The sequence below is a fragment of the Lycium barbarum genome, chromosome 11 (genome assembly GCF_019175385.1).
Source record: "Lycium barbarum isolate Lr01 chromosome 11, ASM1917538v2, whole genome shotgun sequence".
Classification (NCBI taxonomy): Eukaryota; Viridiplantae; Streptophyta; class Magnoliopsida; order Solanales; family Solanaceae; genus Lycium; species Lycium barbarum.
In genome coordinates, this window is record NC_083347.1 from 28,582,600 (window position 1) to 28,654,688 (window position 72,089).

A 72,089-nucleotide genomic window follows, 5' to 3' on the forward strand; every position below is an offset into this window, starting at 1 on the left:
CTACCCCCACATAATCAGAAATAAAAACAAAATTTGAGATAATAGTGAAGGGGACGATGAGACAATAGTGAAGGGGTCAACATAAATAGAGTTCGCCGGATCTCCTTTTTTTCGGCAAAAATCGTTAGATACCGTCTTATTCAACTGGCCTTATTTCCTCCTGGAGAGTGACGAGAGAAACAGAGATGAAAGTAGTGTTGCTGAAATTCTGGCAAGATCTAATGTCACCAGATTTCGGTTAACTAATGGTAGTAGCGCATGAAAAATATAGAAGAGGGAGAGAGAGAGAGAGAGAGAGAGAGAGAGAGAGAGAGAGAGAGAGAGAGAGAGAGAGAGAGAGAGAGAGAGTTACGGGGTGGAGTGGTCGGGGCCAGTGTTGCGCCCTATTTTGAACGGGTCCAAGATCGTTTGCAACTTCCCGATTCTTCTAACTGGTTTAAAAAATGTTAGAGTCGTCACCTTATTTTTAAGGAAAAAAAGGAAACCTATGTGTATTTGTGTGTCTACTCCCTTTTAGTTCACGAAACCTATGAGATTCTAAATAAGGATTTTATTTACCCCGAGGGGAAGGTATTAAGCATCCCTTAGAGCCTGTCCGAAAACAATTCTTAAACTTAATTTAACTGGACACTAGAGAGGGATTATTTATGTGATTATCATCATTATTACCTGTTTTTAAAATGTTGTGATTTCTTGAAAAGTTGCAATAGGTGATACTATGCTAAGTATATACAGTGTATAAAAATATATGTATATCAAGTATCAAGTATTTATAAAGAATGTATATCGATAGGAATGTATAAAGGATTGTAAAGAAAACATACCTCATTCAATAGTAATGTATTTGTTAGTAAAATGAGTATATATCTATTGCCACAAAAGGTATATCAGTTGGTGTAAATAATATATACACAACTATATAAAAAAAGATGTATAAAAAACATAAGAGTATGTAAAAATAGGTATATAAAGTATATAAAGAATGTGTGTCTATGTATATTAAAAGAATGTATGTATATTAAACATATAAAGAACATGTTTCAAGTATAAAAGAGTGTATATCAAACATAAAATGTCTAAAGAATTATATAACTAGCTATACTAGTGCATAAAGAATGTAAAAATAATCTACGAATATTCATTGGTGTAAAGAGTTTATATGACAAAGTTATTAAGAAAAGTGAAGTTGATCTGACTTGTTTCAACCGTTTAGTTAAAAAGATTGTTCATTTAATGAATATCCTATAAAAAAAATAAGGAATAAAAGGATAGTAAAAAATTTGATAAAAAATAAGTATAAGGAATTATGTATATAAAAAAAATGAGTGAAAAAGATATAATGCCTTTAAAAAATGAAAGATTTGTAAATGGACAACCTAGTATTTACCTAGCGTTAAAAATGTGGATTTAACTTAACTAAAATGTGTATTAGTGTATACGAAACAATATAAAATGTGTGTTGTATTAAAAGTATAGAAGTTTTCTGGCCAAATCTGATTGAGTCCTAACAGCGGTAAATCCATGATCGAAGCATTGTGGTGGAGCTCAAGGAACAAGGGAGAGGGGAGCAGCGGCGTCATCATTGGCTGCTCCGGTTTACCTGAGCTATAAGCTCCTCTTCGGAGCGGTGAAGGGGGAAATGCTTGCGGTGGTCTTTAAGGGGTCGTGGTTCGTCGTCGCCGGCTATCCAGTGATCAAATCCGGCAACGGCAAAATGATAGAAAGCAAGAGGGAGATGAGATAGAGTAGTGAGAATGTGGTGGTGTGGCTAGTTGCGAAGCAGTGGGAGAGAGGAGAGCAAAATAGTAGTGTTGTGGGCTGTTGGTTCGTTGGTGTTCACCGGATTCCGGTGAACTCACCGGAGATGATAGTGAAGAAGAAGGCAGAGGAGAAAAACTCTTTGAGCTCATGAGAGAAAATTGGAACAAAATAAAAGACTATAAACAAAAATCTGAAACTATGTACATAAAAAATAGAAATGCCCCCTCCCTTTTACTTATAATATAAAATGACCCCATTTATTATCCAAAAATAAAATAATGCACCCCTTTGTCCCCTTTACCTCTTTTAACTCGTGTATAAAAATCTATTAACCAATAGATGAAGAACTCAACCCATCACTTCAAATGTCACCATTTTTTTAAACAAAAAGTGACAAGACCTTGACTTCATCGAATTCTTTCTCCGCGTTTAAGATTAATTGCTTTGGTTTTTCTGCGTACTGACGGACTATACTAAAATATAGTTAACTAATATATGTACAAATAATAATGTATGTATAAAATATAAATACTAATGCATAAGATATCAAAATATACGTGCTATAAAATTAAGAAACGATTATTAACTATACAAAAAATGGTAGTATTACATTGTACATGTGTAAAATAATGATTATTGAAAATGACAATAAATTGATAAAATTCCTAAAATAAGGATAATCATCAATAAATTGTCGAAAAATGTAAAATGTGTAACAAATGGTATTTCGTGCTCTTTAACGATTCAAGACCCCCAAAACGTTAATTTTAAGCACAACGAGCCAAAGTTAGGTGTCAACAGGCAGTGTATTTTAGTGGTCCGCCAGTGGTGTGTACATTTGGGGGGATTTGAGCATTATTATGTTGGGTTCACAGAAGAGAGAGAGTTATGGAAAAGGAATAAAAAAAATATTTAAAAACCTTTTTTTTTTTTAAAATGTACAAATGTTAGGCGTGTGTACTTCACTCTCCAACACATAGCTAGGATTGACATTTTAGGGAGCAATATATTCCATTTAAAAAGGTTTAGGGGGGTAATAGACCCTGCAAAGGTATGGTGTGTAGTTACAATTTTGATTAAACGTTGGGGGTCTTATTTGGTCATTTTCTCCCCAACTTATGAAATTGTGATATTTGGTTCTTGAGAAACAAAACAAATAAAGTGTTGGTTTCAGAGAAGTTGAAATACAACGTTTGGTTGGAATTGCCTATTAGAGTGAAAGAAACGCTTGCATAGTTCGATTTTTATCTCTCATAATTAGGAATTGTTAAATATGGAAGAATCAAAGTTATATAAAGTGCACTCCAATTAATTGTATGGTATATTATTGATGCTATATTTATGTAAATAAATTTTTATAGTTGTAAAAAAAAAAAATTAAATCGTGACTTCAAAAATGAACATTTGAATAATCAATGGCATTTTTTTCATTCAACATTAAAACTCAAAATTGTAACTGTAATTAGACACTTCGAAAAGGGAAAAATACCTTTGGTGGAATTTATTTTTTCCCAAATTTGTTTCACTTCCCAGGATACGTTTTTTCTTTCTCATCAGTCACCCAAAGTTAAGCTCGATATTTGGTTCTAGCGGAAAATTAATAAATAAATGAAGTGTTGGCTATAGAGAAGTTGGATTAATTGCCTATTAGAGTGAAAGAAACGTTTTCTGATTTTATCTCTCATAATTAGGAATTGTTAAATATGGAGTAAATCTTTCTACGATCAACGCTAAAAGATGAATATTCAGTCATTGATAAGCTAAAATAACATGTATGAGAACTAGGAATGCCATCAATTTCTCCAAAAATCTTTATGACAAGGAAATTAATAGGGAGACTTGTAAATCCTTCAATAGGCACGTTGTACGAAGAAGACCAATAGAATAGTAACCTGCTTATCTCTTCCTTGGACATACCATCCATCATCTGTTGAATAGGATACAAGGTCTCTTTAGTATTATTGAAATTTATCTTTACCGATCTAAATAGAAAATAAATGCATCATTAAATATGTAAACTGACCTGCTAGAACCACTGTGGTTCATTATTATTTTGTTCAAATCCATCTAAGTTTGTGTGTTGTTCACACTCATTTGCTCATATGCTTGTGCTGCATTGTAGGAGTAGGTCCAGTTCATGGTGGTATACCACTTAAAGAAAGACTTTCTTGTAATCTACCTATCATTGTTGAAAATTCAGCAATGATTTCATCCATGAAGTTCTAATTGGCTCGACAATTAGTGTTCGGGTAACTCACAGAATTTTGCCCTATTTCTAATATCCACTTGTAAATTGGAGTCGTTTTCACACAACTGTATGTCATCTCCCTGAATTGTATATTCAAATGTTTGTTCCATGCTACTTAGCGTATTGCCATCCATCTCTAGAAGAGTCTTGCAACTTCTATGTAAATCAAGCTCTTGGTACACCATGTCCTCACATGTAACATCATTTATACCCAGTAGTAGATAGACCACCTTATCAAGGCTTATACCTACAGGGACGCCATGTATTAAGGCTAATGCAATCATTATTCTCGTGAACCGATAGATTCTTGGGTATCTAGGGATACCTCCTGATGTTATACAAAGCCTATGCAAGTAAAGTAAAAGTGACAAGGAAAAAAAAAGTTGTTAAAGGTTACTTGTTATATTTTTTTGAAAGTAAAAACTCTTAAAAATCCGCAATATGAGAAAGAGGAGTCAAGTATGGAGTAAATCATAAATTTAAAGGAAGAAAAAAAATACAAAGAAATTAACGTTGATAAGTTAAATAGAGGTATAGATATTAATCTGCACATTTAGTCTAAAATACTTTCCTCCCATTTATATGAATCGTTAGCATGGGTGACTTGAGGGTAAGGCAATAAAGCATCGACTTTAGGCCCCCAATATTCAGGCCCCCCAAAACTTTGCTATTATTATGTAACTGATCATCTCTACATATTGATATGAAAAAACTCAGTATCACATGTCTTATTTGATAACTTGGATGTTCATTCAAGTTAATAAAATGTCAGCCATGTATTGCAATACAATACCTTGATTTTTATTATAAAAATCTTATTGACAAATATTAAGATTTAAGTAGTTAAATTCAAAATTCTAAAATATCAGACAAATTTCTAATGCCTTTTAACTAAAAACTTACAAAATTGAAAAGAAAATTTACTACATTCCTAATGTGATGACAATATAAGGCGATACTTTTAATTGTCCATGAATTTTTTTATTTGAATGAAATAATCTTTAGAAGGGCTTGGGTTGGGGGCAGGGTTTGAGAAGGGGAAAGGGTGTCCGGCCTAGCCCCCTACCCCGAGTAGGGGTACAGAGTGGGCTAACTGGGCCAGGTCGGATTTTTAATTATTTTAAAAAAAAAATAGTATACTAAAATTTATTAAGTTTGATACTTAAAAATCTAGTGGTTGCCAACTTTATTCTAATCATCAAGCTCCTTAAAATTATACTTTGACCCTATTTTCAATCTATAAATACCATTCATTCTTCTCCATATTTTCTCACAATTCCCTACTCATCTCTCTCTCTCTCTCTCTCTCTCTCTCTCTCTCTCTCTCTCTTCCAACTTCCAAGTTCAAATTTCAAATTTAAATTTAATGGATAATGACAATCCTACTCCTCCTCTAGCTCAAGGAATGCATCCAGTGTGAAGGCATTATGATAAATTAGAAGAAGATACGATTCAATGTAGAATTTGTCGACGAACTATGAACCATAGGTCCGGATCGGGATATGGACCGGTCAGTATTTTGGTCAGTCACTTGGATCATAAGTACCCAAATGCATATGCAACTCTTTGTCAGAATTTGAATTTTGAACTTTCAATTTTTAAGGTTCAAGTTTCAAGACTCAACTTTCAAGTTTCAAATTTCAAGTTTGTATGTTTTCATTTTGCAATGGTAGTTTGTTTGTTTCATGTTTTCACTTAAAGTTTGTTTGTTTTAATTTATATATCATTTAACATAATCATTATTAAATATATACATGACTTATACTGTGTATAACTATCTAATGTAATATGTATATATAGTATATGCATGGTAATATAAATGTTATATTCACCTTATAATTTTGGCCAAATACATAAGCAGCCTTCTAAACTTGTCACAATTTTCCATTTAGACGCTTCAACTAAGGGCATGACCTATTAAACACTTGAAGTATATTTAGAATGTGCCAATTGAGCACCTTATGATGACATAGCAAGAGAATGCGGCTCTAACTCTTGTTAGGCGTGTGAACTGGTGTAACTTCCAAACAATTTTTTTTCTAATCCAAAAAAAATCGTATTTTCCAAAAATCACCATCTCCACTAAAAATTTTAACCCTTCAACACCACCGTCTCCACCATTATTTCTCTTTTATTTTTTCAATACCAAAACATGAGATACAAATCTAATCAAAAGAAAGAACACATCATTAGAATATAACAATATGTGTTTGTTAGTTGGGAGATCAATTTTAATGCTGATAATTTGAGATATTCAGAGGTCTTTGCTTTGATGCTTTGCTAGCATTCTAGCAGCTGTATAGTGAGCTTTTCACTCAATTTTTAGAAGTTGCTCTTAGTTCAATAAATCCTGCCCTATGTCAATATTAGAACCATGGTCGCTTGGTCATACTAATAAAGGATGAAATTTAAGAAATTGTAGGATTGGGTGGGGGAAATAGAGGAGAGGATCTCGGAAGCAATTTGTGGCTTTGAAGAAGTAAATGACTGAAACATCAATTAATGGGGTCGGAAACTAAAAAAGAAAAAGAAGTAAGAGGTACTAGTATTGTTTCCTTGAAGATAAAGAATTGACAATATTATTTGTGTAGTTTGTGGTGGAACTTCGATAAGTTCTATGCGGAAAATGAAGAAAAGGCGTCGGGGGAATTAACTGTGAAGAAGAAAGAACAAAAAAAGAAAAAAAAAGCCACGTGTTGCATTTTCATTTGTTTGTTGCCACATAAGCAGCATGTTAACTTCACAAACTTTATTTTTTCTGGAAGATTGCAATAAGGTGCTCAATTGGCACATTCTGAATATATTGCAAGTGCCTAATAGGTCATGCCCTTAGTTGAAGTGTCAAAATGGAAAATTGTGACAAGTTTAGTGGTTGTCTACAAGTTCAGTGGCTGCCTATGTATTTGGCTTATAATTCTAGAATAACTTTGCATATTCATGGTAATTGTAAACATAACTTTATTATATATATATATATATATATATATATATATATATATATATATATATATATATATATATATATAAACACAAACATACTCTTGGTATATTTTTGTTGTAAATTTGTTATGATTGCATATATATACATACGAAGTGCTTTGTTTCAGATCAATTCTTCGCTGCAATCGCTTTGATCCACCCCGTCGGTGAAGAACCGTAATACAACCTGAGGAATTCCTACCAGCAGACTTCCCTATACTCAAAGTGAATTGTCTAAGTACTCTCCTTTATATATGTCTCATTGCTTATCTCATAATCATTAGATTCTGCCCCTAAAGCAAGTCCTGCTCCTCCTCCTTCTCCTTTAGGATAGGATCCTCCTTGGTCCCTTTTACATAACACTCTCCCGCCCACCACCAGTGGAAGCAAGCTAGCCCCCATGTTGGAAAGTTGGGGTAAGAGTGCATTTCCATCGCGAAAGATTCAATATATATATTTATATATTATGTGTGTAGTATGAGAAAGGCATTCTATAATTTAGGATTAAAATTTCTCCAGTAATATAAATAGTATTCTATTATTTTTTATGATGTGTATATATAAAAGAAGATAAACTATGAAAAAAGGAAAAACACAAAAGAATATAAATGGTTAGCGGTGAGTTGGAATCGTCTCCCAATAAAATAGGTAATTTGAGTGACTTATTTAATTAACTTCCAAAATTTTATAAGTATCCCTAAAAATAGGCAAGAAAAAAGGAAAGCATGTGGATCTAATATAGGATTGATTCTCGTATACTAGAATCTGTTATGCAAGTAAATATTTGATATGCCGTAACTAATATCAATTAACACTATCATATATATGTAATTATTTTTCAAAAACTACCCATTTATGTTTTTTTTAATTAATTCAAATCGGGTTTGGGCCTGTGCCCCGGTGGGCCAGACCTGGTACTAATGGTTGGCTGGGCTACCGAGCTACATGGCATGTTTGTCCCAACCCCCTAAATCGTTCCACTAGCCCAGCTCACTATCCCTCTTACGGGTTCCGTTCCGGACAGGGTTAGGTGGATCAGGCCCGGGCGACCCAACCCAATTGACAGGTTTAAGTTTTATTGTGATGCATGGGGAGGGAATCCAAAAAGTCATCTCCTTATAGTGATTTTTGGCTTTTTGTACATTTTACTTTTGAATTAAGAAATGTTAAATAAGTTATGCTTATAATTATATAAATTGGCTTAAATTATGGACGGAAATTTGTTTCATCTTTCTGGTAACAACGTTGACAATCATTATATGTTTAATATTTGTGTCTCCACTTTCCATGAATTTAAAGCTTGTAGGCACTTTAATTTCTCCTTTAAGTAGCTTTCATATTAGTTCCATAATATAGTGCTTTAGCTGCTATAAATTATTGGCAGAAACTTGGGGAAGAAATAGCATTAATAATACATTTGGAATAATAACGATTTTTGGGTTCAAGTTCAAGGCGTAGAATTTTGTTAATAAGTTCCCTTGGTGATGGACCCAATGTGGGTTGTAGAATATGAGAAAAGGAACAGCCGGAAATCATGTAGCACACTTCTGCAAATGTTATAACTAAGAATAAAGCTTTCAGACAAGTAAAATTTCACCTAAGCTCAGGATAATTACTGAGAAACATCTCCAGTTTCGTTCCTTCCAAATATGACACACTATACATAGAGGACTTGTATCCATTCCCACAATTTGTGAACTGCTTTTAGAACTGCGCAACCTCTCTAGCTAGAAAGACATTTAAATAGTGTTTTCTGGTTCACTCATAATTTTCTAAACCAGTAAGGACATATTACATAGCTTCATGCCACGTAACAATGTAAAAGATATCACAGGAAGTCATTAGGATGGCTAGAAAGGAGACATGGTACGGTGGACACAATTAACACTTATTAAGTTCAATAACATTATAAGTATAATCCTTTCATGAATAAATCCAATGCTAATCTTTATGATTGTTGTTTTAATAGTACATGCATTAAGTAAGTGTGTGTCTTGATTTAAGTTTCACTTATTCCTTATTTTCTATTGGCTATATAGATAAATGAATTGTTATTGTCGCTAAAGGAGTATTTTCTTAATTATAATTAAAATTTATTTACAATCTAAATAGATAATCTTGTAAAACTTTGTTATAAAATATACCTTTATATTTATTAATTATGTTTGTATTAGCTGCATTGAAATATGTTTATAAAGTTATCACATTAGAGTTATCATTACTATTAATAGAACTATTTTTTAAGAAAAATAACACTAATGTGCCACCGAGACTTGAATGTAAGTTTTATAAAGTGGATGTCAGATCAACTATGTTTTATGAGGAGAGTGTTGGCCGGTCAAAAGCTGTCACGATCCAAATCACGAGTCATGAGGGCACCCACACTATACCCCTCGGTGGGCGAACCCTTCAGCACATTATTAAAGAAATAATTGCGGAATGAAAGAGAAACTATACCAAGACAACATATATATATATGGTCTAGATTCGTACTATCCCAAAACATGCTCTAGATTTGTACAAGAGTACTAACGTAAATACAACATCTGGAATACTAAAAACAAAAGTCTAGAAATGCATAAATAAGTTTGTCTGTGACATAAAAAGAGACAAATAGCAATAGAGGGAAATCGGGACTGCGTGATCCGTCAAGTGGCTCACCCTGAATCTCTGATAAGAAGGGCCTTGGGTCACTCTCGAGGTTGGAAACAGGATCCTGGCTCAAACTCTGCACTCAACAAAAGTGCGGCAAGAGTGGTATGAGTACAACACTAGTACTCGTAGGCATCATAGGCCGACAACGATTAGATAACGCATATAAGTGAGAAGACATCAACAAGTAAAGTAGATAAGCGATCAAGCATAGCCACAAAACATGTTTTATGAGATTAGACAGAGTGTATAAAATGCCAAGTAAGACAGTCAATGAATAATGTATGATTGTAAATGCAATGCAATGCCTCCCAGGCCACCTCCCCAATCCATACACACATGCTAAGGGCTATGCCTCAAAGTCATGACCTATGGGGGACTCGCGAAGTCCATGTACCACATCTCTCTCCAGTAAAGACCTCGGAAGCTATCACATATCTCGCTCTCCAGCTAAACGCGAATTGGGGAATTTAATACCACTGACAGCGTTTTCTGCTTCCGCGGACCCTTTCTTCGCAGGTGCGAACATGCACCTGTAGAGAAAAGGCTGGAGATGCGGTTAGAACTTAAACGCCAGGATTCTGCAAATGTGGGGAAAGGTCTGCCGATGCGGCCAACCCCCAAGCCACAATTACTCGCATATGCGGACCAAATCCTACAGAGGTGGGCCCGTAGGTGCAGCCCTGCACTTGCATGTGCGGCCCCACGCCCACAGGTGCGGGTACACCAGAATGTCACCAAATTTTAAACCAACACCCTAAGCTCATCTGAGACCAACCGGAAACAAATCAAACATGCACCTCTATGGTAAAACACGCAACGAACTCGCTTGCGCACTCAAATTTTCCAAAAGAGGTCTTCTTGACCCGGTGTTGACCCAAGTCAACTCCAACAAAAAACCAACTTCCAACCAATGACCCAAAACGCCACCGGACTCCTCGGGACTTGAATCAAGGACCCTACTAAGTCAAAAATCATGCGTCGTACCTAACGAAACTATCAGAAATTTGAATCGCAATAACCCAAAAGTAAACTATAGGTCAAAACTTTTCGCTTATTCAACTTAAAAAACTCTAAAATCCTCAAAATCAACCAAGACTCACCTGATCGCCTCGGGAACCGTGCCACCTATCCCACAAGTCATAAACACATAAAAGAGACAACATAAAGGATAGGGGAAAAAGAATAAAATACTCTAAACGACCAAACAAGTTGTTACAAAATCTCACACGCTCAGAAAATGAAAGTAGCGGGGATGAGAACGTTGACGTGAATATGTGGCATATTATGACACTTTTTAATTTATGGTCTTAAGCTTGTCATTCACAGTATTAAAATTGGAAAACTTAACTAATCAAGACACTTGAACAGAGGGAGTAACGTCATTTCTCATAACAAAAGATTTAAAAAATAAAATAAAAAAGTGCGCTACTTTATCTTGTTCCATCAGGCTTGGCCTTAGGGCTGATATGAACTTCACTTACACTTTTCTTTAAAGTATCCCCTAATTTGGCAAACACCCAGGTACTATTTCTATTCAGAAACACATAATATCATTCTTTTTTAATTGGATGTGTCATTCTTGAATTAGTTTCTTGATCCAAAATAAACCCCAAGTATGTGGTAACAAAATTAATTAGTATAAAATTAGTCCTTTGATTGAATTCTTTTTGCTTAATTCTGAAATTTTTAATTGAATTTGCTGTGGTTTATTTAGCTGTGTTGATATTTGTATGCTCATTATGAACTATTTTTCTTGTTATTGATCTTTCTTTTTCTTTTTCAGATATATTTCAGTTACTGAAGTGAAATAGATTAGAAAATTAACTCCATAGAGAAGAAAGGAAAGTTGCTTAGATTTACTTGTATTGAGGTATACCATGGAAATGAATAAAAGTAGGTAGCACAAGGGGAGGAATTGTTTTTTATTTTATTTTAAATAACTAGTGAGGGGAAAATCTTGTAATTGCCTGTTAAAGTGATTTGTACAATTGAGCATATGTGAGATTTAAGTTATTACTTCTATGGAAATTGATCTTGAATTGCCTTCGGGGTTTTACAACAACAACAACATACCCAGTGTAATCCAACTTGTGGGGTCGCCTTTGGGGCTTGACAAAAAGTTAGATAATTATGTGGGCACAAGTGCTATTAATGATTCAATTCAAAGTCATGGTGGAAAAGAAAATGTGGAAGAGAATGTTGATGGAAGTGGAAATGAGACAGGTATAGATATTGTTGATGTTGATGTTATAGATAAGGGTATAGCCAACAGTGAGCCACAAAAAGGTATGGAATTCGAAACGAAGGAGGCTGCGTATTCTTTCTACAAGGAGTATGCGAGGTCAGTGGGATTTGGCATCACGATAAAGGCTAGTCGCAGGTCAAAGAAGTCGGGAAAATTTATTGATGTGAAGATTGCGTGCTCTAGATTTGGGGCAAAGCGCGAGTGTGGTAGTTCTCGATCATGTCCCAAGACTGATTGCAAGGCCAGTATCCATGTGAAAAGAAAGCAAGATGGAAAATGGTATATTAATAGTTTCGTGAAGGAACATAATCATGAAATTTGCCCGGATGACTTTTATTACTCTGTTAAGGGTAGGAGTAAGCAGTCGGCTAATGTTGTTTACGAGAAAAAAGGACTGCAACTCGTATTGGACGAGGGGGATGTGGAACTGCTGCTTGATACTTTATCTCTTATGCAAGCGGAGAGACCTCATTCTTACTATGCTATAGACTTTGACAAAGAAAAACGTATGAGAAATGTATTCTGGATTGATGCAAAAGGTAGAAATGATTATGTCCATTTTTGTGATGTAATTTATTTGGACAGCTACTACATCAGAAACAAATACAAAGTCCCATTTTTACCCATCATAGGGGTGAATCATCATTTCCAATTTTTGTTGCTCGGATGTGCCTTGGTCGGGGATGAATCATTATCAACATTTTCTTGGTTAATGCATACTTGGCTTAGATCTGTAGGTGGCCAGAGTCCTAAAGTAGTTATTACCGATGATGAAATTTCCTTGAAAGAAGCAGTAGATGAGGTTTTCCCTGACGCACGACATTGTTTTTGTTTGTGGCATGTAATGGGAAAAGTTTCTCAAAATCTTGGTAATAAGATAAGTAATACTGAAGATTTTGTAAAGAAGTTGAAGAAATGCATGTGGTTGCCACTTAAAGAAGAAGAATTTGAAAAAGGATGGTGGAAAATGGTCGATTCATTCAAACTGAGGGATGATGACTTGATTCGATCATTGTTTGAAAATCGAACAAAATGGGTTCCAGTGTACATGAGGAATACTTTCTTGGCCGGACTCTCTACAGTTGAGCGGTCTGAAAGTGTGTCTTTCTTCTTCAATAGTTATATTTCGTCTAAGACTACTTTCAAAGGGTTCATTGATCAATACAAGCTATTCATGCATGGGATGTATGAGGAGGAAGCAAAAGCTGATATTGAAACACGTCACAGAAAGCCTATAGTAAAAACTCTCTCCCCTTATGAGAACCAAATGTCTGCTGTCTATACAAACTCGGTATTCATGAAATTTCAAGCTGAGGTTGTTGGCGTTGCTGCTTGCACTATTCTGAATGAAGTTGAAGAGGGAACAGAAAAGTTGTTTAAAGTCAATGACCGTGATAAGAACCAGAGTTTTATGGTATCATGGGGTGGAAGAGAATCTTGCATCGCCTGTTCATGCCATTTCTTTGAGTATACAGGTATTCTTTGTAGACATGCAGTTACGGTTCTAAAAGTATTTGGTGTCCCCAGTATCCCACCGGTGTATATATTAGAGCGGTGGACACGGGAGGCAAAAATTAAAGGGAGAGCGTGCGGGATTCTAAGCAACCCTCTTTATAGGACGCAACGCCTCAATGATCTTTGCAAACTTGCTGCCAAATTGGGGGAAGTTGGATCTTTATCCCAGGAAACCTATGAATCAGCTGTAAACGCACTCAAAGCTGCCATGAATGATTGTGTCAATGCAAATAACTCTGTGAAGAGTGCATCAGTCTCTAACTTTTCATTTTCTCAATGCAATCATAATGTTGATGAAGCGATTCAAGGTGGCAGCATGGCAAAGTCCTCAAAGAGAAAGAAAGTACAGAAGAAGCGCAAGGTAGTATAAATTCTTTTTTCAGCAGGTTAAGTAATAGTTCCAAAAGAGACGTTTCAATAGGATTTTTTTCATTTTTCACCCATCGGCCCAAACTAATTACAGGCACTAGCCAAAATATGCAAAACCTATACATTGATTATGTATATTATATGTATGTTTTATAGATACTGTATGTATATTATATGCAGATTTATACGTCATATACAAAACCTACACATTTGCTGGCTATTATTCTTTTGAACGGTCCAAAAATATAATTATCCCGTTTTAATAATTGAAGTATTGTAGGTTCAATCTAATGTTGAAGTACTATCTGCCGGTATCCAAGATAGCAGCCTGGAGATGGTATATCTTTTGGCTTATTATCTTTTTCACACACGTCCTAAGCTTGGTTACATATATTTATTCCGTTTTGTCCTTTTGTAGGATCAATCAAACTCAAAACTACCAACTCATGAAGATGCTTTCCTTGCCCAGAGGCACGTACAAGGAATGGTACAAGATAACCCTGGCTAGCCCACAATTTACATGAGTTTAAGCTCTTTTGACCCTTCTTTATATGACTACAGAATCCAGGCCCCAGAATGGAAACTATTGACGGATACTATTTTCCTCATCAGAGCGTTCATGGATTGGTGCTGCATCCTTTTTCTGCATTCAAATCTTTAAAACACATGCCCACAAAATTTATTTGCTTAACAGAGCTCATTCAATGACTTGGTATTTTTTCAGGGTCTGTTGAGTTCGTTTTCTATGTTACAAGATAGCTATTACAGCAATCATCAAGCCTCACAAAACGTTCTGGTAAGGCAACTATTTTATTAGGAACCTGATGATGAGAAGATACTTGAAGTGGACTAAATTGTTGGTTTCCCTTTTACTCGCCGCTCACACAGGGAAACTTGAATTATATATCACCCCATGGTGGTCATTACTCTCCTCAAAGTATTCAAGGACCGGTATGAATACAAAGACCTAAACCTAGTAATTTTGTTGAATCAATTTTGTCCATTGGTCAAATTTGCTAGTACATGTTAGCTCATAGTGAATTGCAGTTGCAGGGACAACTTAGCTTCAGAGCGCCACTACTGCATACTTCTTTTGACATTCGGGGAAATTCATCTGATATGGTATGTTTTATTTAGTCAAATATATTTGGTTATTTCATGTTTATTGTGGGTTCAAATTTCACTCTCGCTCCCTACTGTAGGACAATTCAACCAGTGTCACAGGAAAACATATGCAGGATTAGTGTTTCTCTCGGCAGGATTGGAAACAATGCTTAATTTATCGCCTTAGGAAGTTAGCTGAATAGGAAATTAAGATTACTCTAAAAGTTATCTATGCCTAAGCATGTTTAATGTAGAAGGGAAAATAATTGTATGTTAATTACCGAAGTCTCCTGATAAATATCAATAAGGACTTCAATATTTCTTTTGTTTCTGGATGCAACATATGGTCCCGTGATATGAGAAGAAATGTTTCTGTTTTCTGCCTTTGTGTCTGAGAGTACCTACGGGTCACGAACTCCATTTGGATACAGGCGACCACTTTGAAATTCAATTGGTTTTTGTTGATTGGAGTAATAATGTGGGTGATAAAATATATGGTATGTGCTGTGATTTTTGGTGGTGGAAGAATGAATTTGGTGGTAGGTAATGAATTTGGTTGTGGTGGGTGATGAAATCAATTGTAATTGCTATGATATTTGGTGGTGGAAACAGTGAATTTGTTCATTAATGTGTATAATCTTAAATTTAAGCTATTAATTAATAAGACAAGATTTATTTTCAACTATTTTGCCTCGAGGCATAACTTTTATTATATACACCTACAGGTTTTGCTCAATAGGGCAAACTTCGCTTGATTATTATTCAATTTATTTTTTTTATATAAAAATTCAACTAGTTTTGCCTCACATTCTGCCTTAAGTTATAAGGCAGAACTTGACTAATTTTGAAATATACTCTTAGGCCTTAAAGCAGAACTTGACTAAATTTGGAACATAAGGCAGAAATTGATGAACTTTTGGATATAAAATTTTGACTAACTTTGGAACAGAATATTATGCCTTAAAGCAGAATTTGACTAACTCTGGTATATAAATTTTAGCTAAATTTGGAATATAAAATTAGGCCTTAAGGCAGAATTTTACTAATTTTGGAACATAAAATTAGGCCTTAAGACAACTTTGGGATATAATTTTTTGTCTAAATTTGGAATATAAAGTTATTCCCTAAGGCATAATTTGATTAACTTAGACACTTAAAGTTATGTCTTAAGGCCTAATTTGACTAAATTTGAAATATAAATTTAGGCATTAAGGTCTAACTTGACTAACTTTGGAATATAAAGTTATGTCTTAAGGTTTGACTTGACTAATTTTGGAATATAAAAATAGGCCTTAAGGCCTAACTTTACTAACTTTAGAATCTAAAGTTACGCCTTAAGACCTAACTTGAATAACTTTGAAATATAAAGTTATGTCTTAATGTCTAACTTGACTAACTTTGAAATATAAAGTTATGCTACTAACTTTGGAATATAAAGTTATGCTACTAACTTTGGAATATAAAGTTATGCATTAAGACCTAACTTGACTAACTGGAATAACAGAAACATATTTTCAATCAATAAGTGAATCTCCCAGGAGGGATATCTATATGTATGCGGGATGCAAAAGAGATGGCCAGAGACGTATAGTCCAGGAGCAGGTATGTGCTACTTATCCCCAGAAGAATTTAATAGTGAATGATTTTACATCTGATTGTATTGAATTTGAATTATAAACCTGATGGCTTTCTTATTATTTTTTATTAAATGGTTGTTGTGTTTAAATCAAATCCAGGAGTTGGCCGACTCAACGAAAGCAGAGGCTATTGTGAAGAAACTCCAAATGGATGGTAGATATCTCAGGGATGTTTGGTAATCATAAGGCCTTGGTACTTTTGTTTTACTTGTAGCAAGGTCCTCTCAATTGCTTCGAGTTCCAGCCGTAAAGATTACAGTCAACAACCAATGTGAGAGGAAAGGCACGTCTCCCCTTGAAATGGGTGGGATAAACCACATCGTACCCTTTAACCTTATCTAAAACCTACTTTAGAACGTATAACATACAAGCATAAGAACCGAACGTTTTCTCTAAAATAAAATAATGCCCACAACAACTCAAGATTTGCAATTGACGACCAAAAGGCGGCATCTTCAGAAGCAATTAGCAAAAATATTTAAGAAAATTACGTAAATAATGATGGAACGTATTAGTTGCAATTGTCAACTCTTGGATAGCATTAGGTGTTTCTTGGAATAGAGGAGGTAGACTTGTAAATCTGGTCAATAGAACCTTCAGCTGGGAGAGAGTAATACCATACCGATAGAATAAAAAAGAGGATGAAGTGGCAGAGGAAGAGAAGAAAAGGTGTTGAAGAAGAAAGCTTAGGCTATTTGGGATGGAAGGGTATTTGCGTCACAAAAATTTTATTAAATGAAGGCAAGAACATAAGTCAAATATTTTAAAAACGAAGGATAAAAATTAAAGACCACTCCTTTTGGAGGACACTTGCTCAAAAACTTGATATGGATCAAATAAGTCCAAATTGATCCATACCTTTTTTTTTTTGTTTGATATAACCATGACAAAGAGAAAAGAGTTTTGTTAGTTTTGCTTGATAAATAAATAAATTATAAGAAAACAAACGAATAAAATACCAACTCAAATTGGACACAACTATTCAGCAATTTCCCTCAGTCGTAATCCAATTTCCTTGTGTCTCTATGTGACAGGCGTGACTACATTTGTGGGGAGTGCATCTAAGTCCTGGTCAATTGTATCCGTCATGACTTTCTTTTGTGGGCAAAACACTCTGATGGCCACGGCCAGTAGTGTTTGTTTGACTCAGAGGCAATACTTTTCCTATGATGATGCTGTTATTCGTCCGTGTTCAGGACTGTAGGAAAGCAGAACCAAAAATTGGAAAAAACCAATAAGAAAAGAAAAGAAAAAAAACGAAAACAGACACTGTGTGAAACAATTAAGAAATATCCGAGACCACAGAATTCATTGTGTGTCCTTAAGGAATTTAACCCCCTCACTGTACCTGAGGTTACAGATTATTTCCTCCCAGGATAAAAACGGATATACCTGTCGCAGGAGTGGCGGTATCTCAAACGCCTACGACTTCGACGAACTCAAATTTGGCAACGAAACACACTAAGACTCGATAGTTTTATTTCTCGAAAAAGAATGCAGAATTTGCAAATTTTCTTTCAGTAGTCGAAAATTGAGGCATTGCCTCAGTTTATATAGCCTCGAACATGCCTGTTCAGAATAGGCTTGGTGACTGTTCCGAGAGGCCATGCCTTTTCTGAAAAAAATAAGAACGTTGGGAAGTTTTAATTTTATTCCGCCAAAATTTAATTAATTACTAATTACGGCGGAAATAAACAAAATAATTTCAGAAAATGAAGATTGAATTTGGTCCAAAAAGATTATCAATCAATCAGATAATCCAAATCCAAATCCGAAGCCGAGCGACGACGACGACGCGAGGGGAGTCCCTCTTCTCAACCCTTTAAGAGCTAGAGGAAGTGCTTTCTAATATAAGCACATAATTTTCCTTTTCTACCACCAATGTGGTACATAGCTCCTTTGCAAAGGAAATTTGCTTTGAACTTCATTTTCCTTCCATTGTCTTTTTCCCTCCATTTCTCATTCACACCAACTTAGCTAGCTTCAATCATTAACTAGCTTTAACAATCCCCCACATGAATGGGGAATGGCTATATGATGAAAAAAATGCATGACAAAAAACTGTGTGATTCGTAAGCAAGGATTAATCGCATCTGGATAAGTAGATTTCTCTTTGAACTTTCCGTAGTGAACATATGTCGGATATAATCGGTTAATCGGTAGATTTGATATCTTTGAACCGTCGAGCTTTGGTGTATACCTAGACAACCACATGTCACACAATTAACCCTTTAACCATCTTTGGTTCTCATTATTTTGTTTGTTTCAGCCATGAACACTGCCTGGTTCACAAGTGCGTAGAGAATTGGCCTTACAGAATTCTCCTTGAAGCGGCTTACACTTCACACTTACATAGGTGATTCCTAAATGTGTCATCCCGTAGATACACTATTTGATATACCCCGTATCAAACTTAGAAACCATTAAAAAGCTGTAATGCTTTATCCTGGTACTGAACATTGTCTCATCACGAGAATGGACTAAAAAGTTATTGTGACAATGTTGAACCGTCATCAATGACTTTGTTTGATCTCTTTGAACCTATATCTTGGGATCTCCAGTCTTCTAGGTAGAGTTACCGCCACGATGACTTGTCCTTGGCTATAGCCCCATTCCCCTCGATGATCTTTCAACCACCTCTCTAGTTAGGCCTTTAGTTAGTGGATCCGACACATTATCTCTTGACTTAACACAGTCAATTATGATAATTCCACTAGAGAGTAGTTGTCTAACGGTATTATGTCTTCGTCGTATGTGACGAGACTTTTCGTTGTACATAACGCTCCCGGCTCTTCCTATTGCCGGTTGGCAATCACAATGTATGCATATAGGGGCCAACGGTTTGGGCCAAAATGGAATATCTTCTAAGAAATTCCGGAGCCATTCAGTTTCTTCACCAGCTTTGTCTAAAGCTATGAACTCAGATTCCATTGTAGAGCGGGCGATACATGTCTGTTTGGATGACTTCCAAGACACTGCTCCTCCACCTATGGTAAAAACATATCCACTTGTGGATTTAGTTTCAGTTGAACCGGTGATCCAATTTGCATCACTGTATCCTTCAATAACTGCAGGATACTTGTTGTAATGCAAAGCAAAGTTTTGAGTATGTTTCAAATACCCCAAAACTCGTTTCATTGCCAGCCAATGATTTTGGTCAGGATTACTAGTGTAGCGACTTAGTTTACTTATAGCACACGCAATATCAGGTCGCGTACAGTTCATGATATACATCAAACTTCCCAACACTCTGGCATAATCCAATTGAGAATGACTTTCACCTTTATTCTTTGCAAGAGCAAGGTTCATATCAATTGGCGTCTTTGCTACTTTAAAGTCCAAATATTTGAACTTTTCAAGTACCTTTTCAATATAATGAGATTGAGACAATGCTAGACCTTGAGGAGTCTTATGGATTTTAATTCCCAGAATTAGATCGGCAACTCCTAAGTCTTTCATATCAAACTTACTAGCAAGCATGCGCTTAGTAGCATTTATGTTAGCAATGTCGTTACTCATTATCAACATATCATCCACGTACAAACAAACAATGACGACGTGGTTCAGAGTGTTCTTAATGTAGACACATTTATCACACTCATTTATCTTGAATCCATTTGACAGCATCGTATGGTCAAATTTTGCATGCCACTGTTTAGGTGTTTGTTTTAGTCTGTAAAGAGACTTAACAAGTCGACACACCTTCTTCTCTTTCCCTGAAACTACAAACCCTTCAGGTTGTTCCATGTAAATTTCTTCCTCTAACTCTCCATTTAAGAAGGCTGTTTTCACATCCATTTGATGGATTTCAAGATCATACACGGCGGCTAACGCTACTAACACTCGAATAGATGTAATCCTCGTTACCGGCGAGTATGTATCAAAGTAGTCAAGACCTTCTCGTTGTCTAAACCCTTTAACAACTAGTCTTGCCTTATATTTATCAATAGTACCATCAGCTCTCATTTTCCGCTTGAAAATTCATTTGGAACTTAAAGGTTTATTCCCTGGAGGAAGATCAACCAATTCCCAAGTATGGTTGTTCAATATGGATTCTATCTCATTATTGATTGCCTCTTTCCAAAATTGAGCTTCCGATGAAGACATAGCTTCGTTGAAAGTTCGAGGCTCATTTTCCAACAAAAATGTTAGAAATTCTGGTCCAAAGGAAGTAGACGTCCTTTGACGTTTGCTGCGTCTTGGATTTTCCTCATCAGGAATATTTTCCTTTGTTCTTCCCGTGGTCGTTTAGATTCTTTGCTAGACGACTCACATTCCTTTTTATACGGATATATGGTTTCAAAGAAGTCAGCATTATCTGATTCAATTACCGTATTCACCTGAATGTCGGGATTTTCTGATTTGTGAACCAGAAATCGATATGCCTTACTATTTGTGGCATATCCTATGAAAACACAATCAACGGTTTTAGGTCCTATTTTTACCCTTTTGGGTTTAGGAACTTGCACCTTGGCCAAACACCCCCACACTTTGAAGTATTCCAAATTGGGCTTCCTTCCTTTCCACTTTTCTTATGGAATAGATTTTGTTTTGCTATGGGGCACCCAATTGAGTATTCGGCTAGCTGTTAGAATAGCTTCCCCCCACAAGTTCTGAGGTAAACCAGAACTTATTAACAGGGCATTAATCATTTCTTTCAGTGTTCTCTTTTTCCTTTACGCAATTCCGTTTGATTGTGGCGAGTAAGGGGCAGTTGTTTGATGAATGATGCCATATTCCAAACATATTTGTTCAAAAGGAGATTCATATTCACCGCCCCTATCACTCCTTATCATTTTAATCTTTTTGTTAAGTTGGGTCTCAACTTCAGTTTTGTACTGCCTGAATGCTTCAATTGCTTCATCTTTACTATTAAGTAAATAAACGTAGCAATACCGCGTACTATCGTCGATAAAAGTTATGAAGTACTTCTTTCCACCGCGAGATGAGATTGACTTCATGTCACAAATATCTGTATGAATTAAGTCTAAAGGACTTGAATTCCTTTCAACTGACTTATAAGAATGTTTAGCATACTTAGATTCAACACAAATTTGACATTTTGATTTATTGCATTCAAACTTAGGCAATACTTCCAAACTAATCATTTTTCGCAGGGTTTTATAATTGACATGTCCTAAACGTGAATGCCATAAATCATTTGACTCAATCAAGTAAGACGAAATAGAAACTTTATTATTATTAGCAACAACCATTACATTCAGTTTGAAAAGGCCCTCTGTGAGGTAACCTTTTCCTATGTACATCTCGTTCTTACTTATTACAACCTTGTCAGAAACATAAACACACTTAAAACCGTTCTTCACTAGAAGTCCGGTAGATACTAGATTTTTCCTAATTTCAGGAACATGACAGACGTTGTTGAGAGTCACCACCTTGCCAGAGGTCATCTTCAGCAGTATCTTTCCATAACCTTCAATCTTGGCCGTCGCAGAATTTCCCATATATATGGTCTCGTCGGGCCCGGCGGGAGCATATGAAGCAAAGGCTTCTCTAACAGCACAAATGTGGCGAGTGGCGCCAGAGTCAATCCACCACTCTTTCAGATTTCCCACTAGGTTGCACTCAGACAACATAGCGCACAAGCCATCAACCTCCTCATTAGTTTCAACCATATTAGCCTGACCCTTCTTCTTTTCCTTCTTCGGAGCACGACAGTCTGCAACTTTATGTCCGAGTTTTCCGCAATTGTGGCAGTTTCCCTTGAATTTCTTCTTGTTGGGATAGTTCCTTGGTCCTGATGCCTTTTTCCTCTTTTCAGATTAGTTGGGGAAGTTTCAACAATATGTGCTCCCCCTATGGTTGATCTCCCATTTGCCTTCTTCTCCGCTGCCTTGTTATCTTCCTCGATTCTCAGCCGGACGATGCGATCTTCCAGTGTCATCTCCTTTCGCTTGTGTTTCAAGTAATTTTTGAAGTCCTTCCATGAAGGAGGCAACTTCTCTATCACTGCCGCAACTTGAAACGCCCCACTAATCACCAAACCTACAACAAACAATATGTAAGTAATAGCGCACTTAATACTTTCGACAAAGGTATTAATTAGATTTATACCTTCAGCGAGGAGATCATGGATGATAACCTGCAACTCTTGAACTTGAGTAACAACAGACTTGCTATCTACCATTTTGTAGTCCAGAAACTTGGCAGCGATAAACTTCTTTAATCCGGCATCTTCTGTTTTATATTTCTTTTCCAACGCATCCCATAGTTCTTTTGATGTTCCCACATTACTATAGACGTTGTAAAGATCATCCTCCAGTCCGCTAAGGATATAATTCTTGCACATAAAATCTGAGTGCTTTCACGCCTCAGTTACAACAAAACGTTCATTCTCAGGTGTTGATTCCGGCAGAACCGGAACGTCCTCCTTAATAAACTTTTGAAGGCTTAAAGTAGTTAAATAGAAGAACATCTTTTGTTGCCATTGTTTGAAATTAATCCCGGTGAATTTTCCGGGCTTCTCTGCCGGAGCCGGTGCTAGTGCAGTACGACTGGAGGACGCAACATTGCTCGTAGAACCAACCACGAGGGCTGGTGTGGCAGTAGCAATTAGCATTCAAATTTGGAGTTTGGTCTCCCATTTCTGTCCTAGGAAACAACAGAAAACTTTAATAAGCGATGAAGATTTTATTTCTTCAAACCAAATCAAATTTACACAAACAGAATTAAAAAGAACTTCAAACGGAATGTAGGAAACTGTATGTTGTATACTTGATGAAGCTTTTATATCTTCAAATCAAGTATCCAAATGAGTAGAAAGTTCTGAAAACTTTAATCTCAACCGGAGTAGAGAATCCGAAGATTTTAGTCTCCAAACAACATACAAGTTCGTTATATGCAAATAACAAAGATACAAGTTTCTTTTATTTTGTGGACAGCACTGTTTTATGTTAAAGAAAACACTTTTTTTTTTCCAATAATGTTCTGTAATCGTTAAACAACAACAAATGAACACATAAATAATTGGTAAATTCCTTAAGCTTGTTATTCGCCCGTGTTCAGGACTGTAGGAAAGCAGAACTAGAAACTGGAAAAAACCAGTAAGAAAAGAAAAAAAAAAACGAAAACAGACACTGTGTGAAACAATTAAGAAATATCCGAGATCACAGAATTTACTGTGTGTCCTTAAGGAATTTAAACCCCTCACTGTACCCGAGGTTATGGATTATTTCCTCCCAGGATAAAAACGGATATACCCGTCGCAGGAGTGGCAGTACCTCAAACTCCTACGACTTCGACAAACTCAAATTTGGCAACGAAACACACTTTGACCAAATCCAAATCCGAAGCCGAAGCCGAGCCGAGCGACGACAGCGCGAGGGGAGTCCCTCTTCTCAACCCTTTAAGAGCTAGAGGAAGTGCTTTCTAATATAAGCACATAACTTTCCCTTTCTACCACCAATGTGGTACATAGCTCCTTTTCAAAGGAACTTTGCTTTGAACTTCATTTTCCTTCCATTGTCTTTTTCCCTCCATTTCTCATTCACACCAACTTAGCTAGCTTCAATCATTAACTAGCTTTAACAGATGCTAACCACATGTCTCGTTCTCATGCAATATTAGGGTTGCCAAAGTGAGTGGTTTAAAATTCAAACCCCTCTCAAACGTTGATAATTAGCGGCAGTCAAATATATCGTGATTTATTCACTGAGTTTGTATTTCAAATATTACAACAACAACATCAACATATTCAGTGTAATTAAACAAGTAGAGCCTGGGGATGGTAGGATATATACAGACCTTACCTCTACTTTGTAGGGTAGAGAAACTGTTTTCGATAGACCCTCGGCTAAAAATAAACGTAGTCGATTCAAATGAAGACGGGAAATGTACCCTTTAGTAAGACAGTTAAGATACTTAAGAACTTGATAAATAAAATAAACATGCATCTTCTTTAATAGCTGGATTAAATGTGTTCAACTTTTAAAATTTTCAGCATTAAATCTATTGTAGTGTTGAAATATGGGTTTAGATTTAATATTTGTTGAGAATTTAGTAGATTTTAATATAATCTCCGTGTCGAAAGTTATAAACTTAGATGAACCAATAGCCAAAAGGCTACATCCGCCCCTGATGGTCCTAGTATTCGCTGGCTGCATTTGTTGCTTTCAGAAGTTTTTCTGCGAGTGCATGTTTCATAGCTAAAGACAGCTATGGACCATAACGAAAGATCATACTGCTTCCACGAGCCTTCATTTCTATAATATTTCTTTTTATCCCTATGATGAATGCCTTGGCTGGAAGTTTTGTGAAGCCACTGGAGTTGTATCAATCAAGTATGTAACAGCAATCAACTCCACTTATATATAAGTCAGCCAACAAAAAAGATCATTATTCAAAATTAATTGTCATCATAAAACTTATCGTTTTTCAAAGTGTACGATAAAACTTTGTGTCATGACTTATCCTCACGTTCGCGCACACACTATTTACTGTTTTGACTTTTGACCAGTTTGGACAAAACTATAATATGAATGCATACCGAGTGGAAAGAATGAATAGTTTAACAATTAGTACAGACTCATATTCGGTAATTAATACATAAATTAAAAATGGATAGGAAACTCTCAAAAATACTCAAATACTCGTGGAAAAGTGAAGAGGCACATTAAGGCAATAAGTATTCCCAAAGTTTAATATGTGTGCGCTCAACTTTTTGTGTTGTTTGCCTAGAATTAAGGTTGAAGCTTTGAGACAGAAAATATTTAGATGGGTTTATGACTTTTGACTTATGTAGCTGTAAGCCTAAGTTAGAAATTTTAAGCTATGACTCTTGACTTATTTTTGTTATTTTGACTTAAAAAACAAGTGCTTAGAAGTCCTTTTTTATCTCAACAAACACTCCAAAAATGCTTAAAAGCTATTTTGGCTTAAAGCCACCTAAAATATGCCAATCCAAACAGGCTCTAAGACTTAATTAAACCTCTGATCATACGTAATCCATGATGGTGTGTATGACTATTATGCATTTTTCATACTTGTGTGTCTTCTGTCGGTGGTGCAGAAACAAAAAGGAAGTAAGTGAAATGCTCTTTAGAAAACTTAGACGACTAACTATAAAGCATTACCAGGTAACAATCAAGGGCGGAATTAGAGTTTTGAGTTTAATTACGAGTTATGAATTTTAGAAAAAATAGCTTACTGAGTTCTGAATAAATTCTTTATACTCCATATAAGTGGATTTTAAAACACAAATAAAAAAAAATCTGCATCAAAACTATTGGGTTCTGCCAAACCTGTAGACAGACTTATAGCTACCCATGGTAAAATCCAATGATTATAGATTTTTTAATAATTAATTTTACATAACTAATGCAACTTTTCTGATAAAATACGAGCGCTTGCACACACACATCATTGCTGTATCATTTAAGCACATGTATATATACGTACAACGAGTTAGCTTTATTTCCCCCCCTTTCTGTTCACATCCCGCTACAAATAAATCAAAGTCCGATTAGTTAATGCACTAGTCAAAGGTCATTTTAAGCATCAAAATCATATATATAGTGTGGAAAGCTAAGGTCGCGTAGGTTTCGCCCAAGACAGAAATATTGAAGAGCATAAAGCTAACGCAAATTAAGCAAGATACCTCCAAAAGAGGGGAGAAGACCAAATTAAAGTCGTCCTGGTCAGTAAATACCTACTACCTACTCATTGCAGTCCAGATCCAATGAATCATGAAAAATATAAGTTTAACTCGCTTTGTACCTTTGTACTAATATTATTAGGTCACTCAAAAAACAATGATAATGAATTTCTTATAATAAATAAAAATTATAAAGCCAAAACTTATTATGATGACATGTTAAGTACACGAATGGTATAAATATTTTAAACAGTATTGGTATAGGTGAATAGAAAAAATACGCTGTGACCTTCTTTCTATCTCCATATTGTCACGCCTTTCATTTTTTTTTTTTATGTCTAATTAGTTTATCGTCTATTATAGATATTTTTTTATAATTATGTGATACGTTTATAACATTATAATACAAGAGTTAATAAATAAAATACAATTTTTTTTGCAAGTATTTTCTTTTAATTTATATAATAACTAATCATAGGAGATCATTTTTGCTGTATTGGGCTAAATGCGGAGGGTACAACTGTATCATTCCGGTTAGGACACGTGGGATAAAGGACAAGTCATAAGGTGAGTCAGGATTACTACCATCAGTGGTAGCAGCATGGCACCGGAAGAGTGACCAGACCGGTGGTGGAGTGTAACAGCTCCAGAAGAGACTCCAACGGTCTTTCATTATAAGTCAGTCCAAGCGTTACAGATTCGGTGCAATCATGCTTTATGGCCCTCATCCTTGTTCATTATTGCCGTCTATTTAAAGCTCATTATGAGCAGGGGCGTAATACATGGAATATGCGCCCCTAACTCTTAGTATAATTAGGGATTGTCACTTCCATTGTAAAGGACACGAAATATAAGATAATATACTCAGTTCCACTACAAATTCTTTGCTTAGCTTTTTTACTTTATTGTGTTCATATTAAGTTCCGGTGCCACGTCGAGACCTGAATAAAGGAAGCTACGTCTGGGCCAATTGATTACTGCCCAGGCTTTCCCTTTATTTCTTGCTTATTCTCGCGTGTTTACATTATTTCTATATTAACAGTCTAATCTTACTGGTTACTCTGATCTACGTGTCCCTGACCACGTCTATAAATTCAGCTGAACCGTTTTATGAGTAAATATTTGCATACATTGCTAACTTCTGGAAAGCCACCCTTGTGTTTATTTGATTTCACCTTAGCCTATGTTGGTTTCCTGGAAATTGCCTCCTCTGGCAGTCACCTTTGTTTATTTAATTTTATTTTCTGCATGCACCACTTTGAATGACTACTGCATCTAGAAGATTTATCCCCCCAACAACTGCAGCCACTCATGAAACCAATTCCTTATTGAGTATTGAGGTTTTGTGATCCACCAAATTATCTTCTCTTTAATTTTTTTCTGTAATTAATACTTTACATTTGAGTTTACTTTTATATTGGTTGAAAGATTATTCCTTCGATCAGATTTATTCTAGTTAAAATGAAGCGTATACTACTTTTTGGATGTCCTTGTTCAAGACTTTAATTAATCGAGTTTTCCTTTTCAAAATGTTATTATCTTGGTCCGTTGTGACTAGACATGAATTCCTCAGGAAAAACTTAGCTCTCAGAAGTATTTTTGACTTTAACAGCTTCGATTAATTCTCGTGGACAGAAAACTAAATAGTTTATGGAAACCACTAATTATGATTTAATTTTCAGATCCCGAATTCAAGCCAAATCATATTTCCAACCAAATATAAAGCAAAAAGGGCCATTAAAAAATGAGTAGATCCCACTTTATTACCCCCTTAACATTTAAGGGCCGGAAAACGATACCCCCTCCACATTTCAAATAGGAATTATAACCCCCTTATGTAGCATTTTCCGGTGAGATTTTCCTTTCTTCATAAAAAACTCCTTTTTTCTACTATTTAAATATGAAATAGCTCTTATTTTATTAATATATACGTTCACATCCAAAGGAATATAAGACCATTAACTATACTATTGCTTTGATATCTATATAATAAAAACTAAATATTTTTACCTAAATAAAAACATAAAAAATTTGTTGCGCACCTTCTCTTCAGCATAAATGAGGTCCAACAAGGATTTTTGATATTTTTAACTTCTTCTTCTTTTTTTTTTTTTTTTTTTTTTTGTATTTTCAACATAAAAATTTAGCTAAAAATATGAAGTTTAATTAACAAGAATATGTCAAATGCAAAAGTCGGTTTAGTTGTTTTTCCGAACACCTTGATTAAAAATCTTGAATCCGCCACTGGTGGTTTGAAGTCATATATCCTATGCCCCCTGAACAATCAAAATTAGCCAAAAGGTGACATTTTGCTTTTTGATTGTTGTAAGTTGGACCTTATTTTTTAGCTAAAATTTTATGTTGAATATGCTGGGGAAAAAAAAAAAACTAAGCCGCATATTTCGTACGTTCTTGTTTAGATAAATATATTTTGACTTTTATTATATAGATATCATGGAAAAATTATATATAATGGTCTTATATTTCTCTGGATACGAAGGGACATATTAATAAATAATAGTTACGTTTGTATTTTAATTCTAGAAAAAAAGATCTTTATGCAAAATAAGAAAAATCTCATCGGAAAATATTATTTAAGGGGGTTATCGTTCTCATTCAAAATGTGAAGGGGGTATTGTTTTCCAACTCTTAAATGTTGGAGGGATAAAGTTCAATTTAAGTGCAATTTACTCCAAAAAATATTTAATAACTAAAGTGATACATATGATATCAAGTAATTCCAAAGCACGTGTTACAAAGCTTAGCATTCAGTAGAAAGGAATAATAACACAATATTACTACTAAAATAAGTACCGTATGTTTTAACAAAATAAATCAAAACAAGAGACGACTTAAGTATTTCAAATCACACGAGAAGTAGTATTGCGTGTTGTAGAAAAAATATTTAGTCGACAAGTTTTTGAGGCTGTTTTTCTCTCGTTGAATTGTCAATGCAGATCTAGTTCACGTGATGAGAAAATGAGAAATTTAAAAAGGAAAAAGAAGATTATTCAACAGAAACATATTTAAACCCACGTGACACACACGTGTCAATAAGTACCCCGGCTAAGGGGGCGGCAGTTGGGTCATGATCGACTACCACTAACTATAGCATGTACTACAGTACAAGTCATTTACTTTGACCAGCCAAATTTATGTATTACTAGTACTAGTATAAATTCAAAGTATGATCCAGTGTTTTTATTCTTCTCTTCTTCCCAAGTCTTTAATCTACACAAGCTTTCAAAAAGTACTCTTCACTTTGTCTCTCCTCTTCTCTACTTTCTTTTTATTTTGTATGGGCATGAGTGATACCATGCCAAACCCCACCAATTGGGTACAATTCTACCAACAAGGCCAGCCTCAAGGATCGCCACAAACCACTATGTTTTCTGACGGACGTGTCTCTGATGCCACGGTTGTCACCACCACTGCCACCTCCATAATCAGTACTCCAGATCATCACCACCGATCATCTGATGGCCGTGTTTCCAAGCCTATAAGACGACGATCTAGGGCTTCACGACGAACACCAACCACCGTGTTGAACACTGACACGGCTAATTTCCGTGCTATGGTTCAACAGTTCACTGGTGGCCCTATTGCTTCACAAGGAACCTACTTAGGTTTCGGTTCCAATAATATTCATCATCAGCAAATTGTGAACTCAGTTACTACTGCAAATTCGGGTGCTTACAATAATAATAATATTCAGTTTCAGCAAACACTGCCACAAAATCAATTGCCTTATATGTTCAGCTCATTGGGTACTAGTAGTCGTCCTCCATCAGTTGTTCAAGGTCGTGCTGATAATTTTATCCATAGGGCTACTACGTTGGTATCTCCTAGTGAGAGTGGATCTTCACCTTCTAATGAGAACAAGTCTGAAAATAACTTCATGTTCTGATTAATTAATCTGATCACACGGATTAATTTTCATCTGTTCATTTTTGGCAACTTTCAACTTCAGCGGCTTGGGTCACTTATAATTTTATGCGACTTTGTGATTCCGTCGCTTTCTTGTTTTTTTGTTCTAATCTTTCACTAAGTGATGAACACTTGTGTACATAACTCCTGACAAAGAACAAGATCCTCGCTGCTTCCTTTTATTTTACTTTTACATAGTGTAGTATTTAAATCTGTTTACATGTATTTCCCTGTCTTTGATATGTAATTTTTTTTTGATTTCTTTATTTATTTCCTTTCGACGAAATACTGTTATTTGGAGTAATAGAGGTTTTATATATAGTCATTTCAAAGGGAATTCTTTTTTTTTTTTCCTATGTGCGCCATTTTTACCATGCGGTACGTATAGAATTTCTATAATGTAGAGAATGTTGAAAAAATATTTGTTAATATCTCAAAAATAATTTTCATATCGTCAATTGATACTACTTTAATGGCTTACAATTATGATAAGAATTGGCTGTTGCCTAACGTTTATTTCCAGCCATTCAATGGCATTGATTAAGCATTATCTCTTATTTATTTTTACAATTGAATTCATAGCCTTTATGGCTTTTTATTGCAGATTGTCAATTCTCTTCTTTGGGATTTACACTGTATATACTATCTTATGTATGTTCATCTAGAGTGTAAAAACCAAGAAACAAACTTTCCTCTTCCGATTTTCTTTTTGTAGTGTTGGGTTTTTCTTTTGGTTAAATTTTTGTTTGATTCTGGCTTCTAGTTGTGTACTGGAAGAGCTTGTTGAATCCTAGGGATACACTTATATCGGGTGAAATATCTTTAAGGATAGTGTCTTAATTGACATGCCTCAAGCTATGTTTATTCGTTAAAGTGATAGTGATCGAATATTTTCCGTAAGATTTCCAATAGAGAATATAATAACCGGACCATCAAATTCAGCAAGCTATAACTGCCGAATTAGAATCAATAGCCTACTAAGACGGTCAGTTCATATAATCTCTATTTCAATTTATGTGACAATTTGGAACGACACATTTCTAAAATTGAAACAATAACTCTACACTTTTTATTTTACTCTTAATAAGAATTTTTTATAGCCACATAATCATTATGACATGATTAAAGTCACAATTTCAATAGTTTTATAGCCACATAAAAGATAGGATGTTATGATATGTTTGAAGCAACAAAAAAGGATTTTTATTTTTTTAAACTTAGAGTCAATTCAAACTATGCGGACGATACATCATCATTACTAGCATTTGGTTCATTTTCAATTCAAAAGATCCTATAAAAGCACATAGCTAGTGTGAAATAAAGTACCTAAATTAGATGAAAAAGGACGAAAAGTCTTCTAGATAATGTTAATTACTTTTGCCAGGCTTCCGCTCATATAAGAAGAAACTAAATATGTGAGTCCATTTCATCATATCAAATTTCCTTGAACTCACATAACCGTTATATCCTGGATTAATCCTCCTCTCCCCCAAACTTTAAATTAAAAAAACCTCCCAAAGCAGAGATTTTTTTCAGAATAACAGGTAAATTAGGGCATGGAATACATGCATAGACAAAACAAAAAATACAAAGGATACTGACTCATGAAATATTCAGTTTCTTTTGTTTTTGCTTCTTGTTCCATAAGAAAAACATAAAGAAAGAGAGAACAAAAGGAAGCGGGTCTGCGGGGGCACACCGCACACTTTCTCTTATTTGGGGAAAATTCAACTTAGAAAAGGATGGCATGCGTGGAGAAAGAAAAAAAAAGGAACTAACTAGTACTGAATAAAGAAGGAAAACGATACAGACAGGTGACGATATTTAATATAATATATTTAAACTGAATTAGATGTTTTTAACAATAACATACTTGGTGTGATATCACGAATAGAGTGTAAGTGGAAGGTAGAGTATACACGATGATTTTACATGATACATGCATATAAGTATATGAGTGTAAAATATTAAAATTTTATGTATAAATAGTATATTCTGAAATCATAATAAGCACAACATATTTGATTATAAGAACTAATTAAAGGTTGCACCCTTTAAATTTAAATTCAGAATTTACCTTGAAAAGAAATATGGCATGTGGAGTGAGAGATTGGGATGGAAAGAGGCCAGAGGGGTTGTATGGGAGCTTAGTAGGTCCCACTCAACGTGTAAAGCAGAAAATGAGAGTACTACTGACTTGACAAAGTCAATTTTCCACACTCCCTAATCTTGTTTTCTTTATGTAATCCCACTAATTCACATTGCTCCTATTTGTTTGGTAAGAGTTTCTACGGCTAGTCTATTTCTTTAGATTCCTTTTGGCACAAAGAAGAGTACTTCAGGATATATATTTGGCCTTCCGTAAAATCGGTAACATGTAATGATAGGATAGTTGTATTAGGATAGTTGTGTATACATAAAGTCAGCAGCATTTAGAGATCAGTCACTGAGATACAGTGGTGCGGTTTTACTGATAACTGTTGGTCGTAACTGTTGGTCGTAAATTATGTAGTACTCCATCCGTCACAATTTTATTGTCTACTTCTTTTTGGAACTTCCAAAAAAGAATACTCTTTTTATATTTAGTAAGTTGATAATTCAAACATCAAACATGATAAGTTTATAACCACAAGACTCAAAGGATATTTTAGTACATTAAACACATCTTTAATTTAGGATCATAAAATCCAAAAGTCTCTCTTTATTATTTAAACTCCGTGCCTAGCTAAACTAAGACACTTAAATTGGGACAGAGGGAGTAGTAATTAGAAAACCAACTAGAATTGTGGTGGAGTAGTAAGTACTCCTTCATCCTTAACTAGAGGTCTGCGGTTTGAGTCTCCCGGGTAGAGATCTAGTCGCATTTGTTAGGGAGAAACTTATCCCCCAATGTTGAACTTTCCGACGCGAATCCGAATCTTATCGACCCCAATGTGAACACCAGACCTCGGGTGGAAACCAAACAAAAATAATTAGAGACATAACGTTCACATGTTAGGTAGGAGAGATTATTTAAATGCGTTATTTTGCTTTACTCTTGTCACGACCCAATTCGTGAATCGTGATAGCACCTACACTGTCCCCCCAAGTAGGCGAACCATTCCCAAATCATTTTAGTCATTTATAAGAATTCTGCGGAAATAAATAATGATTTAGCTAACAGATTAAAATTATATAAATGATTAGTGCAGAAGTAATAATAACCCCAAAATTTGGTCTGGACTAGTACAAGAGCCACTATTACATAGATACAAGTCTGATAGAAAGTACAAATCTCAAAATATCAATACTGTCTCAGGATTACAAAGTAGACATTTAAATACAAAGAAGGGTCTCCGGGTTGCAGATCTAGCCCAAACTCACCCTGCAATCTTTGTCAAGTAGACTTAGATCACTCTCAAGGACGGAAACTGGAATTAGTAACAGACTCTGCACTCAAAGGAAGAGTATAGCAAAAGTAGCATCAGTACAAACAACAAGTACTGGTAGACATCATAGGCCGAAAACAATTAGTTCACATATATGAAGAAATTAATCAAGAAGTGGAGAGATAGGCAATCAAGCATACTTACAAATCACATTATCTGAATAATCAAGGACTTCCACCCACACATACGTCATACAGAAACTCACTTTCCAAGTCATAAGCCGAGGTGAAGCTTCTAATCCACAAACCCGTCGAGTCTCAATAATCTCAAATCGATAATCACGAATCCAAGTTCTGAACCTAGCCAGTCACTAATCTACAATCTGGTCCAGTTCATAATCAGATCTATGACACAACAATGGTGCAAACAATCCATACCAAATCAGAAATAAAGAGTCATATAATGATGAAGGATGAAATGTAATGATGTGCAATGCAATGCACTGGCCAAATATCTCAAACCTGTACACACATGCTAAAGGAATTGTTTGCAAAATAGTCATGACCCGCGGGGGGACCCATGGCATCCATGTACCATTCGCTCTGGAACATACCTTGGATCACAAGTCCATATACCTTCCGCTCCGAAACAGAGCTCGGATCACGGATACATAATAGGTCACATCCTCACCCCCGTCAAATGTGTCTTATACATAACACAAGAAAGGCCACATCCTCACCCCCTATCAGATGTACCTTATCTATATATATATATATATATATATATATATATATATATACAAGATGAGTATTCAAATTTTGGTTCATGTATAGAAACCCCAATTTGGAACATCAACATAGATGTAAGCATGAGAAATGAGAATGAATGCATAATACTCAACCATGGAATAAATCAATGAACCAGTTTAACTAGCATAAAGAGTCTATGACACCCTTTACTTTCAAATATAGCAAGTACACCTCACAACTAAGTCTTGTGTCACCAAAGTGCTCTATTTTCTCATTTATCATCATCAGTACCAAGTCATAATTTGATATCAATATACATGTGAAATGAGAACGTATGCCATGCATGATATCATCATCAACAGTAAATCATAATCAAGATTTCAACCGTGTATTATCATAATTATACAACACGATTCAGGCCTAATCTCATTATCCTTCCTTTCTCCGATGTTGAATGACGCAACAGGCATCACAACACAGCAATTAAGGCAACAAGCCTAATCACAACAATAGGGCAACAAGCCACAATCAACAACAACCAACTTATTAGAATTCCCTCCTAACTCCATACCCCAGCATGCTTTCTCCGTCAATATCTAACTCCTACATATGTTTCACTAATTGGAGTCTACCCAAAAGGTAAGCCGTAACCTACCTCAATGCCGAGCTGGTGCCACGAACCGTCAAATCTCAGCCTTGCCCTTCCGAAGTGCCTCGGATCGCTCGTAGTCTAACAATTAGTAATGCTAAGTAAGCAACTGACTACAATAAACCAATTAATCGAAAGAAGGATCGATTCAGGAAAAATTAATCAAAATACCCCTAACGAGTCACGAGGGAAAAAGGGGAAATTAAGGGTGAAGTTACCTTACCCAAAGTCTCATTAGTCAATATCCTTAATCATATGAAGTTTTAATCCCAAATGGTACCTCAATTTCAACAAATCAACCAAAAACCCCCCAAACTAGTAAGAACCCTTATTTCTAGGATGTGATTTAAGTACTTAAAAAAGAAGATTCAAGCCTAGGAGCTAATAATCCTTTGATTAAGTATTAGAAATCAGAATTTACCTAACTAAAATTGATTAAGAGGGGTTTAAAATCAAACTTAGGGTTTATAGACCCTTTTTCCCAAAATTCATACAAGAACTATCGTAGAAGCTTAAGTAGAAAAAGAATACAAGATTAGGGAGATGAGAACTTACCCCCAAGATGCCTTCACCAAGATGTTCTTCAAGAATCGCCCTAATTGTTCTTAGCATAAGGTTCTCAGGTGTAGGGAACTAATGATGCGGACTTAGGGATTTAAAATAAGAATTAATCCCGTCATCTCGCCACGGTAATCGAAAGGTTTGTCATGGCGGTCCCGCCCTGGCTGTAGGACTTCCCGCAATGGAGGAACTTCATTAAAAGGCAGACACTCGCCATATCGGGCAGGACCGCTATGGCGCTACTGGGCTTGTCATGGCAAGAACACCAGAAACCAGATTTTCTGGTTTTTCACAAAGTCTATAATCCCGACATTAACCCGAGGCCTCCCGAACACAAACTAGATATGCGCACACACTTAAAAATATGTTACGAACTCACTCATGGCCTCGGAATTCCCAACGGAGGTCTAATTGACCCAGTCAACCCCCAAACGGCTAGAATCAAGTACCCAAAATGCACCCAAACTCCTCGATAACCGAACTAACCACCCCACCAAGTCATAATCAACCCTCCGGACCTCACGGAATCGACGAAATTTCGAAAAAGGTCCGTTTGCCCAAAAGTCAACTATTGGTCAAATAATTTTCACTTTAAGGCTCTATTTCAGATAAATCATCATAAAACTCGCCCGACTGCCTCGGGAACCGTACCACCCATCTCTGCGGGTCAAAATCGTACTAACAGGGCTCGGGGAAGGGTCAATAAAGGTAAATGAGTCAAAACTGCAATCACGACCAAATGGGTCGTTACAACTTTATTCCATTCTAGTCAACAATTATTCTTCAATTTACTAATTCCTAATTTCTCAAATTGTAATAAGCAATACGACTAGCGCAACAAAAACATAATTCTATTGGAATCGACATTATTTATGCGATCTTTGGCAAGCTCAAACTTTAATGTTATACACTAATTTTATGCTCCTAAAATTCCACGTATAAGCATATAAAGTTTATATATTCAATGTACATTCATAAAATAATTCAAGACATATTGGTCCTAATAAATATTTTAGGCTAATATAACTGAATTAATAATTATGGATTTAATAAAAAGGTCCAAATGCATTTGCCTAGTCAATTTAGTAATTATCTATAAATGATGAGTCAATTTTGTTAAGCTCAAGATGTTATCTTATTCTAGATGCCCAGTTTGATGTCACGGGTCAAATGAAATGACATGTCAAGTCAAATAGAAGAGCAAATATGATTATGCCACATGCCAAAATAGCATAGCATGTATAATCAAATCAAAGGCTAATGAATGCACCACGTGTACAAGTGACATGTTTCAGTCAATCAAATATCGTCATGACACTTTAATATAAATGTTCAAAAAGAATTTATGATCATTACAACTATAAACTGGGGTCCTCATAACTCAAACAAGATACCAGAGGCCAAACAAGAAACCAAAGGGAGCTCAAACGCTACAAATTTCTCTACATGCTGCAACCCTCCAAGCACTCAAACATTTCTCTACAAGTTTCAAATATTCAAATATAACAAACGAAGGCAAATCAAATATTAAGGCGTTCAAGATCAAATTTACTTATTTGTGGGATAATTATTGTTCGTGTTGGCCATCAAAATACTCGTGAGGAATAAATCAAATGCACATTCAAGATCAAATCCATCAAATTCAAGCTCAAAGACCCTTGCATTATTTTTTTAAAGAAGAATCAGAGAAATTATAAAATTGTAGTAACATTCACTATACTGAAATAAAGTAGTATGAACCACCTTCGTTGCTAATTTACTATTCTAGTCTTTGATTCCATTCAATCATTGCCCAACTTGGACCTGACTTTGGAATTTAACCACTATCAGCCAAACTGTCTTTGAGTTGCTTCCAAGTGTAGAAATCTAAACTCAAAATTGCATTTATAGCAATAATAATATATAGGAGCGGCATCCCTTCCGTTTGGGAGATGGATTAAAGAAAACTTCACCCAAAGTTTCTCACGAAAGAAGATCATCAAGGGACTAATTTAAGGGCTTCACAGTAACCTTCCGAGCTTTATGCTAATAACAATTAATTACTCTTAATTAATTTCAGTTTCTTTTCAAGAGATAATAGATTATATTTAAGCGGAAATTATGTCATTTGAATATAATTTAATGAGCATTAAAATGTTGTGAGTAGTTAAAAAAGACGATCACCATGTCAACCATCACTGCTAGCCACCTCCAACAACCCCAACAAAAGCTGTATTAGGCTAAATTCGGATGACACAGCTGGACCGGTATCATGATGACACGAGATCCAAGATTAATACGCAACATATAATATACACTTGCCTCATTCCAAACTCCTTTTTACTTTATTTTTGAGTTCATCGAGGTTCTGATTACAAGCTTAACCGGGGTCATAAGAATCGGGCTTCGTCAAGGCCCAGGCTACTCGTAACATTACTTTGCTTATATTTCGTTTATACTATTTATAGCTACGTATAACGTTGCTTTACTGGTCATTTTGATTCACGTGTCCTTGATCACAAACACAAATTCAACTGAACCATTCTTCGGGTAAACAGTTTGGCACCCACTGTGGGGCCAGGATAGTTGTGGTAGTCATTGTGACCATTGTTTGTTTTAGTAACTCTTCGTGAATTTCATTCTTGCCTTAGGATTAAATCCAGATATGACAGGAGTGAACGACAATATGAATACTGGAAACAACTCGGGCAACAACCAGCTCGGCCCTGGCGGCTTTCCCCTCCAGGATCCTACAACGAGCTTGCAGCCCCATAACACCACTGGGACAACACCAACGAGACTGAGGAAAGAGCATCAAGTCACTGAGGAAGAAACTCCCACCGACTAGTCCCCCGGGGAATCGATATTGATCATGAGGGGGCAAAACTATGCTATGAGGGTAGATTTGGATCAGCTGAGGAAGATTGTCACTTCTCTCATGTCTAATCCGCAGGCCAAGGTCGTAGATCCCAGCACAATGCCCGCGACACTAACTAACGAAAATGCTGCCAACGCTAGTAGACAAACAGTAGGGAGGAACGAAGATGCCTCCGACAACAAGTCTTTCCCAGACGACCCCTTCCAGACGCAGGTCGTGCGGTTTATGAGGAAATCAATAGAAAAGTAGATCAAACTCCCAAAGAAGCTGAGAAGAATGCCAAGGAGTTCCAGAGGCACCTGGATTAATTCCCTGGGGCTCCCCCAATTACAGAGGGCTCGAACGCTAAAAGATACATTCAGTTGATGTCCAAACCCGAGGTTACGCCGGAGCTAATCCTGAAGAGGTTCAAGATGCCTTATATTCCCAAGTATGATGGAACAACAGATCCGCATGAACATATCCTGGTGTACACTACCGTGGTTAAGGGGAATGACTTAAAGAAGAAGGAAATTGAGTCGGTCCTGATCAAAAAGTTTGGTGAGACCCTTGCACGGGGGCCTCTAACTTGGCCTACGCGGGAGCAAGGAAAATAAAAATCAGGAAGGCGGACATCTTTCGCATCGCTTTAGAAGAATCAAAACGTCTTTGGGAATTCATTACTCGGTTCTAAAAGGAATGTATGCTCTTGCCCGCGGTACCGAATGAGCGGGCCGCTGAAGCTTTCACTAAGGGGTTAAATCCGTTAGGCTCGGATTCTTCCTGGAAGCTCAAAGAAAACCCCCATGTCCATAACAGGTATGAATCGAAGATCCGGTGGAAGATAACCTACTGCGGGCTCCTACAGGGTACCCATCCAGAAAGTCGGACAAAGTATTCAACCCAGAACGGGGTTCTTTCAAGAATCATTTTCAACCTTATTCGTTGCCAAAAACGTCTGATGGCGTGTCGGGTTATAGATCTCTAGAAAAGCCAAATGCTAACAAGAAAGAGGGCCACAGAAAGAACATTCGTGGGTTATAGCACAAGAACAATCCCTCAAGAAATTCTTCAAAAGGAACGGAGTATTCAAAGCTTGCGGATTACAACTTTGCTATCAACGAATCACAGATGGTGGCCATGTTAAGAACTCATCTTGCGTCATGGCTACAAAGTCTCTACGGACCGATCCTATTACCAGGGATCATATGATATGGTGCTAGTTACACGAAACCCCAGGCACAAAACCTCGAATTGCAGACACCTTTGGGAGGAGGTCGACAACATGCTTTCCAGGGGATATCTTTGGGAATATCTAAGTGAAAGAGCCAGAATAATTACAGGAGAGCTGGGCCTATCAAGGAGAAAAATGCTCTTGATGCCCCTCCTCATGTTTTCAATACAAGTTTTGGCAGATCTATGATCGCCAGAACCAGTTTTGTCGCATTCAAAAAGATGAAAATCTTGGTAACACGAGAGAAGAGGGTTCGCAAACTTCCGAATGAAGGCATGATCACCTTCTCTGATGAAGATTCGGAAGGCATAACTTTGCCACAGAATGTCGCCTTAGTTATTACTGTGCTCATTGATCGTTGCCAGGTAAAGCGCGTAACGGTCAATTCGGGAAGTTCAACCAATTTTGTTCGCTGGAAGGTAGTAGAAGAGATGGGATTTATGGAAAAAATCATATCGGCTGTAAGAACTCTTTCCGGCTTCAACATGTCCAGCGAAACTACTAAGGGAGAGATCTACTTGCCCGTAGAAGCTGGAGATCATCAAAACAATAAAGTTCTATATGATCAACGGCGATATATGATATAACGTAACCTTTAGGAGACCTTGGCTCCATGACATGAAGGCTGTTCTATGAACTCTTCATTTGTTACTGAAATTTCCCACTCTAGGAGGGATCAGGCAGATTCGGGGAGAGAAGCAGACATCAAAGGAGAATTTTGTGATTGAGGAACCTGAAGCAAACAAATCGGTTACAGCCGCCAAATAGTATTCAGTGGATTCGGAACCCACACCAAACGCAGCTCATCAAACTCCCCCGGGAGGTAAGAATGAGTAGGTTCCGGAGGAAGTTGAGGATGAGCACGGGGTTCCGATATATTTCCAGCCACCTGACGACTCAGATGCCACCAAGTCCACGGTCGAAGAGCTCAAGCAGATCTCTTTGTATCCGGATCTACCAGAAAGAAAGGTATACCTGGGCATGGGGTTAACCCCGGAGTTCAGGGAATTATTTCTTAATTCTTTAAAAGATAACAGTGATTGTTTTGATTAGTCCTACAAAGACATGACAGGGATTCCCGTAGACATGGCAACCCACAAGTTGGGATTGGACCTCAGTTTCCTGCCAGTGCGCCAGAAGAAGTGCCCAATTGCCGAGGTCCGCAACAGGTTTATCAAGCAAGAGGTATCTCGTTAGTTAAATATAGGGTCGTTTGTTAAGGACCTTAAAAAAGCTTGTCCGAAGGACTCATTTTTGCTCCCGAGTATCGACTAGATGATTGATGCTACGACCGGTCATGAGGTAATTAGTTTTCTCGATGCTTATTTCGAGTATAACTAAATCAGGATGCACTAAGAGGATCAGGAGAAAACATCCTTCATTAAAAATTTTGGGAACTATTGCTATAACGTAATGTTTCGGGCTAAAAAATGTTGGAGCCACTTACCAAAGGCTTGTAAATAAAATATCTGAACAAAACATAGGTAAGACAATGAAGGTTTACATAGATGACATGTTAGTTAAGAGTCTTCTTATAGAGGACCATCTTAGTCATTTGCAGGAAATATTTGAGAGCCTATGAAAGTTCAATATGAAGCTCAACCCGAAGAAATGTGCATTCAGAGTGGGATCAGAAAAATTCCTTGGTTTCCTCGTCTCTCAAAGAGGAATATAGATAAATCGCATTAAAATCAAAGTAATTGAAGACATTTCGGATACTCTGGAGGATGTAAAGGCGGTGCAGCGATTGATCGGATGTATCGCCGCACTCAGCAGATTTATATCCAGATCTTCAAAGAAATGCCACAAGTTCTTCTCTTTGCTCAAGAAGAAGAACGACTTAGAATGGACTCTGGAATGCCAGCAGGCGCTCTGCGATCTCAAAGCATACTTGTCCTCACCTTCGCTCACGTCAAAGCCAAAGGACGGCGAGTTATTGTTAGTTTATGTAGCCGTTTCAGAGGTTGCTGTAAGTGTTGTTTTAGTCTGGGAAGAACAAGGTACACAATTTCCTATCTATTATGTAAGTAGAGTTATGTCCGGGGCTGAAATACGGTACTCTCTTTTGGAAAGATTGGCCTTCACCCTAGTAATGGAATCAAGAAAGCTCCGAACATATTTCCAGTGCCACCCAATTATCGTCGTGACCACGTTCCCCATGCGAAATGTGCTCTATAAGCCTGAACTGGTGGGGCGATTGGAAAAGAGAGTGGTCGAATTAAGTGAGTTTGATATTGAATATAAGCCACGAACTGCAATCAAGTCCCAAGTTCTCACAGATTTTATTGCCAATTTCAGTCCAGGCGTGACCCCCCAAGCTGAAAATGAGGCTTTCTTGGTACCGGGGGATACATTTGGGGTGTGGATGCTTTATACTAATGAAGAGTCTAACGTAAAAGGAACCGATTTGGGATAGTCATACATACGTCTATCGGAGAAATCCTGAGGCCGACATTAAATAACGTGCCTCTGACTAACAATGAAGCGGAGTATGAAGCTTTGATTACCGGTCTTGAGCTAGCTCGGGGACTAAGTGCTGAAGTCATCGAGGTAAAATATGATTCCTGCTGGTGGTAAATCAAGTTCACGGGGTGTTTGAAGCAAAAGAAGAACAGATGCTTCGATACCTCGAGAAGGTCATAGGATTGGTTTCCAGGTTCCAAGAATGGACAGTGGTAAACGTGCCTCGGGAAGAGAATGTGGAAGTAGATGCACTAACCAATTTGGTCTCTTCCATGGAGTCAGTCGGCCTGAATTCAGAGTCAGTAGTCCAGTGGCTCCATTCCGCACGGGATCAATCAGGGTGCGATCAGATTAATTCTACCAGTTTGGTCTGGGATTAGCGCAATAAGTTTTTGGATTACCTGAATCATGGAAAGGTGTTGGAGGACCCGAAAGCATCGAGGGATTTGTGAGCTAAAGCTTCCCGGTATTGTGTCGTTGACGTTCTGTTACACCGGAAGTGTTTTTATGGTCCGATGGCAAGATGCGTAGGGCCCGAAGAAGCTAACTACGTGATGAGAGAAGTCCATGAAGGGATTTGCGGTAATTATTTCGGCGTAGAGCCGCCGACCAATAAGCTACTTAGGGACGGATATTATTGGCCCATAATGAAGGAGGATACGAAGGCCTTCGTCCGGAAATACGACAAATGCCAGCGGCATGCTCGGATGTTTCACTAGCCAGGCGAAGAGTTGCATCCGACGGTGTCCTCTTAGCTATTGATAAAGTGGGAATGGATATAATCAGACCATTACTGGTTGGTCGAGGACAAGTACGCTTGGTGCTGTTGATGATCGACTATTTTCCCAAGTGGGTCGAGGCAGCAGCTTACTAGAAGATCCGAGAGAAGGAGGTGATCGACTTCATTTGGCTGCATATTATCTGTCACTTTGGCATTCCGAAGGGAATATCCTTTGATAACGGCCTACCGTTTATCGGGTCCAAGGTCACTAAATTTCTCGTGGACTTAAATATCAAGCGCATCACCTCATCCCCCTATTACCCTAGCGCTAATGGTCAGGCGGAGTCAACCAATAAAACTATTATCCAAAATTTGAAGAAGAAATTGGAAGACGCCAAATGAGCATGGCCGTCTAAATTGCTTGAGGTACTTTGGGCCTACAGAACCACGGCAAAATCTAGTACCGAGGAAACTCCTTTCTCCCTCGTATATAGGATGGAGGTGTTAATTCCGGTTAAATTTGGTACCCCAAGTTCAAGGTATATTCGAGCTAAAGAACAATCCAATAGTGATGCAATGTTGGTCAAACTAGATTTACTTGAGGAACACAGAGATCTGACATATATCCGGATGATGGCTTTAAAGCAGCGGATGGAGCGTTATTACAATCTCCATACTAACCTCCTACACTTTAAACTCGGGGGATTGGTACACCGCAAAGTGACACACAATACTAAAGATGCTAGTGCTGGAAAGCTCGGGTCGAATTGGGAAGGCCCTTATAAAGTTATCGGTATAGCCAATAAAGGGTCATATCAACTGAAAGAAGAAGATGGAAATAAACTACCAAGCAATTGGATCCTTAGCTTCCTCAAAAGATATTACACCTAACCAAGAAAAACGCGGCTAGCGGGATTGCACTTTTTTTTTCCTTCGTCCGGTTTTTATCCCAATTGGATTTTTCCAGCAAGGTTTTTAACGAGGCAGCTCCGTATGGTTCCTTGAACGTTTTCCCGGAGGTCTTATCTAGTGCTTGGAACTTCAGTCTTTACTCCCAAACATTGGGAGGTCTATATGCACTCATACAGAGTTAAGACTAAGCTATAAGCCAAAAGTCTAGGACTAAGCTATAAGCTGAAAGTCTAGACATAAATTGTAATGATACCGGGGACTACTCAGACCAAGGGTCGCGAATTCATGTAATCATACTGGCCATGCTAGATAGAAGCTGGACCATTTTTCACTTGCATTTGTAAATCGAGGGAATTAATAATACTTTTCTTTTTTTGAAAACTTCTTGCCATGAAAAGCAAATACATAGATTTATTGCCATGAAAAGCAAATACATTAAACATATGCAATTTATGATATACTGGAAAACATATGCCTAAACGAATTGGAGACGTCCTTTTCTAAAGCACCATAAAATAAGGGCCCTCTCTTATAAATAAACACAAAGCCTCAATTGAAAGAAGGCTAAGTTCGGAGTAGTCGAACAAAATTTCACCGACTTAGTAACAGACATGTTAAGCAGAAACCTTCAGTTTCCGTTAAAAGAAAGTTCAAGTTTGAAAAGCAAAAAACAAAACCAAGAAACTGGCTTTCTCGGTAGGGTGAAGTTAAAACCTTTGGGTCAGAAGCCTCAAAAGCTTTAGAATCAAAGGGTTTCTTCTCCTTATCTTTTAAAGCATTATACTGTTAGTCTTAACAAAAGGAGTAATACAAAAAGGAGCAACTTAAGAACAAGTCATCGAAAGCGGAAAGGAAGTTCTTCATTATAAAATCTCTCCGGGCTTAAAAGACCCAGAGGTAACAGAGTCACAATATAATCACAGACCTGTGAAAAGAACCAATACGATCGTTTATGGTCCGCAAAGGCCATACAAAATAGTTCTTAAAAAAGAAACGCGAAAAGAGCAGCAAACGAATCTAAGGGGCTGAAGGTGAGAGCTGCGGAGATCCTGAGCCTTCTAGAACAGCAACAGTGGAAAGGTATGGATGCACTTCCGAGGGGAGGATTTGGCCTGCAGTCGGCACTTCTTCTTCGATATCCTCATTTTTATTAGAGGAATCATCTCTATCACCCTCGTCTTGGTGATCCTCTTCCAGAGACTCTACCGACCTCTGTTCCAGCTAGAGGCTTTCTCAATTTAGCTTTGAGGTCACCAATGCTCCCATATCTAACTGCTTCGAGGGTTTTTCTCCTCATCTGGTAAGTGATCTGGATCAGGGCTAAGTTATGGCTGTCAATGGTGGATTGATATTTGGCCTCAACCATTTTGGCGGCCAGAATCAACTCAGCATTTTTGCTCTGAAGAGCTGCTTTGGACCCTGAGAGCTCCAAGTTGGCATCCTAATGCTTCTAATTTTGTGCCGTAACCATGATTACTCAGTTCATCAGCCCTTCATCTCCTTGCAGATTACGTCAAGCTCTATATTTTTAGCTCGAATAGTTTCCTCCAGAGCACGCACATCCACATCGAGAACAGATACTCACGCTGTCATATCCAATACGGCTTTATTGGCCATGCCCCACCTTTTTCTCCGGTCATCAGCACAGTTTTGCAGGATGTTGGCCTGTTGACTTAAGGATTCCCTCTATGCTTTAGATTGGCCGAGTTTGACTTCCAACTCTGCTACCCGAGCCAACTTTGCCTCATATGACAACATTTTTCCACGGTCGAATCCCTCTCCTTAACCAGAGCAACTTTTTCACTAATCATCTTCTGAAGGCCCTCATTGCAAAGAAAGATAGCCTGTGCCAAAAAGAAGAATAAAAGTTAGATTCCAGACGAAGGAAGGACAAAATGAGTTCTAAAAGGGAAAATGTATTACTTAGGCTGCAGCATGGTTGCCGGCGTTTATCAAGCACTCTGTCGAGACCTCTCATGTCTTTATTCGGTCCCTCTCCGAGGCCACATATTTTATGTAATTTCGATGCCTACGGGATGGAATAGGATGTGGCACTTGATAGGGAACTGGAAGGTGACCAACCTACACTCATCCAGTTCATCTTCCGGAGCAGGATATTCATTCACTAAACCCTCTCGTTGGGGGGAAGGGCAGCGTTCCCGAGTTGAGGGAACTTTCTCCCTGAGGTTAGAGACAAGAGGAGATAGTGTTGACGAAGTGAAACTGTCCGGTACGACAGCGGAAGTTGAAGGAGGCATGTGCAGAGTTGCGATCTCATAAGCTACAGGGCAAAAGAGGCTTGGGTTGTTCAGGCTCTAAGGTCGGAAATAACCATTTCTGCCCAGAGATGGGACTCACACCGGACAGTGACATCCAGATTTTCGGTTCTTCAGAGGCTCCTTGAGAGGGGTTGTACATCTTTCTCAACTTCTGGACCATTGAGGCCCATAATCAGTAAAACACTGGCAGCGCCAAAAGGTTCTGTGGGGGCATGGTGGAAGGATTTGTCTGGCTCTCTCTAGGCCTTTATTTTGTCTTCTTCTGTCATGTTTAACCTCAGACAGGGAGCTTGAATAGGTGTTTTTTCAGGCACACTTGTGTTTCTGGGTTTGATCAACAATTCGGAATGCTTCAGCATCATCCGGAGCTTCGACTAATGGAACGGGAGGAGTTGATTTGGGAAAATCTGAAATAATCAGCAAACCATAAGAATGCCAAGATTCGAGCAACGATGAGAGCGTGAGGGAGGAAAGGACCTTGCCATGGTTGCTTGGAATTCAGTTTCGATATTTTGACAAAATCTTCCATGTTCGGGTCTCATGGGTGGAAACATCTAGGATACTTTGGATCCAACCTTACAGATTCTCAATCTTCGTGGGCTTCCAGGCTGTAGCTGTGATGGTGACAAAGAATGAAAGTCTTACGGATTGAAAGGGAAAAATACATACTACTGGAGGAAAGTCGAAAGCTTACGAATTGGGTTCCACTTCTCCGAGATGGTTCTGCCTTTGGGTGGAAGAAGGTCGGTGGTAGCAATGATCACGAATCACTCCATCCAACCTCTTTCGTGGTCATCATCAAGGTCTGTGAGAAGCGACTAGTCTCCTCTTTTGGTAAGCTTTATCACCCCTTCTCGGAAGATCCTTGGAGAATATACCCTGATCAAGTGGGCTAGGGTAAACTCCACCTTGGTATGGTCTGTAAAAGTATCTGATGCTCGGTACGACCCTCCACACTGAAGAACCTATTTATGCTATGCACACTTTTTAGCACTGATATATCTCGAGGATCACTTCAGTGACACCACTGTCGATTTTCATCGAGAAAGGGTAAGTATAAAAAAATGAGTACCCAGGCCGGTGGGAAGTCACCCTTTCTTCCGGGTGAGGGAGGAGGATTTTGGCATCTCTCTATAGACAATCGTCCCTTACTCTAGGAAGGACGCTACCAGTGATTCAGGTTTGGTAATCGCCGACATGGGAATCTCTAACCCAGGGCCGACCTAATATGACAGTTTTGGCTGTAAAATCAGTTTTCAGTGCAAATGTTTTGGCACGATGGACTTAGCAAAAGGATCCCGCCTTCCGCAGTCACAGGTTCGCTCACTCATGGCAGCAGAAGGCAGCAGAGTCAAGGTGGTGGACGCAGCGGTGGTGGCAGAAGCAGTGATTATCACTGGAGTACTTGGGGTGGCCATTTTATTTTGAAAGAGAAGGAAGTTGGGAGGACGGGGTTATTCTTTTTTCGGTGCCTGGAATCGATGCTCAATTTAATATCCTTTCTGACAAAGAAGAAAGCTTCGCTTGAAAAGAGAAGAGCAAGGTAAAATAGGTTCTGTTGAGGGTACTTATAGGCAAAGATAATACCAAAGGTCATCATAAGCCATAGGGGTCATCATGAGCCTCGGGACTTCGCGAAAAAAAATGTGAATTGGTACCCATTCAGGAAGGAGCACATGTTCTGGGGGTGTCAGGCCTCTGCGGGATATGTCTCGTCAATCGTCAGAAGCATTTCAGTCACGCATTCACGAACCTCTTCCTCTTCTCGGTCACACCTGTTCGAGTCACTGAGAAGCGGGGGGGCTATCTGTATTGGGCTAAATTTGTATGAACAGTTGGACCAGTATCATGATGACACGAGATCCAACAGAAATACACAACATATAATATACACTTGCCTCATTCCAAACTCTTTTTTACTTTATTTTTTAGTTCATCGAGGTTCTAATTGCAAGCTCGACCAGAGTCATAAGAATCAGGCTTCGTCAAGGCCCAAGCTACTCTTAACGTTACTTTGCTTATATTTCGTTTATACTATTTATAATTACATATTAAGTTGCTTTACTGGTCATTTTGATCCACATTTCCGTGACCACGAACACAAATTCATCTGAACCATTTTCCGAGTAAACAAAAGCCATCACTGCCGCCACCTCCACTACTAGCTGCAATTGACACGTGTTATCTTTTGCAATGCGCTTCATCAAACATTTTTTTTTTACTATATCATGTAAAATAAGATTTTCTCAAACATTTTGATGTGTAATCTAATTATTAGCTTATCTAACTTTTATATTTAACAATTTTTTAATAAAGATAAAATAAAAATATTCAGATGCTTAGAAACTGATGAATCCTAATCATCCAATGCTCATTTGTTGCAACGATATTTAAAGGAAAAATATGTATATTCAGATATCTTAGTCTTGAAAAAAGAGAAACATAGGGGCTCAAGTCTCGTAAGTTGCTTTTAGCAGTGATCTTGATTTTGTTAGTTAGAACAATATAATGGTCTAATCAAGGCATAAGAATCCATCATCCATTTGAAGTTTTGGTAGGTATGGCCTATGGGCATTGTCCCCAAAAAGGAACAAAAAAAGGAAAGGGTAATTTGCAAGGCATGCCACCCATTCTTATACTTCATTCAGGTAGTACTCCTATTATTTTTTCAGTTTATCAGCAATTTATCAAGTGTATAATCCAAGAACTCCAATTTTTAAATGTCATCCTTCTCTTATTTATATTAATGTCCACGTTGTTTGTTTGTCCTTCGAGCCAGAAAAATGAATCCTAAGACCATATATTTCCCAGTTTTAATAGCAATTGTTGCTGTTTTGGCATCAACTTGTTACATGAATCCACCCCGAACGTACTTCAATTGCATTCTTGATCGTTTCTCTACAGCATCATCGTTCAGTGTTAGTCGTAGTCACCACCATCATCATCATCGTCACACTGACGATGATAAGGCAAAACAATCACCCTGTGACAAATTTTCACCCAATTTTCCCACTGTAGACACAAGTACAACGTCCATTCTCTGCGTTGATCATAATGGTTGTTGCAATTTCACCAGAGTGCAAGCTGCTGTTGATGCTGTTGGGAATTTTAGTGCGAAAAGAAGCTTAATATGGATAAACAATGGCATTTATTTGTAAGCAGCAGTAGTTCTCAATCCTTCCGTCCTAATTTATGTGGCTCCTTTCGCTTCCCGTGAATCAATTTGACTAATATTTGAAGTTAAATTGGATTAGATCAACTTAATGTTTTAAAATTGAAATGTAGATATTCGAAAACTATATGATAAGTAATATAAGTTGCAGTTTTTTTTTTCATGCCAATGTGATAAAAGAACATCATAAAATGGTATGTTGGTCAAAATTTACATAGTTTGAATCTCGAACGAAAAGTTTCACATAAATTAGAACAAACTAGTAATTAATTAGGTGACTTTGTTAAGTTCTCTTGTTTTATAATGTAACTGATTTTTTTTTTTTGTTTGATTAAAAATGCAGTGAAAAGGTGATTATTCCAAAAACAAAACCTAACATCACATTTCAAGGGCAAGGGTATACGACCACAGCTGTTGTATGGAATGACACAGCCAATTCTGCAAATGGCACATTTTACAGTGGCTCTGTCCAAGTTTTCTCTACCAATTTCATTCTCAAGAATATAAGTTTCATGGTATATATACTTACCATCAACCCTTCTCTTTCTCTTTCATTTTGGCGCAGAAAAAAGTCTAACTATTATTTCGCTACTTGTGACTCCATACTTGCAATGGCAGCACAGGAATTATAACAAAGAGATTCAAAAAAAAAAAAAAAAAAAAGAAATATCTAAATTATCACCTGCGATTTAATTGACCTTGTGAACTAACGTTATTTTTGGACAACTTCTGCCACTACATCAGAAATTTTCCTTATGTCGAAGAGATTCAATAATTTATATATGTAAACGAAATTCAACAATTTGTTACCACATTATAATCTTTAGACGAATGAAGTTCAATTGAATGAACCCTATCATTATACTCGGTCCCAATTTATGTGGCAGTTTCTTATGTACATAGTGCAATAAATACAGAATATAGCTCCAATGCCAGTGCCAGGGGCGGTAGGAGCACAGGCAGTGGCGATTAGGATAGCCGGAGATGAGGCTGCCTTCTGGGGTTGTGGATTTTTTGGAGCACAGGATACTCTTCATGACGATAGGGGTCGCCATTACTTCAAGGATTGTTATATTCAAGGTTCCATCGACTTCATTTTTGGCAATGGCAAATCACTTTACGAGGTACATTACTTTTATTTCACCTAATCATATCACAAGTGCGAAGATATTGTGTGGAGTTCAAAATACGTGTTATCTTTATCCCACAAAATACATATTCTCCTTCTGTTCTAATTTATGTGGCGACCTTTGTTTGTTCGGTTGAACGAATTTTTCTTTAACCGTAATTTTTCATATGCCTTTTAAATAATTGGAATTGTCAAATTATTATATGTATGACTTATATATAGTATTTTTTATGTATTTTCTAAATATATATTTTTTTTCAAAAAGTTTATAAATTCCATATCCGAATTCACTATAAAAATAAAATGACTCTCGAAATTCGAATGATGCCACGTAAATTGAGAACAGATGGAATGAATCTACATAGCTATCTCCTTCTTTGGTCAGATCTTCCAATCTTTTCACAGTTACGTACAGTTCATTGAGCGCCCTCCTTTAAATTATAGCAGCTTGAAAATTTACCTTATTATTAGTTTTCAGACACGTGCATTGCACATGTTTTCCTTGCTAATCAGTATAATATTTTTAAACACAATATATAGATTGGAATAAGTGGATCACAATAAATTTGAAATAGAAAAGCGCACGCTCAAACTAATGAATAATGAGCCTATATGATTAATACTAGGAAATCTGCCCAGGCTTCGCGCGGATATTGATGACCTCATTGAATTTTGCGACTTACTTTTAATATTAAGAATTAAAAATAACAAAAAGCAAATTCTTAAAAAAAAATGTTGATAATATTTCATTAAGTACCTCTAATGAATGATTTAGAAGTATTATTCGTTCATCAATTTTCTTAATATGTTATATAATACTTTTACTTGATGTATTCTTGTGTATATAACTTCAACTACATGGCATGCATGTTTTTTAAGATAAAAGAAAATGTAAATAGTACATAAAGCTCATTGCCGGAGAAGCCAACAGAGTATTATTTAGTGTTCTTACATGCCTTAAAATGTGTTTAGACATCAGGTACCACATGCAACGAATTATTAATACAAATTTGGAGGAAAACATAAAAGTAAGAGAAATAATACTGCAAAAAAAACATGTAGTTGAATTTATTGATTCGAATCACGGATCGAATTAACAAATTTGGAATAGTTTCATTATTGATCGCATTAGTACCAAATTGAAGATCACCTTGAAGAACTTAAACCAAGTCAAAGAATACCACCAAGAGATGAAGAAAAGAAAAACATCAAAACTGCAAAAGAAAAAAAAATTAAATATGCTATATGATTAGAAAATTGAGCATATTTTTTATTTTTTATTTATTGAATTAAACAGACTACACGGATAGGCATCATCACATCGTATTCACCTATTTTTCAATGACTAATATGCAAGGGGAAAAAACTAAAATCAATGAAATAATGTGGAAATCACTACTTTGCAAATTTGATTTTTTTTTTTTTAGGATACAACTTAAGACTGAGGCAACAATAACTATCGTCAATTTACCCTATTAAGTTTCATACACAAAAAAAGTCTAGCAAATACTAATAAATAACAAAGAAGTTAAATGAATTTTATCCCAATCCTACTCATATAAAATTTTAATCTCGTATTATCACTTAATAATGAGATTCTGATCAAGCTTAAGATAAAGAAGACGGATTATTTATTACATCTTAAAAAGCAATTGTTTCATGAGATTTTAAGATCAATGAACAAATAGATTCAAATGGACCTTACACCAAAAAAGAGTTACTAAAAATAGACAGAATAATACCTTGAATCAACTTCATCATATTTTTTTAGTATCACCTTGCTCCGTAGAGAAACCGTCATTATTTCTCTTTTTATAATCTATTAAAAAAATCACCAACAGAGAATTAACGAACAAATATTAGATAAAAAATACATCAAAAATAAGAAGAAACAGACTCCCTGTTTCTCAATTTATGTGCCACTTCTTGTTTCTCAAGATTCAAGTATGTAAGTTTTGGTCGATATTTTATAATATATATTTTCATCACATTGACATGAGAAAAATTGCAACTTATAGTACTTTTTATATAGTTTTTTAATGTGTAAATTTTAATTTAAAATTTTTAAGTTCATGTAATTCAATTTAGCTTCAAAGCTTGATCAAATTAACGTGAACGATGTGACATAAATTGGGAAGGGGGGAGTATTAATGAACAAAAACCAAAGAGTGATTGATGATTTATGGTTTAAATCATATTTTCGGGCAAATGAAGCGGCCAGTTCTGCTTTTTCTTAATTCAATATATCTTTTCTCTATAGCAAAATTTTAGATTAAAAAAAAAGTAGAAGCTTTACCACCTTACTTTCCTCTCCACTCCAGTCAAATTATCAGTTTTCTCCTTGAATATCTTTTACAAAATTGTCATTTTTCTGCAAAATCACGAAACATAAAACAATTTCTTTTCGTTGGTTAGTTTCTCTTTTATCATTCCTATTAAAAAAAAAAAATTAAAAATTGAAGAGAAAAAATAAATAATTAACTGATATCATAGATGCACACCAGAGAAACTTTGAAAAGATGCGGAATTATATCCATAAGCAGAAGCCAGACTACGGTTAAAAATCAAAATGTAAATCAATGATAATTAGAATAAATAAAGAGGAAGAAAGTCTATATTGCTATCTCAGTAATGCAAAAGAAAAAGGAAGCGTAAAGCCATAGAGGCAAAGGAATTCTTTAATATGTTGAAAATAATAGGCAGTTGAAAGTTGAAACAAATCAGTATAAAAGATGATTTTGAATGGGAAGTAACGTCGGTAAAGGAATGGACGAATAGGTGTGGATTATTAATTCAATGATAACTAAGGTGAGAGAAAAGTAAAATTTTGATACTAATTCTTGAAAGGCAACGTTTCAGTAATAATTGAGGGGAGAGGAGTAAAATTTTGACACTTATATTTTTAAAAGGCAACGTTTCAGTAATAACTAAGGAAAGAGAAAATTTAAATTGATACTTCTAAAAAGCAATGTTTGTAAATGTGGACGCAGCTGTTATGTGATGATATATTAAATTAGTACATTTTTTTCCTAATTGAATAATATAATATAATCCTATTATGAAATATAGTGCAATAATCAATCCTTTTCTTCTAGCGAAAAACCAAAATTACAATCAATTTAAGGGCTTCAGATTCCTGTCGGGAATTCGTTATATCAGCCGCTACTTAGTGCATTTTCATCGTAGCATTTCATACTTTGATGTTTAGTGTTTAACATGAACAATCTTAAAATACTTTTTTCATATTTAAATATAAAGCACTCATATTTTGATATGGACAAATTGTAAAAGAAGATCGAAAGTAAGAAGTCAACTATGCTAATTATATCCTATAGGGTACCTCTTTCTAATTTAGCCTATTATAACTACGGCAAAAAAGGTGTAATAAGTAATTGATGCTAGTTAAATTAGACTTCTTTTATTGTAAATCTGAGGTTGAGAAGATAAAAAATGAGACTAAACCCTCAAATTCAGACCAAAAAAAATGTAACCCCCAAACTTAGATTTGAAAATATTAATTTTATATTTTATGTATGGTTAATTTACCGATTAAATGATCTTTTGATTCGATTGCTGATTTTAAATGATGAAACTTCAACTTGTCTTCCATTAGCTTTATTCAAAGATAAATCAAAATTCTATAGAAGCAACCATGACACCGCCAGTAGTATGAGTCACGAAACAAAAAGTTTTCAGATGGGAACACATATATGAGGTACTTGTCTAAAAATAACACTACTAGTAGTGTGAGCTATGAAATAAAAAGCTCCCAAACACATGCACACGTATAAGACAAAGACATGAGTGAATAGAATGACGTAGAGAAAAAGGCAAATATTATATTACCTGTTGTTGCAAAATGTAGTACGCAGAAGCAGGAAAAACATTAGTCTTTTGGGAAAAGAAATACTGAGGCACTGCTTTGATAATTAGTGTGCGCTTTTATAGGGTAAAATAAAGCATGTAAAAGGTTGTAAAAATATGAAATTTGTAACTCAAAAGTGAAAATGATTATGACTAATTGTTAGCAAATTCATAGCTCATTATTACCACATGGAAGATATAAGGAGAAAAATTGAAATGTTAATTAAAGACAAATTCATATCCATCTATTAGTACGTGGGAGATGGAGAGCTGCAATGTAAATTAAAGCTCAAAAGTAATTTTTTTAATACATCTGTTTTACCTTTTTATTTACAAATCAACTGAACAGTTATATAAATATCGTTGGTAGATTAAAAGGTCTCAAAAACAATGTATGAACATGACGGAAAGATGAATGTAATTCCAAAAAGTGTTTTTACTGATTCATTGAACTTCCCATTTAATTGATTCATTTAATTATCATTGGTAGGTAAATTTACTATTTGGTACATAAATAGTATAAGAATAGTATTTAGATGATGGGTAAGAATTTCATTCAATTTTTTATGGGTATTTGGGTAATTCAACTTTTCACTTTGGAGCTTCCCACTTTTAGTATAGTATGATGATTAGAGAAATGTATGAAACCATAACCAACATTCTGGATTTTGGAAGTTACGCATTATATTCCTTATGAAAGACCAGCTTTTACATGCGAAAAATCAAATGAGGAAGAGGGAAATGAAATGGTTATAGAGGGAGTAATATTTTGAGGAGTATTTTCTTTTTGAAAAAAAACGAGTACATGTTATCAAAAGCACCGGCAGAAGTAATTAAATGTAATAAATAAAGTTTCAAGAGACCGATCTCTCTGAATTAGGTATTCTAATAGTTTCGAGTGTATGCAGAACTGCCAATTGATATCAATAGCAAGTCCAGTAGCAACAGGAGTGAAGTCGATAAACGGGGTAGTAACAGCAAATGGCAGGGCTGCCAAAGACGAAAACAATGGCTTTGCATTCGTGAATTGCACTTTGGGAGGCACTGGTTGGATTTGGTTAGGGCGTGCGTGGAGGCCTTACTCGACCGTCGTCTTTGCTAACACTTACATGACTGACATCGTGGCTCCCAAGGGCTGGAACGACTTCAACGACCCTTCAAGAGACCAGTTAAGTCATCGATATAATCATTTTATCTAAAAGTTTAAACTAAATTATCATTCAATTAAATTATACTACTATTGATTTTAAAGTTTAATTGATTAGAATGATTAATATGTACAGGACAATATTCTATGGAGAGTACAACTGCTCAGGAGCAGGATTCAATATGTCGCTGAGAGCGTCATACGTTCAAAGACTAAATGATACACAAATTGTTCCCTTCCTCAACTCCTCTTTCATTGATGCTATGGCTCCAATCTTTCTCCTCTTAGCACTTCTCCTTCTCCGTATTTCTCTCTCTAATTCTACTTTTACGTCCGTGCACTCGCATAATATTTCAAAATTGATCAAGATTGTTGTAATATAATTATGGATTTATCATATACAGATATATTCATTGACGCTATTATAAATGAACTTTTACCTATCAGTGCAATTTAATCCGCTTTAAAACATCATTTGTATTATTATTTAAATCATTAATTCTGCTAATTATCGACTGTGCCTTAGTCTTAATTTACAAAAAAGCTTTATCATACTTAAACAAGGATGGTTCTAAAGTAGGTGTCAAGCTAAGAAAAGACAGTGACGGAAGATTGCGTTAGCGCCCCTTATTTTGCCACCTGTAGCCCAAAATAATTGGCAATGTGTGATCTTATAACTTTGCGCCCCCCCCCCCCCTCCCCCCCCCTCTCCCCCCTTCCTCTCTCCCTGTCCCGCCTCCTTTCTCTCTCTCTCTCTTTTTTTTTTTGGTTACATTTTTCTCATCTCATCTCGAATCTCTTTTCCACAACTCCTCAGTAACTCATAAATTCTCAAGGTAGTCCTCTATAGTTGGAAAAACGGTAGGCTACTGGAAAGATCTTTGCTGGCATGTCCAAAATTGATTTTAGTCTTTCATATAAATACACTTTTCTCTATCTTTGAGTGGGTGTCGGTTGAATTCGTTGTAAACATTTGGACTAGGGTATGTACAAGCTTTAAGGAAGATTGGCCGTACTATAACTGATTTGGATTCAACATTCAGGATTGAAATTGATTTGGAAAATGTCATGACAACAATATATATCACATGTGTATATCTTGTATGTTATTGTATATCACACACAACTGTTCATGGATATATAGCGGTATATATATGATATACACGACTATATATTATAAATAGAAAATGGTATAATGAATCAACTAAGACACATAATTGACATAGAATAGCCATCATTTAAGGAGTTGGCACTCACTGACCATTTCACACGTTTTGTATCATTAAATCTTGTATCACATAACCCATAAATCAGCCCCTTAAAATAATTGCACATATAGTTCCAATCTCATTCCCTCTCCTAGAATTTTCTCCCCTCTCTCATTTCTTCTCTTAATATCTCTCCGTTTAGAACCGGGAATCTCCCTCCATTTTTTCTCTCTTTCATTCCTTCTCCTTAAATTTCTCTAATAAATATATATCCCATTTTTTTTGCTAGCCATATCTCTCTCCTCTATTTTCCCCCTCTTTCATTCCATCTCCTTTGATTTCTCATCAAAACAGATATTTTATCACGATATATCCCGTATTTTTCACGCTAAGTGTACAAAGTTTTGAAAAAAATATATAGGATATGTTATTAGTATCGTATTTTTCACGCTAATCAGTATACAAAGTTTTGGAAAAAAAATATAGGATATATTATTAGCATGTATAGATAGAATAATAAGTACTGGCAAATCTCTCTATAATTGTCATTCGATATAACAACATTTCACTATAATGATCCAATTTTCTCCGGAACCGATTTTTCATTTTATATTTTACTTCTCTATAATGACATTCTACCTATAACAGCAGTAACATTCATTATAGCGGTACAACCTTTGTAAAATTACCTCTCTATAACAGTCATACTCAAATATTGTGAAATTATATTTTGTAAGAAATATACTATGTATAAAAATATATTAAAATATTTATGGTCATCATCATTAATGTCATGAACATAGTAGAAGAGTTAAATGTTAAGCCGTTAGATAGCCTTTAAGGGAAAGCTATTGAATTCCTTTTGCTGAAAGTTTGGACAAAATATAATTGTTCGTCAATTCAAAAGCTATATTATCACTAAGAGACCGGAATTTATGAAACAACCTACAATTGTAGAATTCTTAGGTGAAACTTGAAATATTCAAATTCTCAATTAATTTTAAATGCATATGTTGCTTAGATTTTAATTCTATATCGGTATGGTACAACTAGATAGATTTATTAGTAATTTATTAGTCTTTTCAATTTTTAATTAATGAGATGAAAATCAATTGAGATTTTAAAATTAACAAGTATATTGTTTTCGTTTTTAAACATAAAAAGTACAGAAAAATAAATATTTGCGTACTTTTGTTATAACAACTAAATGAGATCTAATATTAAATGTCAGTATACATACGTAACACCACCTCACTATAGCAGTCATAAAAATTTCGGACAAACACTGCCATTATAAAGAGGTTTGACTGTATACCTTTTATTAGTATACATGTTGGTCTACTGTATAGCTGGAATAATATATGTACGCATCTTAACGTATAGCAGTATGTATAACACCCATTTATTTGAGATACATTATGCTAGCATACATACGATGTATATCACATTTTTTTAGCTGCATTCAATTAGCGGAATTGGATCAATATTTTGTATACCCCGAACACCAAAAATTGGAAAATAACCAGATGCAGTTTCAACATTCATAGTGGAACCATTAACAAATAGAACGTATATCAAGAGCTCGTATGTTATACACACTGGGAAGTTTTTGAATTCTGGACTATTTTTCTTCGACTCGACGTATATGAGCAATCTCATATCATTATGTATCAACATTGCATAGGATCCTTTGTATCCTTTTTGCTTGTATACCGGACGAAACAATTCGTAAGGAGGTACTTCTATTATCAGATTAGGCAGAATCAAAACCTGAAGATCAACCCCAAGGACTGACTGCGGGAGCAAGGATTGGATTGGAGACTACATGACTTGATTCCTATTCTTCCACTGAGTGCTCGGGGGAAAGAAAGCGAGGAAAATCTTTTATGGTAAAAAATTCTGTCATTTCAGTTTTTTTTTTTTTTTTTTTTTTTTTTTTATGACATGGGAACCCGCAGCCGCTACCATTTGGGTGCGCACAGGGTAATTTCAGTTATTTTCAACAAGAAAAGAGAGGATCTGTTGAATTTCAAGTATTCAATTTCACACACCAATAAGATACGTAGACTTACTTCACATTTATTGGCAAACAATGAAATTGCGCGGAGACGAAAAAGGATTACCTTTGTGTTCCAGATTCCAGATTTCATAATTGCTATTGTGAATGTTTTCAATGGCTGCATATAACACTGATATCAGTGGTGGAGCCAGGATTTTCGTTGAGGGGTTCAAAATATGAAGAAGTAAACACTCGAGAAAGGGATTCAATAGCTACTATATATACATAAAAATAATTTCAACAGTGTATATATACAGAGGCCGATCCAAGATTTGTAGATTGCAGGTGCCATATTTTTTTTAAATCCAAATAGAGTAAATATTTGGTTGATTTGATGACGTTGGGCTTCAGGTCGGGTTATTCATCTTTTCAATTTTAATTAGACAAATCGATCGAACGGAAAAATATAATATAACTATAACAACTTGGTGAATGAGGTTTTTTGTTCTAACAGGAGAGAGAACACATTTGGACTATAAAACTTATGATAATTTAACTTTCTATATTAAGCAAATAATTAATAAGAGAGGAAAAAAATAAAAAGTCAACAATATGACAATATTGATGAGCATATTGTTGACTTTTTATTTTTTTCCTCTCTTATTAATTATTTGCTTAATATAGAAAGTTAAATTATCATAAGTTTTATAGTCCAAATGTGTTCTCTCTCCTGTCAGAACAAAAAACCTCATTCACCAAGTTGTTATAGTTATATTATATTTTTCCGTTCGATCGATTTGTCTAATTAAAATTTAAAAGCATATTGTTGACTTTTTATTTTTTCCTCTCTTATTAATTATTTGCTTAATATAGAAAGTTAAATTATCATAAGTTTTATAGTCCAAATGTGTTCTCTCTCCTGTCAGAACAAAAAACCTCATTCACCAAGTTGTTATAGTTATATTATATTTTTCCGTTCGATCGATTTGTCTAATTAAAATTGAAAAGATGAATAACCCGACCTGAAGCCCAACGTCATCAAATCAACCAAATATTTACTCTATTTGGATTTAAAAAAAATATGGCACCTGCAATCTACAAATCCTGGATCGGCCTCTGTATATATACACTGTTGAAATTATTTTTATGTATATATAGTAGATGTTGAATCCCTTTCTCGAGTGTTTACTTCTTCATATTTTGAACCCCTCAACGAAAATCCTGGCTCCACCACTGATATCAGTGTTATATGCAGCCATTGTAAACATTCAAAACCTTTCTATATTCGCAAATTGCAACTACTTTGGTCTGTGATTTCTGGGTTTTGTACGAAATATCCATCATTGTCTTTGATACGCCCAAATTACACCTTTAATATCAGGAGTAAGCGATCGTTGTCAAATATATGACCCAATGAGGTTGGGGTCGAATCCCACAGAGAATACAATGAAGAAATATACTTATCAAGTGTAACGCTCGACTATTAGTCTATATTTCAAAGGAGAGGGGAATATAATAGTAGTTGGGTTGTTGTTTGTTCATTAAAGACTAAGAGTGGTTATGAGATGTAAACTATTGGTAAATGGGACCAAGGTTGTAGTTCCAATGGAAAGTTATGCCCTTGGGTATCAATTCAACTTATTCATATGCCTAGATGTATTAAACCAAAGGTCACATGAATCTTGCTAAAAGTTTTCCAACCAAATTAGCAAATTTCATCCTAGGCTTTTCCAAGCCCTAGAATGTTTTGTATGAGAACACCCATTTAGCGTCAACTAGCTTTCCTATTCCTAGCTCAAGCTATTACATGGATTTAATGACCCAAATTGTTGCTATTAACTCTTTTTCTAACCTCTACTTTCTTTTCCAAGCAAAGTAATGGTAATAAGGCATAAGTAATGTTGTACATCATCACAAGACATTAAAGCATGAAGAGTTAATAGAAAACACCATTAGCATATAAATGAAGTATAAATATGAAACCCAATCCCATAACTAACACATTTGGTCCCACAACCTTAGCCAAAGAGTTTAGCCACTAATATTCATTAAAAGTAAAGCAGTAAAAAGTGTATTCATAAAGCTTACAAAAGTATTGAATGGAGAAGATGACAAGAGTGAAAGAATCTCTTAAAAGCTCCACCAAAAAATAATAAGAGCCTGTTTGGATGGGATTAAAATAAGCAGCTTATAAGCTAGAAACAGCTTATAAGCCAAAAAAAGAAAAAGTTGGGGTAGGCTAACTTATTTTTTTTTTGCTTATAAGCTGTTTTCAGCTTATAAGTTACTTTAGATAAGCTAAACCAAACGGACCCAATTATTGTTTTGGGCTTATTTTATGCACAAAATGGCTTTAAGCTGGCCAGTCAAACACTCAAAAAGCTAAAAACAGCTTATAAGTAACTTATAAGCCAATCCAAACGGGCTCTAAATGAGCTCCACAAAAAGACAACTTAAAATCTGTAGAATAATGAGTCCAAAACCCTAGAAAATCTATTTATAGAATTTCCAAAACGGGAACAATTTACAGACTAAAATACCCCTGTGCATCTGGTGCGAATCGCACTTGGTGTCGCAGGGTACTGCATCTTCAAGCTGTGGTGCAGCATCTGCTACATCAGGTGCGACTCGCATGTGGTGCTCGCATGTGCTGCACCATTATCTTCAGTTTTAGCCATCTCTGTCATCAGATGCTGCAACACCTGCGACTCGCATGCAGTACATGCGACTCGCATGTGATGTTTTGGTTCACTTTAGCTGGTTTTTGCTTCATTTTGCCTCAAGTTGCTTCCAACACATGTTATTCTACAAATCAACATAAAAACACGAGAAACGACATCAAAAGTACTTGAGGATTCACAAAAGACTAAGCAGTTGACATCAAATGCGCCGTAATTTCACGGCACATCAACACCCCCAAACTTATACTTTTGCTTGTCCTCAAGCAATTAAAGCAAAACTATAATATATGACAATTGCTAAGGTACTACAGTGATGATAGTGATCAGTCAAAACACATCTATTTAAAATATGATTTTGTCACGACCCAACCGGAGGGCCGCGACGAGCACCCGGTGCTAGCCCACCCGGGCACCCCTTAACATACTTATACATCATATCTAGATGAGCCACATAGTTAAAATCATGCTTTTCATTCGTCATCATTCTAATCTCATTGGGCAAAAACACATCTATATCATCATTAACAACTATGCCCATATAAACGTACATAAGCCGATAAGGCTATCAAAATAATATCCCAAAATATAGGCCGACAAGGCCAAACATATCTAACCATATACACATGTCTACGAGCCTCTAAGAAGAATACGTCATATCATAACATATGGGCGGGACAGGACCCCGCCGTGCCCATAAATATGTACATAAAAGAATCTATACCAAAAGCTGCAGCTCCGAATGAAATAGAGCTCTGCTATGTAGTCCCTGAGAATATAGCTATGGATCGAGTCTTTCTCCCTGGCCACCTGCAGGCATGAGCAGCGTCCACAAACAAAAGGACGTTAGTACGAAGAATGTACTGAGTATGTAAAGCGTGATCAATATCAATATGGAAGCATAATAGATAACATATGAAATAGCATAAGGTGGGAGATAATAGCATCATCGTCATAGCACTTACTTGCTTTCCATAGGGACGTTCTATTTCTATTACGTATTCATGTACATACATTCATATTTCCTTTCATACTCATACTCATATCATATACATTGCATATACATAGCCTTTACTTGGCATTTACATATTCTTAACATATTTGTACTCATATTGATGTCCTATACATAGCATATTCGTACTCATATCGATGTCATATACATAGCATTTATATAGCATACCCGACCACGAAGGTTCGGTGTTTCTCATACCTGGCCCTACCAAGGCTCAGTGTCATACCTGGCCCTACCAAGGTTCAATGTTGTTCGTACCCAACTGCAGTGGTGCGGGCGCATCGTCATAAATAGATATACATATATACATATTATATTCTACCCGGCCATAGATGCTCGGGGTTCACAATAGCCTCTCATGGGCACACATACGTATAAGCTCATATTTATCTTTAGCCTTTTTACTATCGTCAATCATTACATTCTACCTTTTTTAGGATTACTCGTCGGATAAGAAGCTTAGTACAATCGTATCATTTTGAGCATCATGAGCTTAGTAGCTTCTAGAGATAGGATCATTGGAGAGTATCATGAACTTGTAGAAGGATAAATATTTGGCCAAAGAACCATGCCTCATGAAGAAAGGGTTAGCCTTACATACCTTTCCGTGAAACTATTCTATCACTTGTACGTTCTTCTTCAAGGCTCACGTTCTACCTTCAATGAAGTGCATACTCATATTAGATAATGGATAGCTTAGCATTCATGACTAATTCTAGTGAAAATCGGACAACATCTCCTTTATTTATACGACTTCCTCCATATTATATATCAACTCCCAAACATCAATAATAACATCCACAATATCATCACACTAGCACTTATTCAACTACATTAGCCTTACTTCTCTATTCACTTCAAATCATCCATAACCATAGACATATCTTGATATTACGTTTATTCACATACAATGTCGATTCCATAATCTCAATATCATTTATAGCATGATCATATTCATAATGTATCAAGAATCATAACCCATTCCGAACATTTACTCATAAGTGACACTATTCACACATTCATGACCCATTTCCTATTTCCTTATGTAATCCAAGTGTTTCAACTTCCAAATACTTTAAACAACATGGAAACATCATAAAACTTACCTTAGATGGTGTAGGATTGAACCTTGGTTGCATATACCTCACTTGAGCAAAACCCTAGTTTTTCCTTCACTTGAATTCCTTGTTTTTTCATGAACTTTAATGGGTTTTCTCACTTTGATTCACTTGGTTTGATGATAGGAACCTTTGATTTCCCTTGGATTCTTGTTCATGAAATGTATGTAATTCTCTAGAGACTTTAGAGAGAAGTGGAGAAGTGTCGGAAATGAAATAATGAAGTTGGAATCACATTTATAAACTTAGAATATTTCAGCCCGTCGGGAGTTCCACGGACTGTTCCACGGTCCGTGGAACATAGTGCTGCCCGTGAAAATGGTCGTGGTTCACGACCGGCCAGCCACCTTCTCTGCTGGCAGTTCCACAGACCCATCCACGGTCCGTGGAATATTATATGGGCCGTGGAACATGGCCGTGAAACCCATTGTTCACCAAAGTTGATCCCGTCGTCTCGTTTGATCTTCAATCCTTATGGAACCTTCTTAGCACTTGTTTATCACTTCATTAACAATCTAAGAGGCGTTATAACTCTTCCCCAACACATCATTAAGTTGCCATCAAATTGCTACTCATAAATCCTTTCTGATACTTACCGTATACATTGCCTATTCTTGGCACTTTCTCGTCTAACATCGAATGTCTTTAAAATCTTATTTAGAATCATCAAATGCTACTTCTTACCTATTGAAACATCATATACTTTGTGCTATTCATTAGCTTATTCACTGTGCACTAACGGAAATTTTTTCGAGGTGTAACATTCTTCCCCCCTTAAGAACATTCGTCCTCGAACGTTAAGTACTCGGAATTCTACGAACATTTCGCCAGAGTTTCCCCTATAATATGGCACTACCATCCTGTCACAACAACCCATAATATCAATTCCTCACAGGGCCACAACATAATAGCAATATGATTTGGCCACACACGACCCAAATGCATAAAAGGAAAACATACATACCTTATGATCTTGATGTCTCATCTTGGCCCTCTTCCGGGGGATGAAATAAGTGCGGATATTTGGATCTCATGATTTCTTCCACTTCCCATGTCATTTCCTCTCGATTATTATTTCTCCACAAAATCTTAACTGAGGCCACTTCTTTGTTTCTAAGCCTCCGTACTTGCCTATCTAATATGGCAATGGGTTTTTCATCATAAGCTAACTTTTCTGTTACTTGAACATCGTCTACTGGGACGATCCTAGTAGGATCCCCAATACATTTACGAAGCATCGAGACATGGAAAACTGGATGAACTGACTCCAAATCAGGAGGTAAATCTAATTCGTAATCCACTTTGCCTACTTTGCGCACAACTTCATAAGGCCCAATGTACCGGGGACTAAGCTTTCCCTTTTTGCCAAATCTCATAACGCCTTTCATTGGTGACACTTCCAATAATACCCAATCTTCAACTTGGAACTCTAAGTCTCTTCGACGATTATCCGCATAGGACTTTTGACGACTTTGGGCTGCTAACAACCGATCTTGTATGAGCTTGACTTTCTCTATGGCTTGTTGGACCAAGTCTGGCCCTATCAATTTAGCCTCTCATGTTTCAAACCACCCAATTGGGGATCTACACTTTCGCCCATATAAAGCTTCATACGGTGCCATTTGAATGCTAGAATGATAGCTATTATTGTAAGCAAATTCAATGAGTGGCAAATGATCATCCCAATTTCCTCCAAAATCTAACATACATGCCCGCAACATACCCTTAAGAGTCTGAATGGTACGTTCAGCTTGTCCATCAGTCTGTGGATGAAATGTCGTGCTAAGGCTCACATGAGTCCCCAAACCCTCTTGTAAGGACTTCCAGAAATTAGCCGTAAACTGAGTACCTCTATCGGAGATAATAGATACTGGAACACCGTGTAGTCGCACTATTTATTTAACATAGAGCTTTGCATAATCTTCTGCTACATATGTCATTCTGACTGGTAAGAAGTGAGCTGACTTAGTGAGTCTATCCATAATCACCCATATGGAATCATACTTACGTCGAGAACGAGGTAAACCTGTAATGAAGTTCATGTTAACTACTTCCCACTTCCACGTTGGGATTTCTATAGCTTGCAACAATCCTCTCGGCTTTTGGTGCTCAATTTTCACTTGTTGACAATTGGGACATTGAGCTACAAATTTTGCTATATCTTTCTTCATCCCATTCCACCAATACATGGATTTAAGATCATTATACATTTTCGTTGCTCCGGGGTGGATAGAATAACGGGAACAATGAGCCTCTTTCAATATTTGGTGGCGTAGACTTGGCACGTTAGGAACACATAATCTGCCTCGACATCGGAGAACTCTGTCTCCTGTAATCTCAAATGATGACTCCTCTTTCTGAGAGAGTGTATCCCTGTACTGCATTAGCATGGGATCTTTGTATTGTCGCTCTTTCACTTCCACTACTAGCAACGAAACTTCTGAAATCAGAATGGTAGTCCCCCTGCTACCTGAGTCCACTACTCGAACTCCTAGGCTAGCTAACTGCTGGAGCTCACGAGTCATTTCTCTTTTCCCTGATTGTACATCACATAAACTTCCCATAGATCTGCGGCTAAGAGTGTCAGCCACGACATTTGCCTTTCCGGGGTGATACAGAATGTCAACATCATAATCTTTTAGCAATTCCAACCATCGTCGTTGCCGCAAATTCAATTCTTTCTGCTTGAAGATATACTGAAGGCTCTTATGATCTGTGTAGATATCTACATGGACACCATATAAGTAATGTCTCCATATCTTTAATGCATGAATCACTGCGGCCAATTCAAGATCATGGGTTGGATAATTCTTTTCATGTTTTCGCAATTGCCTTCAAGCATATGCAATCACCTTACCATGTTGCATCAATACACAGCCTAGCCCAACGCCTGAGGCATCACAATAAACAACGTAGCCTTCCAATCCCTCTGGAAGTGTTAGGACTGGTGCAGAAGTCAATCTATCTTTTAGCTCTGGAAAACTACGTTCACAAGCATCTGTCCATTGAAACTTTGCTGATTTCTGAGTCAGCTTTGTGAGTGGTGCAGAAATAGAAGAAAAACTTTCAACAAACCTCCTATAATATCCTGCTAAGCCCAGAAAGCTACGAACCTCCGTAGGAGTTGTGGGCCTTGGCCAAGTCTTTACGGCCTCAATCTTTTGGCTATCTACCCCAATACCATCGGCTGACACAATGTGCCCCAGAAATGTCACTGAGTTCAACCGGAACTCACACTTAGAAAATTTTGCAAACAACTCTCGAGTTTGAAGAATTCTGAGGACAGTACGCAAATGATCCGCATGATCTGTCTCGGATCTAGAATACACCAAAATATCGTCGATGAATACAATCACAAACAAATCTAGAAAAGGCCTGAACACATCATTCATCGGATCCATAAATATACTGTCGGTGCATTAGTTAGCCCAAATGACATCACTCGGAACTCAAAATGGCATATCTTGTTCTGAAAGCTGTCTTAGGGATATCTTTCTCCCTAACTCTCACTTGATGATACCCGGATCTCAAATCTATCTTGGAAAACCATTTGGCACCTTGTAATTGATCAAACAAGTCATCAATCCTCAGAAGAGGATACTTATTCTTAATCGTCACCTTATTCAATTGCCGATAGTCAATGCACATTCTCAAGGAGCCGTCTTTCTTTCGGAAAAACAATACGGGTGCTTCCAACGGGGATGAACTAGGCCTAATAAAGCCTTTCTCAAGAAAATATTTCAATTGCTCTTTTAACTCTTTCAGTTCTGCGGGATCCATTCTATAAAGAGGAATAAATATAGGCTTAGTGTCTGGCAATACATCAATAGCAAAATCAATCTCCCATTCGGGAGGAAGGCCTAGAAGCTCTTCCGGGAATACATCCGGAAACTCATTCACTACAGGAACCGACTGAAGAGTCGGCGGTTCAACTTCTACATCTTGAACCCGCACTAGATGATAAATGCAACCTTTTGTGATCATTTTCCTTGCCTTTAGGTAGGAAATAAATCTACCCTTTGGTGACGCCGTATTTCCTTTCCATTCTAAAGCTGGTTCTCCCGGAAATTGAAAACGAACCATTTTCATTCTACAATCGACATTGGCGTAGTAAGAAGCCAACCAATCCATGCCCATAATGACATCAAAATCCACCATTTTTAACTCATACAAGTCAATCATAGTACAACGATCACAAATCACAATTACACAATTTCTATATACTCGGCTAGCTATTACTGATTCGCCAACGGGTGTGGACACCTCAAAAGGTTTAATCGACTCCGATTTGATTCTAAACCGACCCGCAATATACGAAGTAACTTATGACAACGTGGAGCTAGGATCTATCAAAGCATATACATCATGAGAAAATACCGATAATATACCTGTGACAACATCAGGAGAAGACTCGAGATCTTGGCGACCAGCCAAAGCATAAATACGGTGCTGAGGACCGCTAGAACTGGGGGCTCTCCCACTGCCTCTACCATGGCCGCCTGGCGTATGTGAACCTGGCCCCATAGGGCGTATAGATGCTGAAGATCCGGCTACTGACCCTGAAGGCTGGGTCCTGCCTCTGCCACTAACTGAGGGGCAATCTCGCATAATATGGCCTGGCCGACCACATGAATAGCAACCATCTGAACCCAATCTGCACTGACCCCAATACAACTTCCCACACTGGGAACATTGTGGCACGGGTGGCCTCGCCTGACCCGAATCACCTCTAAACTGAGATCTCGAAAAGCTCTGACTCAGCCCGGGATGAGTAGATCTATCAAATCTCTGGCCTGAATGTCGTGGAGCCGCACTAGTCATAGAATAGCCCGAATGTCTAGAAGACTGCTGTCTATGCCCACCTCTATACTCATTCATTGGACCCAAAGATCTAGCCCTCTTGCTATGCCCTCTATCATGCTCACGCTCACTTCTTTATTGTTGTAGACTTTCTTCCAAGTTCTGGGCATGGGCTTGGATGCGTGAAATATCCATATTGTCCTGAAGGGACGCAGTCAAGCACCTATCCATCAAATGCGGCCCTAGGCCTTTCACAAACCGGTGCACTCGGTCACCCATATCCGCTACCATGGCTGAAGCATACCTAGCCAAGGAATTGAAGCGGAGACTATACTCTAGAGCACTCATGCTCCCTTGTCTCAAATTTAGGAACTTATCGGCTCTACCTCGCAAAACTTCTGGGGGCAAAAAATGTCGAAGAAATGCATGTACAAACTCCTGCCATACCGGGGGAGGTGCATTGGCTCCCCGTGAAGCCATCCAAACCGTGTACCAACATACCGCAACATCCCTCAATCTGTAGGACGCTAGTTCCACCTATTCAGCCCGTTTTTCTGCCACCGTCTTGCCCTTTTGGGCTGCTGAAGCCTTTCTCTTTATAGGCATTTCTGAAATACACAACACATGGTTAAGAAACAAGAAGTTCTTACATCATAGCTCTATCGCACGATTTCTTATGAAGAAAGAAGGTCATTCATTCCTAAAATGTCCGCAGCTTCTTGTTTATAAGTGTGGCGCGCAACACACCCATAACTAAGACTCTACTAGACACGGCTCATAGACACACCCTAGGACTGAACTGCTCTGATACCACTTTTGTCACGACCCACCCGGAGGGCCGCGACGAGCACCTGGTGCTAGCCCACCCGGGCACCCCTTAACATACTTGTACATCACATCTAGGTGAGCCACATAGTTAAATCATGATTTTCATTCGTTATCATTCTAATCTCATTGGGAAACAACACATCTATATCATCATTAACAACTATGCCCATATAAACGTACATAAGCCGACAAGGCTATCAAAATAATATCCCAAAATATAGGCCGACAAGGACAAACATATCTAACCATATACACATGTCTACGAGCCTCTAAGAAGAATACGTCATATCATAACATATGGGCGGGACAGGACCTCGTCGTGCCATAAATATGTACACAAAAGAATCTATACCAAAAGTTGCAGCTCCGAATGAAATGGAGCTCCGCTATGTAGTCCCTGAGAATATAACTATGGATCGAGTCTGTCTCCCTGGCCACCTGCGGGCATGACGCAGCGTCCGCAAATAAAAGGACGTCAGTACGAAGAATGTACTGAGTATGTAAAGCGTGATCAATATCAATATGGAAGCATAATAGATAACATATGAAATAGCATAAGGTGGGAGATAATAGCATCGTCGTCATAGCACTTACTTGCTTTCCATAGGGACATTCTATTTCTATTGCGTGTTCGTGTACATACATTCATATTTCCTTTCATACCCATGCTCATATCATTCACATTACATATACATAGCCTTTACTTGGCATTTACATATTCTTAACATATTCGTACTCATCAATAAATACTATTACAAATAAGTCCAAGAGAGGCCTGAATACATTATTCATAAAATTCATAAACACGGCTGGAGCATTAGTCAACCCAAACGACATCACTCGGAATTCATAGTGGCCATATCTCATTTTGAAGGTTGTTTTGGGAATATCCGCTTCTCTAACTCTCACTTGATGATAACCCGACCTCAAATCTATTTTAGAAAACCACTTGGCACCCTGCAACTGGTCAAACAAATCGTCAATCCTCGGAAGAGGATATTTGTTCTTTATCGTTACCTTGTTCAATTGCCTATAATTGATGCACATTCGTAGAGAACCGTCTTTCTTTCTCACGAACAATACTGGTGCTCCCCATGGCGATGAACTGGGTCTAATAAACCCCTTCTCGAGTAAGTATTTCAACTGTGCCTTTAGCTCTTTCAATTCTGCCGGAGCCATTCGATACGGAGGGATAGAAATAGGCTCGGTGTGCGGCAACACATCAATGGCGAAGTCAATTCCTCTTTCTGGAGGAAGACCTAGAAGATCATCCGAAAATTCATTTACTACCGGAACTGATTGGAAAGTTGGCGACTTTGACTCGGTGTCATGAACCCGAACTAAGTGATAAATATAGCCCTTGGCTATCATCTTCCTTGCCTTAAGGTAGGAAATAAACCTACCTTTTGGAGATGCTGCACTACCCTTCCATTCAAGCACGGGCTCTCCCGGAAATTGGAATCGAACCACTTTCATTCGACAATCGACATTAGCATAACATGATGCCAACCAATCCATACCCATAATTACATCGAAATCCAACATTTCCAGCACAATCAAATCAGCTTTGGTCTGGCGATCACATATCACAATTACACAATTTTTATACACTTGTCTTGCTATCACGGGATCACCAACCGGAGTGAATATCTCAAAAGGCTTGATTGGCTCAGGTTTCACCCCAATACAACCAGCAACATATGGAGTAATATAAGAGAAAGTAGAACCAGGATCTATCAATGCATACACATCACGGGAGAATATAGACAATATACCTGTAACCACATTCGGAGAGGACTCAAGATCCTGTCGTCCGACTAAAGCATATACACGGGGCTAAGTGGCACCTGGAGTAGATGCTGCCCCTCTGCCTCTACCTCGGCCTGCTGACATTTGGGGAGTCTGCCCTACCGGGCGCGTTGAGGAGGAACCGGCTGCTGAACCTGTAGGCTGAACTCCAACTCTACCATTCATCGACGGGCAATCTCTCATCATGTGCCCAATTTGGCCACAAGCATAGCAAGTATCCGAACCTTGGCCCTGTCCTGAACGGAAGGATCGATCAAATCTTCCCTGAACTAGGATCGAACCGGAGCACTGGGGGTCTCCTCCGACTATAATCTTCCCTGAACTGGGAATCTGAGGTCCTCGAACTCTGGCCCTGTCCTGAACGGAAAGATCGATCAAATCTCCTACCTGCAAATCGAGGAGGTGCACTAGTCACCGACTGGCCTGAATACCTCGAATGTGTCTGTCTTGATCCCCCTCTATAATCACTGCCTGTTCCCATAGATCTGGCCCGCTTTCCTTGCCTTCTATCAATCTCACGATCACTTATTTGTGGTTATTGTCGCCCCTCTAAGTTCTGGGCATTGGCTTGTATTCGGGAAATATCCATCCCGTTTTGCAAAGAGGCCGTCAAGCAATCCTTAAACAGGTGTGGCCCTAGGCCACTCACAAATCTATGTACCCGATCTACCATGTCGGCCACCATAGTCGGGGCGTATCTAGCCAAAGAGTTAAATTGAAGGCTATATTCCCGGGCACTCATACTTCCTTGTTTTAGATTCAAGAACCTATCCGCTCTAGGTCGGCGGACCTCGGGTGGTAAGTATTGGCGAATAAAAGCATTTACAAATTCTTGCCAAACCGGAGGAGGCGTATTTTCTCCTCTTGATAATACCCAATTATTATACCATAAGACTGCCACATCCCGGAGTTTATAGGATGTCAACTCCACGGATTCAGTTTCGGAGGCATGGACAATCCTCAACGTCCTCAACATCTCATCAATGAAACCTTATGGGTCTTCATCCGGCTTTAACCCGAAGAACTCCAGAGGATTCAAACTCATAAAGTCACGGGCTCGGGCACTAGCTGACCGATCACTTGGACCCGCATTCTGCCGCTGTGCCTGGGCGGCAACCAACTGTGTCAATAGATGTATGGCCTTGGTCACTTATTGACCCGAAGCAACCGGCAGAGGAATTAGAGCTGGAGCTTCTCCTTGTTCTTCCACATTAGGCGGGGTGGAGGAAGTATTAGATGGAGCCTCGTTATGCGATTCACCCTCCTCAATATTCATCGGAGACCCTATTTCTACCCGCCTCTTTATCGTAGTCTTGCCCTTCTGGGTGGCTGTAGCCTTTCCCTTTGGCGGCATTTCTGAAATCACAACACACTATTAGGGAGGATAAAATCTTATGCATGGCTCTATCGCACGATCTCATAGAAGAAAGATGGTCATTTTTCCTAAATGCCCTGTAGCCGCTTGTTTATTGATGTGGCGCGCAACACACCATAAACAAG

At 37.1% G+C, this 72,089-nt stretch overlaps 2 protein-coding genes and 1 pseudogene across 10 annotated transcripts; all 3 read left to right on the plus strand.

The window, feature by feature from the left end:
* Positions 1–11,009: 11,009 nt before the first annotated feature.
* LOC132617211 (protein FAR1-RELATED SEQUENCE 2-like) lies at positions 11,010–15,256 on the plus strand. Of its 9 annotated transcripts, none has more exons than XM_060332163.1 (9): positions 11,010–11,164; positions 11,427–13,764; positions 14,045–14,109; positions 14,191–14,252; positions 14,332–14,399; positions 14,497–14,568; positions 14,661–14,723; positions 14,820–14,894; positions 14,975–15,256. In XM_060332163.1, the coding sequence occupies exons 2-9, from the start codon at positions 11,665–11,667 to the stop codon at positions 15,014–15,016; spliced, it is 2,547 nt and encodes an 848-aa protein (XP_060188146.1). In that variant the 5' UTR covers positions 11,010–11,164; positions 11,427–11,664; the 3' UTR covers positions 15,017–15,256. The 9 variants fall into 9 exon arrangements, 7 of the variants coding, with proteins under 7 accessions (XP_060188146.1, XP_060188150.1, XP_060188151.1 ...); XM_060332167.1 differs by having other exon boundaries at positions 14,826–14,894; XM_060332165.1 differs by having other exon boundaries at positions 11,011–11,164; positions 14,053–14,109; positions 14,191–14,259; positions 14,334–14,399.
* A 13,974-nt stretch (positions 15,257–29,230) lies between these two features.
* On the plus strand, positions 29,231–30,404 carry LOC132618583 (VQ motif-containing protein 22-like). Its single transcript, XM_060333609.1, has one exon. It carries the CDS (start codon positions 29,314–29,316, stop codon positions 30,031–30,033), a length of 720 nt encoding a protein of 239 aa, XP_060189592.1. The 5' UTR covers positions 29,231–29,313; the 3' UTR covers positions 30,034–30,404.
* A 17,985-nt stretch (positions 30,405–48,389) lies between these two features.
* On the plus strand, positions 48,390–55,520 carry LOC132619646 (probable pectinesterase 8; annotated as a pseudogene).
* The last annotated feature ends 16,569 nt before the right edge of the window (positions 55,521–72,089 follow it).

Bases quoted from the DNA above. Each gene is read 5' to 3' on its own strand.
- LOC132618583 (XM_060333609.1), top strand. From the start codon at position 29,314: ATGATCCAGTGTTTTTATTCTTCTCTTCTTCCCAAGTCTTTAATCTAC.
- LOC132617211 (XM_060332163.1), top strand. From the start codon at position 11,665: ATGGAAATTGATCTTGAATTGCCTTCGGGGTTTTACAACAACAACAAC. The intron at 14,253-14,331 runs AGGAATGGTACA...TTATATGACTAC, and splicing joins CTTGCCCAGAGGCACGTACA to AGAATCCAGGCCCCAGAATG. The intron at 14,895-14,974 runs GTATGTTTTATT...TCCCTACTGTAG, and splicing joins GGGGAAATTCATCTGATATG to GACAATTCAACCAGTGTCAC.